The sequence below is a fragment of the Aotus nancymaae genome, unplaced genomic scaffold (assembly GCF_030222135.1).
Source record: "Aotus nancymaae isolate 86718 unplaced genomic scaffold, 86718_ANA_hifiasm-v0.15.2.pri h1tg000041l, whole genome shotgun sequence".
Classification (NCBI taxonomy): domain Eukaryota; kingdom Metazoa; phylum Chordata; class Mammalia; order Primates; family Aotidae; genus Aotus; species Aotus nancymaae.
The window spans coordinates 41,372,619-41,444,707 of record NW_026988455.1 but is presented as its reverse complement, the minus strand read 5'-3'; the positions used below and the strand labels follow the sequence as shown (position 1 = coordinate 41,444,707).

Below are 72,089 nucleotides of genomic sequence, written 5' to 3'. Positions count from 1 at the left end.
GAAATTCATTTTTAAATATCATTGGCTTTATTTTAGAAATTGAAGGGCTTTATTTTAAAATATATAAATTAGAAAATTAAAACTTAAATTATACCAAAATAATAGAAATGCAGGCATTTAACACAGAAGGCAGAAGATGGACAATCGTACTTCCTTTCCAACAGTGAAACCATACTCCAATCACCAAATTAAAGTGTTTGTGAATCAATCTTCAAATTGGAGGGGAAACAAACATGGCTTTTTTGGTGAATGACTATAAACTTTTTAAAGTTTTATTTCCAAAATTCTGCACACATCATTTAAAAATTAGATAGATACAAGTAATCAGTTGTCTTCCACCTGAGAACCAACCAATGCCACATCTCAGTAATTTGACAAGACCACCTTGAGATAGGGTACCCAACCAGCACCTCATTTGGAATTCTCCTGGTAAGCTGCCTGGTAGGAAGCTGAAATAAAAACCTACCTTTGGGGGATCCTGTCCTCAAACCTACCTTTTATGGAGCTAACATCCCAGAGGCTAAGAAAATGAAAATCAGGTCAACAGAAGAACAAATATGTCAAGGAGGTTAAGATTTATTGGAGAAAGAGATCAATGTTCATAGTCAGCTGCAATTTAGAATTATTATGATGATAGTCATGAGTGTTTGATGTTTAACCTTTATACATTTTTAATTCAAGAGCCTCTTCTACACTCAGTTTCTCTTTCCCCCTCCTAAGCCCCCTAAATGCTGTCAAAATAAGATTCAAAGTTGACTAAATCAGTATTAAACAGTTCTCGAAGTTGTGGATTAAAACAATCCCAGATGGAAATTAATTGTTTAGATACATTATTTTAGCCAGGAAAAAAATACTTAGCTGAAAGCAACTAATTGAGTCTGGAGAGCAAATAAGGGGAAAAAAATCTCAAAATAACCAAAATAGATTTTATCACAAATACAAATATTATGAACAACAAAACAACAAAAATATATTAGTGAGCACATTTGCTTTAGTTCTATTTCTACAGTATTTTCTAATTTTCTGCTCCTAAGTAGAGGAGAGATGGATCAAGAAGTCACTTAAAACATGTTCAAGATAAAGAAAATGACTTTAACGTATATACCATTTACGAACCAGCCTAACCAATTCTGACCAAAATTAAATTGAAATTGTGACTTTGAATATACGTTTAAGATTTTTATGTTCAGAAAATTTTAATATTCAAATACTTTTTCTGTTGTAACCCACAATGAAAATAAATTTCACATCCTTTTACAAGTTAAAATACTAAGAAAATTAACAATCATTTAGGCACTAATAGAAAATAATAAATATACATTATGTTTGCCCCAATTATTTGAAGTATAAGCTATTTAAAATATTGCAATGTACACCGAAAATAAAATGCCAGTAATTTTACCTACATAATGCCTTGATATTTTTAAGAGACAACTTCAAACTCGGGAGCTAAGATTACAGTTCATTTTACTCAAAGTACTAAAATTATTGAATGCTTCAGAAAATATTTCTCACTAATTGATAATTCATAGGCAATAGTCATATTACCTTATTTCTCTATTAAAGAAATGTTTTTCTACTTTCACTTGAGTTCAATCACCCAAAACACAACCTCTGGGCTCACTACACTGTCACATTCTCCACATAAATCTGCAATAAACACACAATGAGCTTTACAAAGAACTTTTCACAGCTCAGACGAGTTTAATACACCTAATCCTCTTCTGTAACTTCCTTCTAAAGTTTGCTAACAAATCTCCACCAAGGATCAAAACAGGAAGAAGAACACTTTGGTGTCTTGAATTTAAAAGGTTCCTTTGATCTCCTACACAACTTAGCAGCTGCATTTCTGTACACTTAAAAGAAACATGAAACTCACCAGATTTGTTTGTTTGTTTTTCATTTGGGCAACCTTCAAACAGATGAACTATAATGACTCCAGCTGTCTCCTCACTTCATTCTGCCAAAACCAGGAGGTTCGACAGGTGCGGGGAAAGCTGCAGCCAGCCACGTCGCTGTGCAGGATTGAGGGGGAGGGATCTCACTCCGAGGGCAGTGGGAGAGCCCAGGCAGGGGAGCCTGCCACAGGTTGCAGTGGTTGGCTTTGGCAGCCCCGTCTTCTAGCTTTGCTTCCAGTCGGTGGTGAGTTTGCAAATGACCGCTAACGTCTGTGCTCCAAGGACTGACTCCTAGAGTAAGCGCCAGTGCCTCTGTGTCAACTGTGGAGCTAAATCAATGCAAGGAGGAGAAATTAAATTAATAAAGAATCCTCCATCCGGTCACACCAACTGCCACCGAAAGCAAAGGAAATCACTTCTTAGTTTCCTCAGGATTTCATTGATTTTCCTAACTGGATAATAATTACCTCAACCCTTACCTTATACTGTCTGTGTAGTGCATTGATTATTAATACTTGCAGAAAATGTTTCCTGACCCAGGTCCTATTTATAGCCTGTCTCCTTTGTTGACAGCGCCTTGCGGGATCAGGAGGGAATATACCATTTACCCTGCACAGCATGGAGCTTTGCCTCACCAAGGCTCATTACTTGCACTAAATATGAAATATGATGGCTCATAATAATCACAATACACAATAAAACAGCTGGTGGCTTCATCATTGTTCACTTTACTTGTTTATGCATAAGCAAGTGCACACCCTTAAGGTGAATCAGCTGAACCCCCAGCACCCTGATGGTGATGAGAAGGTGCTGCCTTCTGACGTAAAAATCTCACCTTGGGAGTGTGCTCAGCTCTCTCCAGAGATGCCAAGAGTTTGCTCCATTTTCCTCCATTATGTAATGCTCCAGAAATAGGGGCAGGAATCCCATCTAACTCATCTTTCACATTCCAAAGAAAGTAAAATTCCCATCTTCTCTCTCTCTTTTTTTTTTTTTACCTTAATCATATCTTGCTTCTCAGTTATACAGTAAAATTTCTAACAGGTCATGATGATCATAATACAATTTTTCTTTTTTTTTTTTTAAATAGAGTTTCACTTTATCTTGCCCAGGCTGGAGTGCAATGGCGTAAGCTCAGCTCACTGCAGCCTCTGCCTCTAGGATTCAAGCGAAGCGATTCTCCTGCCTCAGCCTCCCAAGCAGCTGTGATTACAGGCATCCACCACCATGCCAGGCTAATTTTTGTATTTTTAGTACAGACAGGGTTTCACCATGTTGGCCATGTTGGTTTCAAACTCCTGATCTCAGGTAATCCACCCTCCTCAGCCTCCCAAAGTGCTGAGATTGCAGGAATGAGCCACCACGCCTGGCCAGATCATCACACAATTTTTCTTAAACACCTTTCTGCCCTGATCCTTAGACTCCTCCTGACTTCTTAAACCAAAATCCAAGAATTCTGATTTTAATGAACTATTTTTTAACTTGGAGGGTTGGGAGAACAATGACAAACAAATCAAGAGTAGACTAAAGCGTATGGCAACAATGTGCAGTCTATTTGGTACGGCTAACGATGCTACAGCAATTTATTTCAACATTAGTCAAATGATTTTAGTAGCAAGACCATAAAGAGATCTTAAAAAGCCTCACATTTCACAAAGCAGGTCACCGAAGCTCCTAAACACTGAGGGACTTGCTTGATGCTCCATAGCAAGTCATTGGGACAAAGGGAGGGAACTTACGTCTCCTATGTTCCAGAGCTATGTTCTTCCTATGACCTCATGCTTTGTGCTTACTAAGTATTATACTTTTTTTATAATAAGCTTAGTGGCTTAAAAGAACACACATTTCTTGTCTCACAGTTTCCGTGGGTCAAGAGTCCAGGCATGGCCTGCCTGGACCCTCTGCTCAGTCTCAGAAGGCTGCAATCCTTTTTGGAGCTCAGGGTCTTCCCCCAAACCCTTGTGGCTGTTGGCAGAATTTAGGTTCTTGAGATTGTAGGACTGATGTCATTTTTCTTGTTGGCTGTCAGCCAGGTAACAGTCTCAGTTCCTAGAGGCCACCCACATATCCTTGCTGTGTGAACCTCTCACTACATGGCAGCTTATTTCCTATAGAACAATGGAGAATCTCTCTCTCTCTCCAGTCTGCTAAAAAAAAGTTTTATATATCCTAACTGAGTCATGGGTGTGACTATCCCATCACTTTTACCATATTCCAATGACTAGAACCAAGTTTGAACTTTTGCCTGCATTCAAGGGGACGGGATTATACAAGGCCATCACTCACTGGAGGTCATCTTAGAATTGCCTACCACAAACATAATTTAAGAAAACAAAAGCACAGACATATATGTGCGATAGTCCTACCACTTCTTAAAAGCCAAAGTTAAAATACTAGCTGTATCAATTATTTCTGTTCAGTGGTTGCACCTTATATTTTGATTCTTTTCTGTTTGTTTTTGGTTGTTTCTTTTTTTTTTTTTCATTGTAGTAGCCTTCTCATTCGTGTAGGGCCTTTTTATTCACTCTGGGTTGTTGTTGTTTGTTTTTAACACTCAGGCCAAGAAAACCTTGGCCATGGTCTAGTTTAAGGATCAGGCTATTTTGCTTGAAACAAAAGGGCCAAGTCTTTTTTTGATGCCATGCTGAGGAACCCAAATGCTTTCATAAATGGTAGGATTTAGCCACACAGAGAGGAGAGGACATCAGAGATGGAAAAAATGGCAAATAGAGGAAAATCTCACTGTGTGGCCTGAGCAGCTTTATGCCCATCCATGCTCATCCATGGGTGAGTGTTGGGTTTTCGGAAGAAGATAGGAAAACACCTGCTTAGCAGCACTTGTGATACAATAGAAAGAAAAAAAACCCTGCAATTTGAGATCTGGGTTTAGCTTTATGAACTTTGGCAAGTCAATGAAGTCTTCTGATTCCCTCTTTTATATATGTAAATATGGGACTAATAACTTCTCAGACCGCTGGTGAGAAGTAGAGGAGAAAGTTAATGGCAGCTATCGCTCAGCCTAAAGAGAGTAAATTTCACTTTGGGACAAAGTCAGAGTCTGGCTTAAGTAATATTGGCCATAGGTGCCAGAGTTGGTGTATTATTTGACTGAGTGAACACCTTTGTAGAGTCTGGAAGTTATACATACATAAGGTAGTATCACTTAAATTCATGTGTTGTATTATAAATTACAAAGTTAATACAAACTTAGTGTAACAATGGATAACAAAAATAGAGATCTCATCCTGTCCTTGCTATGCATTCCCACTGCCTGCAGTATGCGACATTAAGTCTAGCATACATGTATGGGTGTCCTTATATACACACATATATGTAGAAATGTATATATATACACATAGGTAATTCTTTGTCTCAGTGAAGTTAAAATTATACTGTACAAACCACTCTATAAACTGAAACTTGGCAAAATATCACAGGCCATTCCCATAGGTCTGTACATACAGAGCTAGATTTATCTTTTCCCCCTAATTTGTATGAGTGTGTGTGTGTATTTTTATTTTATACATCTGCTTTTTAGTACAGATATTTTTTACTTGTTTTCTGTCCATCATCTTTCCTTTGCCCTCATCCTCATCACCACCCACCCACCCCCCCGCAGGTGACCTATGTTAAAACCTAGAATGCATCTCTCTAGTCACATACACACACATACACACAAACATTTCCATGAGAGATTGGCTATTATTTTATAAAAACTGGATCCTATTATATACATTTCTTCAAATCTTTGAACAGTCAACAGTATTTCATGGAAATTCCTCCAAGCGGAGATGAATAGATCTCTAATTCATTCCTTTTAAGAGATGTATAATTCTTCATGCTATGAATGTGTCATAATTTATTTAACTATCACAATGTGGCAATAACCATCCTTGTATACATTTCCATTTGTAGTTAACTTTTTACTTCTATGGAATACAGTTCTAAAATGAAGTTGCTAGGCCAACAAATATGTGTGTTTAATTTTAATTTTAATAGATATTGCCACCTCTCTAAACGTTGTAACAAATCCTATCATGGGGATATGAATGTACCCTTTTAGGTGTTTGTCCCATAAGACAGTCCTTTACATTGCGTGTCTGTTTAATTTTGTCAGTCTAATGCCAGTAAATGGACATAGCATGCCAGCTTTTCATGGGCTTATTGAACATATACTTGTTTTATTGTTCTAGTGACTTGTCCTTTTCAAATTTTAATTGCCCTATGTACAGTTATGTTTATAAATCCTTTGCCATTTGTATTACAAAAACTTTTTCCAAACCCATCACCTGTTTTTTACTTTGTTCATATTACAATTATAATTGTTTTTAACTTTTAATAAATACATCTCTATTTTTCCTGTATATGTTCTGAGTTTCTAGTCCTGATTATCAAGTTCTCTTCTACCCCTGTATATTGTCTAGGTTTTCCTGCTATTTTTTATGTTTGTTTGTGTACTTATTTGCATTCGTATCTGTAGTCATAATACAGAAACATACATAGTTTTGAGTTCTAAGCTCATTCTAGCTTCATATTTATAAACTCATTCCAATTACTAGAGTGAATTCCTAAAACCATTCAAAATTCAGTGTTGGACTGATTCCTTTTTCCTCCTAACTACTGGCCTCATAGAAACATTACGGCTCTGATTAAATCTGATACTTAGTGTTCATTTTAAATGCTATCAAAATATTCATTCCAAAACTCTTTCATTAAACTTAGGCAAAATAAGTAAAAAGTAATTCAAAATATTTTATTTTTCTATTTTATTATGGCATAATCATAACTGCTCCCATTTATTCAATGCATAGCAAGATTAATTTATTGAGATGCTAAGGTGTGTTTTGATTTTGCTGCAGCAGCCATTTGCTTAAACACAAGAGGCATTCCATAGAAAGTAGAAAGTTGCCAACATCAATCTTCCTTACTGGTTTTTGTTTCCAAAGTGTGAACTCCGACAGAAGATTATGTTAGGTTGGCTGAGAGGAGAGGGGAGGGGTTGTTTTTGGGTGGGGAAACTGAGACATGAAAGATACCAGTAGGTTTAGGGAAGGTTGGAACTGCTCCCTCCTCCCTGCCTCCCACATAGGAAAGCTGGGCTAGAAATTCTGAGGTTCCCAGCCCTGGTCAACGCAGTCCCAAAGCCCTGCCTAGCCTAGAGGCAGCACAAGGTCATGTGGAATGACCATAGAGAGAGTGACACACATGAACTGTCAAATATTTTAGCAACTAAAGACCTCCACATTCTTTACTCAACTCTAGACAAAGGAAAGGAAATCCATGACTGAGGTTGGAGCTTAAACAATTTAACAGAAGGCAGGCTCCAAAGAGATTAATACTGCTTAGAAAACAATAGCGTGGCGTATTTATATGCTTCTATTTCTCGAAGTAAAAGTCATGCCAATTATAAATAATATGTACCAGGCATTATGCTAAGTTCTTTATGTAGATGAAGTTTCATTTAACACTAATTATAGCCTTATGAGTATGGTACTGTTATTATGTCCTTTTATCTGCATGTTACAGATGAAGAAAGTTAAATTAACTCATCCAACATCACATTGCTGGTGAGCGACTGAACCATGATCACTTTTAACCATTATCCTATACTGCTTCAAGACAACATACACCAAAGCCCTTTGTCCACCATGAAGTTTTATATAACACAAATGCCATATAAGTTATTGCTACAAATGGACTGGAATAATATTTGGGGCTACTACATCTTCCTTGCCTGCCCTCACCCACCTGTCTCCTTTGAACTTGCTATCCTTTCCACCAGTAAAGCTGAGCCATGAACAGGAGGCTCAGTTCCCTGGATAAGGAGAAGATACCTCCTTTAACAAGGAAGTCATTACTTGTCTTTGAGTTTCAAATAAAATGTTTTTATACCCAGAGGAAAAATAATCCTCCAAAAGCCAAAACACTTTTGACTATTCAGAGCTAGGCACTAAGGTAAAATAAGTTATATTTTGAATTTATATATATATATATATATATATATGTATGTATGTATGTATGTATATATTTTAAAGAGTTATATTCTGAATTGCAAAAAAAAAAAAAAGAAAAGAAAGAAAAGCTTAGAAGACTGAACTCAGAGAGTTTATAAAATTAAGTCATAAAGTACAGAAGAAAGAGAAAGGTTTGGAAGATCCAAGACCAGGGTTCATGCTACATAGGTTACTAAGACAGTTTCCAATACCCCATTTTTCTGGGTCTTGGCTGTGGGGAGCATAAAATAACAGAACTCCCAAGGAGGCTTAGTGGAATAACAGAGAAAGTCAGCTGGGCCTGGCTTTCCAGGGAATATCTTGGAAAGAGTGTAAGCTGCCTCAAGGGAGCCTGGCCTTCAGCCTGGCAATTTAAAAACATGGTGTTTATATGATAAAAATAGCACCTGTGCATGGAACTCATGGGAGCCTGAGAGACATACACGTTCTGAGATGGTGCAGAGAAGGCAGCTGAGGTTTCCTGTGCTTTCTCGAGGCCAAGAGATCTTGTGAACCAGAGAAGACACAAATTTAAGACAAGTGAGATGCAAAATAGAAGGTCCTCAGGGGTGCCAGCTGATGGCCAGTAACCAGGCAGGTACCAGTACAGGATGCCCAGTGGCCAAGCACAACCAACAGCACCGTAGCAGGAGCCAAGGATCAGAAGATGACCGCAGATCAGGCATTCCCCTTCGAATGGCAAAGGCACTTGAGCCATTTAGTTGGACTGCTCTCTCCCTGCAAAAGAACAGCTTTTCTTTCCCCAGAGAGATTGAGCTAACATGGAAGAGACTAAGTCATAAACTGGAAATTGCTGAGTGACCATTAAAAGCCAAGTAAGGGCACAAGAGCTCACTATACATAAAGTTTCACTTCTGCATATTTTGGTCATAACATCAATATGTGGATCTTATTAAACAGGATTTCCTACTGAAGTACTAGGTCCTGTTTTAGTGTCTGAGGAGTACAACTGAAGATACTTTGTCACCGATGGAAGCATCTGCCTCAGACCTATTGGAGTAAAAGCTGTGGCCCCTCTTTTTAAATCTGATTTCAAATAATGATTTAAATAGTTATCAAGCACCTGTGTGTTGGGCTCTGTAATAGGTACTGAAGATAAAATGGCAACATGACAGAAATGATGTCTTTGCTCATGGAACTTACATACGAGTAAGGAAGAGAAACATGGAGATGCTTTGCAGTCCAGCGTGGCAATCACAATAATGAGAAGGCACCAGCAGCTATAGAAGAACACAGAAGGACCAATGAAGCAGTCTCGGAGACAAAGGAAACCTTCCTGGAGTATGTGAGCTCTTAGCTCAGCCCTTTGGCAGAGGTGGACAGGTGGAGAGAGGAGAAAGACTGCTCTGGCAGTAAGAACAGCAGGTGCAAAGGCTGGGGTTGCACATGAGCTTGCCATATGTAAGCAGCTGAGAGCTATTCAGTTTGGCTACTGCATTGGTACATAGATACTCCTCCAGATTTCTCCTTTCAAATAGCAGCCTTCGCAAATGAATCACTAAAATCTGAACGCACTGCTCTCCAGGATCCACAAATGTTATTTAGAGTTTCTCAGGAAAGATTTCTCCTATTTTCTTTGCATCCTCCCCACTGTACAATTCTCATAGCCCAACCTTGAGATCAGTGATTCTTAGGTAAAAACGCAACGATCGTGGGCTGGAGGTTAGCGGCCTTCCTAAGTGTTCTCTATCTCTAAGGCCACGATGGGTAATATCAATAAAGCTTAACGTTAGAGGTTCTCAAACTTTCTCAGTTTACTTAGTGTCTTGGAATTTTTTTTCACAGCTCCTCTAGACATAGATATACCCAAGATTTACTAAAGTGTTTAGGTCACAGCAACTGCAAGACATCAAAAAGGAATGTAGCATACCCAATGTTAAATCTGTAAACTACCTCAAGCTAGTATTTCATGTGATATCCAACAGATATTAAGTATTACTGTGTTAACCTCTCCTGTGGCATCTCTGTAAGCTCACTGCGGCACTCTGGGACCCCTCGCTGCGGATCTTACGCGATACGTATTACTATACGCCAGTCCTGGGGGACTGCTTGCCCTCAGATTCACTACTTGCTTTTCTCCCACTCCGCTCAGTCTTGTAGGAGGGCTGACTCTTACAAGCTCCCTTGTCAAATGACTTCCAGAAAGGGAAACTGGACTGTCTACTTGGGTGTAGGGCAAAGTGGGGAGGAAACCAGGTTTTTCTCCCATTTCCTCTTTGCTCATGTAGCATTTCTGGCAGCAAGTAAGCCTTTCCATGGCTCTAGCCCCTGCCAGACAGCCTACCACGGCCCAGCTTCTGTCAGTCACCCCATTCACCAGGCTCTTTAACTTCGTCTCCTCCTGTTGTCTTCCAGACTAATGGCATATGGGAGTGAGCCTCGACGGTGGCCTCTAATGATGTTCATGGTTCTGGCCTAAATTGTGTCTCTCCCGCCCCTCAAAAAAATATATATACAGTGAAGTCCTAACCCTCAGTTCCGTGAATGTGATCTTATTCGAAAATAGGGTCTTTGCAGATATAGTCAAGATGAGGTCACCAGAGTGGGCCCGAATCCAATAGGACAGCCATCCTCATAAAAAAGGGAAATTTGGACACAAAGACAAATGCACTCACAGGGAGAGCACCATGTGAAGATGAAGGCAGAGAACAGGGCAACGTACCTGTGAGCCAAGGAAGGCCAAAGATCACCAGCAAATCACCAGAAGCTCAGAGAGAGGCAAGAAACAGATCCTCCCTCACACCCCACAGAAGGAGCCAACCCTGCCAATGCCCTGATCTTACTTCCAGCCTCCAAAATGGAGACAATAACTTTCTGTTACACCACCCAGTGTGCGGTACTTTGTAACAGCAGGACTCGCACCTTCTGGTATCTACACTCTTGTGGAATCCTGTCTGTGTGGGCTGGACTTAGGGACTCACTCGTAACAAATAAAAAATGAAGTGAGGGGATATTGCTTCAGATATTAGGTGGGACTCTATCTTGCGCATCTTCCTCACTCTCTTAAACTAGTTGTTCTGAGAGCCCATTGCCATGACATCAGTCTACCCTGTGGAAAGGCTCATGTCACAAGGGACCAAACCCTACCAACATCACCTGAATGAGCTTGGAAGCAGATCCCTCGCCCAATCAAGCACCGGTAGGTGAGGCTGCAGTCTCAGTCAATAGCTTGATTACAACTTCATAAGAGACTTCCACCACAGAAACCCACCTAGTCTACACTCACATTCTTGACGCTCAGAACCTTTCTGAGATAATATTTTGTTGTGTTAAGCCAGTAAGTTTCGGGTCGCTTGTTACGCAGCAGTAGGTCACTAATGTAAGGTGACAATGGCTTCCTGCTGTTATCAATCTTTAGATTGAAAAGGATTTTGTTTCTCAGTTTTTCCATCACCCGTGTAGCCAATCTGGCATTAAATTTCCTCTGTTTTAAACTAACAGTAGTTTCTATTTGGAGCTTGGCTGATATTTATGTGCAATTATTATCTAAAGTGTAGAAATAATACAGCCACTAATTCATATCCATACCCGTTTTATACATAAAAAGGCAAGCCTCATCTCAGGATTTTAACAAACCTTCCAAGTAATCAGAATATAGCAAACCTACCTTTCTTTTCTTACAGTCAAGAAAAAAAAAGTCATTAACTTGGTGTCTTATTAAGTAAACTTGGTATCATGAACTTAGTGTCTCATAGAAGCAATGTTGATTTCCACTTTGGTCAGAAAAATCTTCAAATAACTACCAGAGACAATCAATATATCTAAGATCATTATAGCATCTCAGGCTCTTAGATACAAAATGAAGCAAACATTAATTATTTATTTACTGTCACAGTTATGTATGGTCATTAACAATAGCTGACATTCCACTAGGTCTTTTCTGAATTCCAAACAGCTCTGTGGAAAAATTATATCACATCTCAGTGCCGACTCAAATTCCTCTTTTTTTAGACTAGTAGTTTTTTTTTGTTTTGTTTTGTTTTTTTGAGACGGAGTCTCACATTGTCATCCAGGCTGGAGTAGCGCAACGGCACAATCTCAATCTCGGCTCACTGCAACCTCCAACTCCTGGGTTCAAGTGATTCCCCTGCCTCAGTCTCCTGAGTAGCTGGGACTACAGGCATGTGCCACCACACCAGGCTAATTTTTGTATTTTTAATAGGGATGGGGTTTCACCACGTTGGCCAGGATGGTCTCAATCTCCTGACCTAGTGATCCACCCACCTCGGCCTCCCACAGTACTGGGATTACAGGCGTGAGCTACGGTGCCCAGCCTCATGAGATCATTTTCACCTCTTTTGTGATCATTGAAGAGATTAAAATGATTTGATTTTGAATCATTCTCAAAAGGTAAATATTAACATTCTCAGTTCATTTGGCCATGTGTCATCCCAGACCAGCTTCCAGAGAGGCCAGGGGACATCCTGCCCACTCTTCACAAGTACTCTGAAACAAAAAGATGGTGAATTTTAACATATAAGTAGCATCACAGAGATTTGAGGTGTCACTCAAATACAAGTGGTTTCCAAGTACAGAACTCCAAGATGGTTTCTTTAAGGAGAAGTCATATGCTGGAAATAAATAAATGTAACTCAAGGGTTATGTATAACATCTTTGTTTATCACAAAACTTTTTACTAGAGGCAAAAGTTACGATTGCTTTTACATGGCTCATGCCATCATTATGTATTCTACATGTAATAAAGAAAATCAAGGCTGGGCACAGTGGCTCATGCCTGTAATTCCAGCACTTTGGGAGGCCAAGGTAGGCGGATCACATGAGGTCAGGAGTTTGAGACCAGCCTAACCAACATGGTGAAACTCTATATTTATTAAAAATATTTAAAAATTAGCCTAGTGTGGTGGTGTGTGCTTGCAATCCAGCTACTGAGAAGGCTGAGGCAGGAGAATCGCTTGAACCTGGGAGGCAGAGGTTGCAGTGAGCTGAGATTGTGCCACTGCACTCTAGCCTGGGCGACAGAGTGAGACTTCAACTCAAATGAATGAATAAATAAATAAATAAATAAATAAATAAAATCGAGACCGTATTGAATTTGGAGCACAATTCTTGTTAATATATCAGAGTTCAAAGTTGTAAATTCTAATAATGCTAATTTTAAAATATTTAATGGTCTCCTGAGCTTCTCCAATACTTTGAAGGCAAAAGGAAGATGACCTGTGTTTAAGTGAATGTAAAGCAATTGTGCTTATGAAGGAAAGCAAGAGTTAAGGGTATGTAAAAGCAATTACCACTCTGCCCCTGCCAAGTTGTTAGGCCAGCAAGGTAGAAGAGGTTAGAATTGCTGTATGTGGACTCTTTTTATCAGTCTCAGGAGTAACACTCCAAGTTCAACAGGAAGCAAGAGTAAGGAAATGAAAAAGTCTCACCTCTAAAATTTATATTACCCCGAGTTGGAAATAATACTGTGGATTTCCAGATCCCATGGCCACATACCATAAGAACAAGATCTTGGGAGTCAGACCAACTGGGTTTCTAATCTGCATTGTATCAGGTTTTTAGGTCTGTTTTTCAGCAATTTCTCTGAGCCACAGGTTTTTATCCATAAAATGGTGATACTGTACTTTCAATAAAATTTCCAAGACTAAATTAAATGATGCATACACAATGTTTAAGTCTGGCATCTAAAAGCCATTGTTTGTCTGACAAATAAGTTTATTTTCCACAGAAATCCAAAACAAAAAGTGAAACAGCATGTTTGTATATTACTCAATATTTTGATATTATCACACTTCTCATCTCCATTAATATTGATAATTAACAGTGAATTTTAAAGTATAAGAGCTTCAGTAATTTTGCCATTTTACCTCTTTGGATTTAAAATGAGTCCAATTGTTTACTTCCCATTTGAAATAAAGAACTTGGTGTGCATCCCACTGATCAATATCTTTATGGATGTAATAACCAAGTCACACCAGCTACATAAATAGTCTCACAGTTAGCATGATACAGGTCATTCATATGCAATAAGAAAAAATCAAATTAAATCCATAGTTTAATGAGAGGAAAATAAAACCTTGGAACACCAATTCATTGTGCCAAAAAGAAAAAAAAAAATTAAGCTGAAAGCTGAGTCATGCAAGAAACTGCCTTTCCCTTGGTTCCTAAGCAGATAGCTACAGACAAAAAGTTAAGTATCTCCACAGATAGCCACTCTATGTTCATCTTGTCTTATGTGAAGTGTCAATTTACTGAGCACAAGACACACACATAATTGACTATTCCCCTACCCCTTCTCTCTTGCAATGTGTGGATTCAATAATGTGACCATACCCTCCCTCTCTTCTGCCTAACCTGCTTTTCTCCTTTAAATACTGAAGCTCTCAAAATCATCTTTGGAGAGAAACAGTCCACAGACTTCTAAGTTGATTGAGACCTGTCTCAGGTACTTTTTAGTTTATATGTTACTGTCATTTAAAAATAGATTATATTGTATTTCATCAAAGTACTACTTCTGATGTGACACTTCTGTAAAGAAGAAAATATGGGCCTGGGAAAGCAGGTCATTTTTCCTCCAGTCATAAACTGGATTTGTAGATAAAACGCCTGCATGTTTCATGCTTTAAGACATATAATCAGCTATAGGGGGTGGGGGAATAAAGTGATCAAAAATCCTCTCCCCACTCCACCCCCCCACGACCCCAAATAAAACAAGTCTAAAACTGGATTAAAAAAAATATTGAAAACAATTACTTTGGGGCTCTGGCAATCAGTCAAAGACAGACAACTAACTGGGAAGCATTTATTTATTGAAATCTGCTTAACTTTGGGTAAGAATAGCAGCATTCCATGATCTTTTTGTCTAGGACTGCTCCCATAACACCTCCCAACCACCGCCCCCATCCCCACTCACTTTATCCATGAAATTGTTTTACAATAGCTGAGTTGGCCGTGTAAACCAGCAGCTTTCTTCCAAAGGAAGAAGACTTGATCTGGGGCAGAAGGTGAAAAGCCACAGCCAATAAAATGTTACCAGTAGACGAACCAAACTCAGCAGAAAACAAATGGGGCAAATCCTGAAGTTAAGTAAATGGTAAACTAACCAGATAGTTCACAGGAATACCCCCGGAAATGAGAGAGATATAGATGATAAGCAAGCTACACATCCCCATATGACTGGTAACCTACACACACGAGGGAAATTTAAAGTGGCCTGGTGGAAAGTAAAAGATAAAGCAAAAGAATTACCTGAACTTTGGATATGCTCCCAAGCCCACAAACAGATCTACCAGCAGTAGATGGGGGATTATGGGTGTGATGTGTTTGAATGCAACTTCAGCTCAAATCATTGGTTGACAACTAAGGTATACAGACACGGCAGCAACCATTATAAAGCCAGACAAGAAATAAAAATAAGAGTTTATAAACTGAGCGGAAACATTTGTGACCATATACTGCATGAGAATTTCTGTAGATCAAGTTCAAGAAAGTTACAAAATATAAAATAAAGCCCTCAAAGGGAAAAATGAAAATTCAGATGTACTACAATATACTCTCTAAAATGTCAAGTTTTCAACAAGAAATTACAAGACATGGAAACTAAAAGGGACATTTGACTCATACCCAAGGAGGGGTCAGGAGAGGACAGGAAAAAAGAAATACTAACATTGAGTCCACATGTTGGAGTTAGCTGACTAGAATTTAGCTTTCTCATGTAGAAAAACTATTTGAAAAAAACCTAAATTTGATTTTAAAACAACATTAATCTAGCAATTCAAGAAACTCAACAAACACCAATTACTATAAACACAGAGATCCACACCTAGACATCTCACAGTCAAAGACAAATGTCAAAATCTCAAAAACAGTAAGAGAAAAATGATTCATCACATACAAGGGACAGCAATTCAATTAATGGCTGACTTCATGTCAGAAAAAATAAAATCCACAGAGCAATAGAATGGCATATCCAAATACTGAATAATAAATTCTGTCAACCAAGAAATCTATATTTAACAAAACTCTCCTTCAAAAATAAACAGGAAATAAAGACATTCCAAAATACATTAAAAAGGAAAAAACATTACTAGTAGACATGCCTTATAAGAAATACTAAAGAAAATCCTTCATGCTGAAAGAAAGTTATGCCAGAGTTAACTCAGATACACAGAAAGAAATAAAGAGCACCAGAGTTGGTAAATATGCATGTAGGAATAAAAGGCCGTATAATTATACATTTTTTTCTTTTCCTTTCTTGACTTATTTTAAAAATGTAAGATTATATAAAGCAGTAATTATAACACTGGATAATAAGGGGTTTATATATATCATATAATACATATAACAATAATAATACAAAGGAGTAGGGAGAAAAAGGAGTTATGATGGAATAAAGTTACTCTTTTGTACCTTAATTGAGCCAGTATTAATCTGAGTAGATTGTGATAAATTAAAAGTTCCTTCTGCCTAGCAGCCATGCCAGTGTGACCCCAGACCCAGCTCTTTGAACCAGGGGTGGACAACTGTGTTAGAGGTGACCCCCATATTGTCTGTCACTTAAAGTTTAGCACAGAAAAAAGAAGATCTGGCCCATTTAGACCCTCTTTCAGGTATTTGAGTTGGGAAATAGAAATGTGATCAACTGCAGAAGTTGAAGAGAAGAATAAATGAGAGTGAATAGAAACTGGACAATTGCAGCTCCAAAAACACACGTTCAAATCCTAGCCAATTGGCATCATTCAGGCCCAAACTATGGACAAGGTAATGTTATGGTGTGTGAGGGTGACAAAATCCTGAGTAAGCAGAGCAAGCCAATTGGAGAAAAGTGAGAAGGAGAAAAATGGAGTGGGAATGCTGTGAGAAGCAAGTGTGAGATAGCAGGTGGTGTGGGTTGAATGGTGTACATCAAAAACACACGTTCAAATACTAGCCCCCAGTACCTCTGAATGTGACCTTATTTGGAAACAGGGTCTTCGAAGATGTAATCAAGTTAAGATGAGATCATACTGGATTACAATGGACCCTAATCCAATGACAGGTGTCCTTAAAGGAAGAGGCAAATGTGGACCCAGAGAAACAGAGAAGAAGGCCATGCAAAGGCAGAGACAGAATTGGAGCTACACTGCCACAAGCGAAGGGACACCATGGATGGCTAGCAACCACCAGAAGCTAGAAGAAGCAAGGAAAGATACCTCCTGGAGCCTTCAGGGGAGCATGGCCCTGCAGACACTTTGACTTCAGACTTTTAAGTATCCAGAACTGTGAGAAAATAAATTTCTATGTTTTTAAGCCACGAAGTTTGTGATACTTGGTTATAGCAACCCTAGGAACCTAATATACCAGGTAATGCTTGAATGACAGAGAGAACAACTTCTATTCTTGAATCCAGCTCCCACGCAACCTGGCTGAGGCCACTTACCCTTAGAATCTCAAGAGAGCTCCCTGAATCCTAAAAATAGTCTTATCACATGAATATAAGTGAGACTCTGCTTCTTGCATCAAAAAAACCAAAAGAGAACATGGGATAGCAACACAGGAAGAAATAAGCTTCTATTTCCAAGTCCAGCAGCACCAGTGATCGTGCTTTCCACCATTTATAATTTATTTAAAATATAAAGTAGTTAAGGGGATAGAAATGGCCCTAGAAAAGGTATAGAATGAAAGAAATTCACTTATATAGCAAGAAAGCTGGCAAAGTCTCAAATATAGCCCAACTATATATTTTCACTGCTGAGGGAAAATCTATAAGAAACAGGACGTTAAGACATCAACTAAGAAATGCTCTCTCTTTGTTTTTCATGCTTCTCTAGCAAATTGGTTACCGATAATAAATTGAGATTGGGTTTACGGTCAGCTAATGGATGACTCAATAATCCACTCCTGAGCAACGATAATATAAATTTGTGAATTCATATCTATTAGGAACTGTTAATTATGTGTATAAATTTGTCTGGGCCACAGTGCCTAGATATTTGATCAAACATTATTCTGGGCATTTCTGTGAGGGTAATTTTGGATGAGATTTACATTTAAATCCATGGACTTTGAGTAAAGTAGATTGTCCTCCATAATGTGAGTAAATCTCATCCAATTAGTTGAAGGCCTCAGGAGAATAAAAGGCTGACCTCCCCCAAGCAAGAGTGAGTTCTGCAAGTGTAACAGCAATTCAGACTCAAAATGTAACACTGGCTATTCTCTAGGTCTTTAGCCTGCTGGCCTGCCCTGCAAATTTTAGACTTGCTATCCTCCAAAATTATGTAAGCCAATTCCTTAAAATTTCTTTCTCTCTCTCATATAGATATAGTGATAGATACATACATACATACATAATTATATATGTAATATGTGTGCACATACACACATTGTACAAATGTATATATGAACACACACACACACACATCCTATTGATTTTGTTTCCCTGGAAAAACTGTGATTAATATAGGCACCTTCTATGCGTAAGTCACTTTTACTTAAAAATTCACTAATTCATATTTTAACAAATATTAGCTAAGTATTTACTGGACACTGTTCTAGGAGTTGAAAATACAAGAAAGAAAAAATTAAGTTCAGAGAAGAAAAAAGAAAAGAAAAGCTAGAAAAGAAAAAAGTCCCTGGCCTCAAGAAACATGACCTCACCAAAATCTCATAATTGCTCTGTTACTATCCTTATTTCACATAACAACACTTAGCTTTGGAGAGCATAACTTGGCAGTCACGAAGGGCTCAAGCCAGGCTTTCAAACCAAGCACTGTAACTCCAAACCTTGGACTCTTTTAATTACTCTCCATTGCGTCCCTTAGATAAATAAATAAATCTACAGACTGATTGCCAGATTTATTTCCAACTTTCTCTTAACTATTTCTGTGATTTAAGTTTTAGAAAATTTGGTAACAATACTCCCTCTGCTTGGCCTCATTTGTGGTGAATATGCTAGGGTAGAGAAGAAAGGTGAAATATCTACTCTTGCTGGGTTCATCAGCCCCTAGAAAACTGTGAGTGATGAGGAGGACTCTCTTAGTCAATTTATATTGCTATAACAAAATACTATAGACTGGGTGACTTAGACAACAAAGCTTTTTACTTTTCTCATAGTTCTAGGGGCTGTGAGGCCCATCATCAAAATGCTGGCAGATTCAGTTATTGATGAGGGAGCTCTTCTTGACTTGCAGACAGCTGCCTTCTCCCTGTATCTTCACACGAGAGAGAGAGAGCATACTCTAGTGTCTCTTCCTCTTCTTATGAGAAAACTAAACCAACCACAAGGGCCCCACCCTCAAAACTTCATCTTAACCAAATACCTTCCAAAGACCCCATCTCCAAATGCCATCATGCTGGGGATTACAGCTTCAACATGAATGTTCATATGTTGAAAATAACAAGTCCATAATAAGTACCCTCTACTGCTGTTTATTCAAAAAGAGAAAGTCAAGCCTCATCAAGAACTATTACAAACTCACAAGTAATTTACACCTTCCAGTATTGTTAATTCTTCCTATGCCACATTTAGTTATTGTCCCTTTATTGCCCTTGGCTCAATGCAGACATAACTATAAAAACCACAACCAGAGAATTTAACTAGTTGTGAAGTGGGTTTATTTATTTATTTCTCATTTTGTGTGATTTACCACAGAGATAAATATTTCTTTTCAGTAAAAAATCAACTCAACCAGGCCGGGCGCGGTGGCTCACGCCTGTAATCCCAGCACTTTGGGAGGCCGAGGCGGGTGGATCACGAGGTCAAGAGATCGAGACCATCCTGGTCAACAAGGTGAAACCCTGTCTCTACTAAAAATGCAAAAATTAGCTGGGCGTGATGGCGCGTGCCTGTAGTCCCAGCTACTCGGGAGGCTGAGGCGGGAGAATTGCCTGAACCCAGGAGGCGGAGGTTGCGGTGAGCCGAGATCGCGCCATTGCACTCCAGCCTGGGTAACAAGAGCGAAACTCTGTCTCAAAAAAAAAAAAAAAATCAACTCAACTGATGGGTTTTTAAAAACTCTACTTAATGGCAAGCTGTTCAAGCAAATACAAGAAACATTTCACCCTGGGTTTTATCCTGGTGGTATTCCAAGAAACTTTATCCCACAAATCTTATAAATGAAATTGCTAAGAGCATCTTAAGCCTCGAAGGAAGTGCTCAGAACCTTCTGAAACCCCTTTCTTCCATGAAACCTTTCCTGCACACAAATATGCTCCTGTCTTGTACAGAGATAATTAAAACATGCCACAGGGCATAGTACACACTGACATGTAGCATAAAATGGCTACTAGCGTATAAGACATGCCTTTTCCCACCGATTTTGTCTTCCAAACTTTTGTTAATTCATTCACTTCCTGTTTTTTGAAACATCTATTCCATTGTCTATCTCCTGATCATCTCCCACATAAATGAGCTCTGCCCTTGGACTATATACTCTAAAATGTCAATCAGAGCACACACAAAAGACATTGGCTATCCACATTCTATGCATTTTTCAAAGTCTAGCTCAAATCCTACATCTGCACAGACTCTTCCTCTGACAACCACTTATTCTCTTTGAACACCTATCTACAACTTCTGTCACTTTGTGACTCACTCCAGCTATTAAACATATTTCTTTGTGTGGCGGCTCACACCTATAATCCCAGCACTTTGGGAGGTCGAGATGAGCAGATCACTTGAGCTCACAGGTTTAGGACCAGTCTGGGCAGCATGGTGAATCTCCGTCTCTACAAAAATTAGCCAGGCTTGGTGGTGCATGCCTGTGGTCCCAGCTACTTGGGAAGCTAAGGTGGGAGAATGATTCGAGCCTGGGAGGCAGAGGTTGCAGTGAGCCCAGATCATGTCACCTCACTCCAGCCTGGGCAATAGAGTCAGGCCACATGTGTGTGTGTGTGTGTGTGTGTGTACATATATATACATACACACATACATATATATGTGTGTGTGTGTGTGTGTGTGTGTGTGTGTGTGTGTGTGTGTGTGTGTGTTTGGAGGGAGTCACAGAATGGAAGACCAAGCTGAGTATGGCCGTTGCATTTAGTGAATTTGCCATTTGCGAGAGCTTAGGGGAAAGGATGTACGTTAAGAGAAGGAGAAGGGCGGACCGGCGTCGGCAGCGCGCTTCGCAAGACACCGAGGACGAGGAATCTGGTGCTTCGGGCTCAGACCGTGGCGGTCCCCGTTACGCGAGGCTGCGGCAGCGGCTCTCCGTCTTCCCAGCGCGGAGGCCGAATCGGGGCCCGTCATCTGCGGCGGGTGGAAAGCGGGGGCCCCAAGAGCGCTGGGGAGTCGGAGTGCGAGAGTGAAGACGGCGTTGAAGGGGATGCTGTTCTCTCGGGCGCGGTGGCTCACGCCTATAATCCCAGCACTTTGGGAGGCCGAGGCGGGTGGATCACGAGGTCAAGAGATCGAGACCATCCTGGTTAACATGGTGAAACCCCGTCTCTAATAAAAATACAAAAAATTAGCTGGGCATGGTGGCGCCTGCCTGTAATCCCAGCTACTCAGGAGGCTGAGGCAGGAGAATTGCCTGAACCCAGGAGGCGGAGGTTGCGGTGAGCCGAGATCGCGCCATTGCACTCCAGCCTGGGTAACAAGAGCGAAACTTCGTCTCAAAAAAAAAAAAAAAAAAAAGTGCAGAAGACTCGGAAGGTGAAGAAGGCGAATACAGCGAAGAGGAAGACTCCAAAGTGGAGCTGAAATCAGAAGCTAATGACGCTGTTAATTCTTCAACAAAAGAAGAGAAGGGAGAAGAGCCTGACACCAAAGGCACGTGACTGCAGAGAGGCAACGCGGGGACGGACAGGGGAGCACGGAGCCTGTGGAGAACACGCGGGTAAAAAGGGCCCTAAGCAGGGGGATGATGATGAAGATCGGAAGAACCCGGCATACACACCTCAGAAAGGGCTATTCTTTGAGCATGATCTTCGAGGGCAAACTCAAGAGGAGGAAGTCAGACGCGAGGGGCGTCAGCGAAAGCTATGGCAGGATGAGGGTCGCTGGGAGCATGACAAGTTCCGGGAGGATGAGCAGGCCCCAAAGACTCGACAGGAGCTCATTGCTCTTTATGGTTATGACGTTCGCTCAGCTCACGATCCTGATGACATCAAACCCCGAAGAATCCGGAAACCCCGATATGGGAGTCCTCCACAAAGAGATCCAAACTGGAATGGTGAGAGGCTGAACAAGTCCCATCGCCACCAGGGTCTTGGGGGTAGCCTACCACCAAGGACATTTATTAACAGGAATGCTGCAGGTACTGGCCGCGTGTCTGCACCCAGGAATTATTCTCGATCTGGGGACTTCAAGGAAGGTCGTCCTGGTTTTAGGCCTGTGGAAGCTGGTGGGCAGCATGGTGGCCGGTCTGGTGAGACTGTTAAGCATGATACTAGTTACCGGTCACAGCGTCTAGAGCAGACTCCTGTGAGGGATCCATCTCCAGAAGCAGATGCTCCAGTGCCTGGCAGTCCTGAGAAGGAAGAGGCAGCCTCAGAGACATCAGCTGCTGCTCCTGAACCGCACCACCAGCCCCGGACAGGCCCATTGAGAAGAAATCCTATTCCCGGGCAAGAACCCGAACCAAGGTTGGAGATGCAGTCAAGCCTGCAGATGAGGTGCCCCCTCCTCCTGAGGGGTTCATTCCAGCACCTCCAGTCCCAGAAACCACCGCAACTCCACCTGCTAAGACTGGGAACTGGGAGGCTCCAGTGGATTCCGCTACAAGTGGACTTGAGCAAGATGTGGCACAACTAAAAATAGCAGAACAGAATTGGAGCCCTGGGCAGCCACGGGAATTCCGAGGTATGGCCAACCATATACACATGGGAGCAGGACCTCCACCTCAGTTTAACCGGATGGAAGAAATGGGTGTCCAGGTGGTCGAGCCAAACGCTATTCATCCCAGCGGCAAAGACCTGTGCCAGAACCCCCTGCCCCTGCAGTGCATATCAGTATCGTGGAAGGACATTACTATGATCCACTGCAGTTCCAGGGACCAATCTATACCCATGGTGACAGCCCTGCCCCACTGCCTCCACAGGGCATGCTTGTGCAGCCAGAAATGCACCTTCCCCACCCAGGTTTACATCCCCACCAGACACCAATGCCTCTGCCCAATCCAGGCCTCTATCCCCCACCAGTGTCCATGTCTCCTGGACAGCCACCACCTCAGCAGTTGCTTGCTCCTGCTTGCTTTTCTGCTCCAGGCGTTATGAACTTTGGTAATCCCAGTTACCCTTATGCTCCAGGGGCACTGCCTCCCCCACCGCCGCCTCATCTATATCCTAATACGCAGGCCCCATCACAGGTATATGGAGGAGTGACCTACTATAACCCCGCCCAGCAGCAGGTGCAACCAAAGCCCTCCCCACCCCGGAGGACTCCCCAGCCAGTCACCATCAAGCCCCCTCCACCTGAGGTTGTAAGCAGGGGTTCCAGTTAATCTGAGTTTCTGAATGTTTTAAATCTTAACATCATATAAAAGACAGCAGAGGTAAGAACTCAGGAGAGAAGAGAAATACAGCTGGCTATCTACAACCAGAAGGGCTTCAAAGATATAGGGTGTGGCTCCTACCAGCAAACAGCTGAAACAGGAGGACTCCTGCCTTCCTCTGAGGACAGGCTCTGGAGAGAGGGAGAAACAAGTGGCCCTCATCCCATCTTCACTCTTCACTTGAGTTGGCTGTGTTCGGGGGAGCAGAGAGCCAGACAGCCCAAGCTGCTGAGTCTAGATCCAGAAGCCCATGTCCTCTGCTGTTCTTCACTTTCTTCTGGGAAATTAAAGTGTCTTCTGTTCCCAAGAAAGCTTCCTGTTTGTTTTGTTTTCTAGGATGTTCATTTTTAAAGCCTGCTTTCCTATTCTTAATATTATTTTAGTTTTTTCTCTTTGTTTCTTGCTCTCTCTCTCTCTCTTCCTGCCTTTAAATGAAACAAGTCCATTCTGGTTTGCTCGCCCCTCTGGGTTCTCTTTGGACTCTTCCCTGCATCCCAGGTAATGGCGAATGTATCAGCCCGCCTTCCCCACCAAGTCTAAAAAGACCTGGCACTTCACTTTTAGTTGACCTTTGTTATTGTCTTGTATATTTGGATTCCCTTAACTCCTCTAACCCTGTGGAAGCATGGCTGTCTGCACAGAGGGTCCCATTGCGCAGAAAAGCTCAGAGTAGGTGGGTAGGAGCCCTTCTCTTTGACTTAGGTTTTTAGGAGTCTGAGCTTCCATCAATACCTCTGCTGTGGTGGGCTTCTGTTCTCTGCTGAGCGCGAATTCCCTCCTGTGGGGAGAGATGGCAAACCAGTTGCTTTTGTGAGAAAGGGATGGTGGAGCAAGAATCTTTGCACCTTAGGGTGTGTATTCACGTAGTACTCAGGGCTCAGTCTTTGAGGTAAGTGGAATTAGAGGGCCTTGCTTCTCTTCTTTCCATTCTTCTTGCTACACCCCCTGTCCAGTTCCTGTGGACCGATGCATCTCTTTAAAGGCAAATATCCAGCAAGCAACCCACCCTGTCCTTTGCAATCGCTCTTCTCCATGTCTTTACTGCTACAAGTGTTTTAGATGTTACTACTTTATTTTCCCTGAATTCTACTCTTGTCCTTCCAAACAGAAGATACTACATCTGGGCTTAAGGCCTAAGGAAGCCAGTCACCTTCTGGGCAAGGGCTCCTATCTTTCCTTCCTATCCATGGCACTAAACCACCTCTCTGCTGCCTCTATGGAAGAGATTCCTGTTATTGCAGTACTTCCATCTGCTGGGGTAACTTGGCCACTGTCCCTGTCCTTCTACAGAACCTGAGAGCGAAGATGGTAGCTGTCTCTCTCCCCGATAATGTCACTGTCTGTTTTTATTCCTTCCCTCTAGCAGCTGGCCTAACCACTCTTGAGTCACAGGTGTGGGATGGGGATGGGGGAGAGGCACTTAATCTGTAACCCCCAAGGAGGAAATAGATTGTTCCAGGGGTAGCTGGTGGTTGTGCCTTTTGTAGGCTGTTCCCTTTGCCTTAAACCTGAAGATGTCTTCTCAAGCCTGTGGGCAGCATGCCCAGATTCCCAGACCTTAAGACACTGTGAGAGCTGTCTCTGTTGGTCCACTGTGTTTAGTTGCAAGGATTTTTCCATGTGTGGTGGTGTTTTTTGTTACTGTTTTAAAGGTTGCACGTCTGTGATCACCATTGTGACTTGGAGATGATAAAATTTAGACTATAAACTTGAAAAAAAAAAAAAAAGAGAGAAGGAGAATTGAGGAGGTACATTTGGTTCAAGGCTGTTGGGTTCTTCCTGAGGGAAGGATGATTTCTGTTTGTGTCTAACTCTCAAATTATTCACAGTACAGTTTTCAAGGTTCAGTTCCTGAGTCCTGGGGTGAGGAATTGGCCACCATAAACATTACATTAAAATGAAAGACTGTCTCATCTATTTGATAAGAAACTTTGGAGATGGAACTGCTTTTCAGCAGAGGGTAAAAATGAAGCAAAAGACATTTTCAGCATACCAGTAACATGACATTCAGGATTCTCCCTTAGAAACAGCAGAGGATAAGGCTGGCCGTGGTAGCTCATGCCTATAACCCCAGACACTCAGGAGACCAAGACAGGAGAAGCACTTAAGACCAGGAGTTTAATACCAGTGTATGCAACATAATAAGACCTCATCTCTACAAAAAATAGGAAAATTATAATAGCTGGGTGTGGTGGTGTGCACCTGTCATCCCAGCTACTCAGGAGACTGAGGTGGGAGGATCTTTTGAGTCCCGGAGGTTGAGACTTCAGTGAGCTACGATTGTACCACACTGCACTCCAGCCTGGACAATAGAGCAAGACCCTGTCTCTAAATAATAATAATAATAGTAATATATTTAATTTAATTTAAAAGAAATAACAGAGGATACACAACGAGACACTCCAAGGCTCAGGGGATCGTCCACACCCAGAAGCCAGGCTAGCAGGAGTATTCAGTGTTATGACCTCAGACAAGCTCAATGAGCTGTCGCAAAAATCTCATGGTGTTAAGATAGAACTATAAAAGAAACCATGTGTGAGAAATTCTTCAGCAGCTTAGGGGGTTAGGAAGAACTTCAGAGAAGCTGAAGCTTTTTAAATGACACAGCCCTGGAGGGAAAAAAATAAAGAAGCCACCATATAGGATATTTTTGTCTACCAGTTCTGTTACCCTCTTGGACAGGTTGTGTGGCATACTTACTCCTTTTTATTTTTATTTAAATATATTTGGGAGCATTTTTTAATTACATATTCTCTGAGGGTATACACTCTATTGCACAGTCTTCCCTCAGTATCCAGGGATTGGTTCCAGGATCCCCATGGATGCAAAATCTGCAGATATTCAAGTCTCTGGTGTAAAATATCATAGTATAAAATAAAATAGTATTTGCATGTAACTTGCTCACATGTAACTTACCCCCATATACTTTCAATCATCTCCAGATTACTTAAAATACTTAACACAATGTAAGTCCTATATAAATAGTTGTTATACTGTATCAGTTTTTTATTTATATTATTTTTATTGTTGTTCCTTTTATTGTTTTTTTTCCTGAACGTTTTAGATCTGTGGTTGGTTGGTCGGCAGATGCACAATCTGTGGACACAAAGATCCAACCATACAGGCTTTTAGAATCTCCCGTTCGACACAGTGCTGGCTATCGAAAAATACATGCACAACCACTCATTATTGATTAAATTCAATTAAGAAATGCTTTTTCATTATGAGAGTGAGAACATTGAGTTATTCTGCTTGTCTAGTTTAAATATAAGCTTTTACTGGTCTTACTTTTGCATATACAGGATATATAAGCTTTGGAAGAAAATAAGCAAGTGGCAGAAAATTAATAGAGAGACAAAGCTAAGGAAAACTAGTTGGGCATCTTATGCAAAGCCTGTATTTTGGCTGATGTTCAACCCCATTTACTTTTTTTTTTTCTCTTATTCATCTGGGACTGAAATGTGTGTTCTCTCATTTCAAGAGTAAGAAACCAAGAGCAAACAGAGGGATTGTTTGAATCACAGCAAATATCTTTTCCAAAGAAGATTATATATGTCACTTACAAGTTAGATTTGAAGTGAATAATGATAGGAAGGGATTAGGAATTACGTTACAAAAGGAAGAGAAAAGATGAATTAAATAATGTAGAGAAGAGTAGTTAAATATTGAATCTATAAACTCTGACCAGTCTTATTCCCATTTTATATTCTTGACTCTATAAATTGAAGATATTCCCACTTGACTAGGGAAGGTGTGTGAAAGATTAGACCATGATATTTTAAAACAAAGTTGAGATGCAACAGAGGGTATGATTTGCCTCGTGAAAATGTATCGGATCCTAGTTAGTTTGGAAGCTATGAGAGAAAGAAACAGTTCGGACGCTTTAAAGCAGAGCTGGTAAACTATAGCCCATGGCTCAAATCCAGTCCACTGCCTGATTTTGTTTAGCCCAAAAACCTAAGAATCATTCTTAAGATTTTTACACAGTTTAAAAAAACAAAAGAGGACTAATATGTACGACATATGAAATTTTAAGAAATTGAAATTCCAGATTCTGTAAATAAAATGTAATAGGAACATAAGCATACTTGTTTGTTTCTATGAGTGCTTTTGAACTATAATGGCAGACCTGAGCAGTTGTGCTAGAGACCGCAGGATGTGCAAAGCCCCAACTATTCGCTCTCTGGTTCTTTACAGAAAGTTGAATGACTTTCATTTTAGAGAATTCAGTTGGATAGCAAGTTTGCTTGATTTTAATCTTCACAAGTTAACGAGGGCTTTATCCGTCAGTACTTTGTCAAATAAGAGTGGTTGCAGGAGGGTCTTACTCCAGTAAACCAATCTGCCTTGAGGAAAAGTCGGTCCTCCTAAAGACCAGAGTGGTTATTTACAGTGATTTATCTTCATCCTACTCAGTATAAAGAGCATGATTTATCTCACCTACAACCGTGTTGTCAAATGAAATTCTCCCTGTTCTATAACATAATTATGTCATTACTTTTCAAATACAACTGTAACATCTTTCTGGGATGCAACAGACCTTCAGAACTAGAAGTTTGATGTGGATGTAGTTCATAACATAAATTAGTAAAATGGCTGATGATATTGATATTCTTTAACTCTTTGCCCATGTTTCAACTTTTGCATTTTCCTTCCAAGTTCCAAATAAATCCAAACATTTTACCACATTTAATATACTCACCTCAAACTTTTTAAATCTGGCAGTATATAATTAAGAAAATCTTTCTACTACTCTTGCCTCTCAATATAATGTGGTTTTTATATAATATTCCTTCTTGCTTGAATCTTGCTTCTTATAGACTCCTTTTATTACCTATCAACTTTGATATTTCCCATGAGCATTTTTCTCCTCCTCTAAAGCTCAAATAACAGTAAACATTAAAATAATTGTTGCTCTTGACACCACTTACTAATTCAGAGCAAATACCCAGTTGTACTCGTTAAAATTCAAACTCCTTCGGAGTTTTTGTTTGGAAACCTGAATTCAGAATTCTTTATTAAATTTAAGACATTTAAATTTTTCTCTTGGGATGAGTGCTATAATTTTGGGCCAAATATCCAGTCTCCCCATGCTTGAATCCTAAATATTCAAATTATTAAGTTATAGAAACACAAGCTCTATATGGCTTTTATCAGTTATTTATTTAGCTCCAACTGAGAGAGATTTATCTTAATTTACCATGAGCTCTGCTCCTTAATATAAGGAATAAAACTAACTTTAATAGAGTTTGGTACAGTACCTAGCATAAAATAAATACACCAGATAGATAGATAGATAGATAGATACAAGTTACTTTTTCAAATGATCAAAAGTAATTGCAATGAATAATTATGTAGTGCTGTTTTAACTTTCCAAAGCGTTTTTCCATTTTTATACTTTACTGTCTCAGACATACCTTGATAGGCAAAGGCTATACCTTGCCTGACCTTTGACCCTTTGTCAAGCCCCAAAGAGTTATTTCATTAGGCACAGTTTTGTGAATATTAGGAGTTACAATTTCAGATATCCATCTAAGGAGGTAGCTCAGATTTGTCTACTATCTAAGCAAGAAAAGGAATTGGACCTTCTAGAAAATGTCTGGGCTCACAGAGCTACCAAATGCCCCAAAGTAACAACTACTGTCCCAGAAAAGCTAAATAAACCTATTAATGTACTAATGCAATCAATGGCAAGTTAGCAAGTCATCTGAGATGAGTAGTGCAAAACACAAGTCACCCAAAGAACTACAAGGTACCCATGGAACCTCAGGATACCGATCATGAGCCAGCATCAGAAAAAGAGATGGGATTACCTAGCCATAATTCCACACTTCCCTTTCTTTAAAAAAAAATAAATAAATAAGTGAGATGGAGTCTCACCTTGTTGCCCAGCCTGGTCTTAAACTCCCGGGCCGAGATGATCTCCCACCTCAGCCTTCCAAAGTGCTGGAATTACAGGTATGAGCCACAACGCATTCCCCTTTCTTAGAGAAGAATCTATAAACCCACAGCCCTGGGATGCTTAGCCCTGTATATAAAGACATCTTGCCTCACTGGCCATAGTCAATTGGTCTAGAGCTGAATCTCTGACTCAAAATAGATTGTTCACATTCAATCAGGTCTGAGGAGACAGGTTACTGAGTATAGTCACCTTTTGTTTTTGTTTTGGAGTTTTGTTTTTTGACTTCCAGGAATCTAAACTTTGTGGAGTTTGAGGAATTTCCTACCTCATGAGACCTAGTGGGAAGCATATTCCCCTTTACAGGGTGGAACCCTGAATTGCCCAGTAATTGCTTTCCCAGCCTCCCTTGCAGCCGAGGAACTGGCACATGAAGTAGGCTTGATCAATCAGAAATATCTGCCCTGAACTTTGGCTTGGAACCTCCTGATGCACAGTGTTGGAATGCTAGAGAATTGTGTTTCGAGAGTGCTGAAGAGGGCAGCAGTAGAAGCAGCAACGGCAGAGCCCAGTGCCCTCAGTGTCAAGGGTGCAAGCTGTGAGTGTCTGACACTCAACAGGAGGGGAGTTTTCCCAGGACATGACCTTGGCTGTCCTTATGGTTGAGTCATCTCCCTTGTTTCCTGCCTATTTTCCAAGCCCTCTCAACCATTCTAGGAGCTTTCCAACATCAACCAGTAAGTTCCTTTTTTGCTTAAATTACCCATGATAGTTTCTGTTGCCTGAAACTAAAAGAGTAACTAAGACACAGTGTCTAAGTCAGTTGGCTGCCAGCACCAGATCGTAAGATAGGAAATGTGGGAGCCGAAGCTGTCATTTGAAAATGGCCACAACAGGCTATGCAAATAGCAGAAGACAATTTACAGATGCTCCAGGAAAAGCAGATACCAAAGAAAATGAGACGCTGGAAAGAAAAAGTAAGAGAGCGTTCACACGCTGCCTTAGTGTTCCCAAGTCTCAGTCCCACAAGAACAGACCATACTTTATTTCTTACCTGTGGATTGCCTTAAAATTACCTATTGTATCCTTAAAATGAATCTCTCACTTTATAAAATTTAACACGTTTAAAAAAGACTTGTATTCCTTGCAACCAGGTATGTCCTGATTAAGTCAGCCAGAGAAGCAGAAAACCATAATTATCTGAGAACACACAAAACAGCACGATTAAGACACAGAGGAATTTAGGGTACCAACTATGAGGACCCTCTCTACCCCCCTTCTCATTTGGTGATGACTCTGCTGTCAGTTCATAGGTGCTAGAAACATGTGTGTCTACTATTGCATTGAAATCTATTAATTGGAATGTTATTTCTACTACTAAGTGCATATGAAAATCATTAGGTCATATCTATATACCACCCAATATAACTACTTCTGTGATCTGGTTTTCACTCCAAATACCACTTCTGACATCAAATGTGTGGGAGTTTTTTCCCATGCCAACCAATTGTCCAACTCTCAGAACACCAACTGGGTATTCTATGATTCAATTCAATTATGATACTGACTACCTGGAGTTAGCACAGACTTCCCACAGGTCAAGGGCTGCTACGAGACTGCCCCAACTTCAGATGACAATAACAAGCCTGAACCACATGTACTTCTGACCAATGAGCTATAAGTCACAGGTTCCCATGATCTCCTCTTCAGGTTTGATAATTTGCTAGAACAGTTCACAAAAGTCAGGGAAACATTTTACTTACAAATATCAAGTTTCTTAATAAAAGATACAGCTTAGGAACAGCCAATTGAAAGAAATGTATCTAGCAAATTATGGGGAAAGAGTGGGCCAAGCTTCCCACCCGGTCTGGCCCAGCACCTTGGTGCTTGGTGTGTTCACCAACCCAGAAGCTCTTCAAACCCCATTGGTGAGGGTTTTCTGGAAGCTCTATTATATTGACATGATTGATCAAATCATTTATCATTGATCATTAACTCATTCTCTAGCTCTTCCCCCCTTCCTAGAGGTCAGGTTGGAGCAACAGCACTGAAGATTCCAATCCCTAATTACATGGTTGAATCCTCTGGCTAATGGCCCCCATCCTGAAACCTAAGGGCCCACCGAGAGTCATCTTCTTAGCACACACTCAGGTATGGTTGAAAGAGACTTGCTATGAATAACCTGCTTCTATCACTCAGAAAATTCCAAGGGTTTTAGGAGTTCTGTGCCAGGAACTGGGAACAAATACCAAATATACATTTTTTTGTTATATCCCAATATCACAATAAATAGAGAAAGATTTAGCTAATACATTAAATCTGAGTTGAAGTCTAAGAAGGCTCCTTGAATGCAAAAACAATTATACCATGCAAGAACCATCTGTCAAGATAGGCTCTGGATTACAGAGAAGATGGTGATAAGGCCTGCTGACAGATGGAGCCTCAGATCCACTCTGGGAGGAGAGGTGGACAGCTGGCTCCTATGGCCCAGGCTTCTCGCCATTTTTTCACACTCATGACTACATCATGTCTACTCCCAAATGTTGACAAAAAGCTCTGAGCAAGCCACCCCAAAGTGGGCTGACAACAGCCAGGAACCCAGCGGGGCCCACACCGTAGTCCACTGATGGCCCGTGAACCCAGAAAGTACTCAGGTCTGTCCCGTCTCAGGAAGCATGTCCAAAACCAAAGACAAGTCATCTGCTCTTTTCTTCTGTCTTCTGAGCCTTTCTGTCATCTTTTGGGGTTTTTTTGTTTGTTTTTTTCATTTTCCAGATTAACCAAGATGAAAAACAATGAAAACCCTTTAGAGAAGCCACTTTGCCTCTGCTTTTGTTCTTAAAGTGTTCCTGAGTCACCTCTAGGCAAGGCTGTTTCTTATCAAAGAAAACTAAGGAATGATAGTTTTGAAGATGAAGAAAACCACAAATCTCTGTAATCCAGTTTTTAAAAATGTGTAAAATACTTCCAATGTGAAAATTCTAAGAATCCAAGATTTTTTGCTGATACTAGAAAATCCCATAATGTTTCATAATATAAAAATAGCTCTTGTGGGGAGGATCCAAGATGGCAGAATAGGAACATCTCCAGAGTGCAGTTCCCAACAAGAACAACACAGACAGTGAGTGCTCACTGCATTTCCAAACAAGTTTTCACTGCCCACAGACCAGGAGGTTCCCAGGCGGAAAAGTGCCACGAGTTTTCAGCATGGCTGGTGCCATAGGTTGGCACACAGAAACTCACACAAATCTAGGCGGCCATTTCAACTGGCACCTGGAATGCCTGGGAGACAGAGCCACCCATTCAGCTGAAAGGGAGGGGGCTGAGACAGGGAGCCAGGCGATCTGGCTCAGTGGGTACCACCCCCACAAAACAAGCAATCTGAAACACTCTGGATTGAGAGTTTTGCAGCAAGCCCAGCTGGACCTGGGGCTGGTCCAGCTCAGTGAGGGGAAGGGCATCCACTGCTACTGAGGCAGTCTGCCAATACCAAGGCAGTTCACACAGCAGCTGGGCAGAGCCTGCTGCAGCTCAGCAACACCTCTGCTGGCAGACTGTGACTAGACTACTCCATGGAGGGCAGGGCATCTATGAAAAGAGGCAGCACCACATCATGAATTTATAAATAAAGCCGACCTTCCTAGGTCAGAGTACTCGGGAAAAGAGACAGTTATGAGTTCCACTGCAGCAGACTTAAATGTACCTGTGCAGCAGCTCTGCACGGAACAACAGAGCTCCCAGCACAGCACTTGAGCTCCTATAAGGGACAGACTGCCTCCTCAAGCAGCTCCCCAACCCCTGTATACCCAAAGAGACACCTCATAAAGGAGAGCTCAGGCTGACATCTGGCAGGTACCCATCTGAGACGAAGATAACAGAAGAAGAAACCAGCAGCAACCCTTACTGTTCTGCAGCCCTTGAGGGTGATCCTCAGGCAAGCAGGATCTGGAGTGGACCTCCAGCAGTTCTACAGCAGAGGGGCCTGACTGTTAGAGGGAAAACTAAGAAACAGAAATAGCTTCAACATCAACAAAAAGGACATTCACTCAGAGACCCCATCCGAAAGTCACCAACTACAAAGACCACACGTAGATAAAGCCACTAAGATGGGAAGAAACCAGTGCAAAAAGAATGAAAACACCAAAAACCAGAACGCCTCTCCTCCTCCAAGGGATCACAACTCCTCACCAGCAAGGGATTAAAGATGGATGGAGAATGAACCTGATGAATTGACAGAAACAGGCTTCAGAAGGTGGGTAATAACAAACTTCTAAGAGCTAAGAGAACATGTGCTAACCCAATGCAAAGAAACTAAGAAACTAGAAAAAAGGTTAGATGAGATGCTAACTAGAATAAACAACTTAGAGAAGAATATAAATGACTTGATGGAGCTGAAATAGCATGAGAACTTCACGAAGCATACACAAGTTTCAATAGCTGAATCAACCAAGCAGAAGAAAGGATATCAGAGATTGAAGATCAACTCAATGAAATAAAATTAGATGGCAAGAATAGAGAAAAAAGAGTGAAAAGACATGAACAAAGCCTTCAAGAAATATGGGATTATGTGAGAAGACCTAATCTACGTTTGATAGGTGTACCTGAATGTGATGGAGAGAATGAATCCAGATGGAAAACATTCTTCAATATATTATCCAGGAGAACTTCCCCAACCTAGCAAGGCAGGCCAACAATCAAGTCCAGGAAACACAGAGAACACCACAAAGATACTCCTCAAGAAGAGCAACCCCAAGGCACATAATCGTCAGATTCACCAGGGTTGAAATTAAGGAAAAAATGCTAAGGGCAGCCAGAGAGAAAGATCAGGTTCACAAAGGAAAGCCCATCAGACTCACAGTGGATCTCTCTGCAGAAACCCTACAAGCCAGAAGAGAGTGAGGGCCAATATTCAACATCCTTAAAGAAAAGACCTTTCAAACAAGGATTTCATATCCAGCCAAACTAAGCTTCATAAGTGAAGGAGAAATAAAATCCTTTATGAACAAGCAATTGCTGATAGATTTTGTCACCACTAGGCCTGCTTTACAAGAGCTCCTGAAAGAAGCGCTAAACAAGGAAAGGAACAACCACCACCAGCTACTCCAAAAACATACCAAATGGTAAAGACCATCGACATAATGAAGAAAATGCATCAACTAACAGGCAAAACATCCAGCTAGCATCAAAATGGCATGATCAAATTCACACATAACAATGTTAACCTTAAATGTAAATGGGCTTAAGGCCCTAATCAAAAGACACAGACTGGCAAATTGGATAATCAGTGTGCTGTATTCAGGAAACCCATCTCACATGCAAGAACACACATAGGCTATAAATAAAGGGATGGAGGAAGATTTATTAAGCACATGGAGAGGAAAAAAAAGCAGGAGTTGCAATCCTAGTCTCTGATAAAATGGACTTTAAAATAACAAAGATCAAAAGAGACAAAGAAGGGCATTACATAATGGTAAAAGGATCAATGCAACAAGAAGAGCTGATGATCCTAAATATATACACACCCAATACAGGAGCACCCAGGTACACAAAGCAAGATCTTAATGACCTACAAACAGACATAGACTCCCACACAATAACAGTGGAAGACGTTAACACTCCACTCTCAATATTAGATCAATGAGACAGAAAGTTAACAAGGATATCCAGGACTTGAACTCATACCTGGACGAAGCAGAGCTAATAGACATCTTCAGAAATCTCCACCCCAAATCCACAGAATATACATTCTTCTCAGCACCACACTGCACCTACTCCAAAATTGACCACATAATTGGAAGTAAATCACTCCTCAGTAAATGCAAAAGAACATAAATCATAACAAACAATCTCTCAGACTACAGGGCAATCATATTAGAACTAACTCAGAACCACACAACTTCATGGAAACTAAACAACAGGCTCCTGAATGTTGACTGCATAAGTAGGGAAATAAAGGCAGAAATAAAGACATTCTTTGAAACCAATGAGAACAAATACAGAACGTACCAGAATCTCTGGGACACATTTAAAACAGTGTCTAGAGGGAAATTTATAGCAATAAATGCCCACATGAGAAGCAAGGAAATATCTAAAATCAACACCCTATCATCAAAATTGAAAGAGCTAGAGAAGCAAGATCAAAAATACTCAAAACCTAGCAGAAGACAAGAAATAACTAAGATCAGAGCAGAACTGAAGGAGATAGAGACACAAAAAAACCCTTCAAAAAATCAATAAATCCAGGAGCTGATTTTTTGAAAAGATCAACACAACAGACCACTAGCCAGATTAATAAAAAAGAAAAGGGAGAAGAATCAAACAGATGAAATAAAAAATAAAAAAGGGGATATCACCACAGATGCCACAGAAATACAAACCACCATCAGAGATTATTACAAACAACTCTATGCACATAAACCAGTAAACCTGGAAGAAATGGATAAATTCCTGGACACTTGCACCCTCCCAAGCCTAAACCATGAAGAAGTTGAAAGCTTGAACAGACCAATAACAAGGGCTGAAGTTGAGGCAGCAATTAATAGCCTACCAATGAAAAAAAGCCCAGGTCCAGATGGGTTCATAGCTAAATTCTACCAGACGTACAAAGAGGAGCTGGTACCACTCCTTCTGAAACTATTCCAAACAATACAAAAAGAGGGAATCCTTCCCAAATCATTTTATGAGACCAACATCATCCTGATACCAAAACCCGGTAGAGACTCAACAAAAAAAGAAAACTTCAGGCCAATATCCGTGATGAATATCAAAGTAAAAATCTTCAATAAAATACTGGCAAGCCGATTGCAACAGCACATCAAAAAGCTTATCCACCATGATCAAGTAGGATTCATCCCAGGGATGCAAGGCTGGTTCGACATATGCAAGTCTATAAACGTAATCCATCACATAAACAGAACCAAAGACAAAAACCACATGATTATCTCAATACATGCAGAGAAGGCCTTGAACAAAATTCAACAGCCCTTTATGCTAAAAACCCTCAATAAACTAGGTATTGATGGAACATATCTCAAAATAATAAAAGCTATTTACAACAAACCCACAGCCAATATCATACTGAATAGGCAAAAACTGGAAGCATTCCCTTTGAAATCTGGCACTAGGCAAGGATGCCCTCTCCTATTCAATATAGTATTGGAAGTTCTAGCCAGAGCAATTAGGCAAGAAAAAGAAATAAAGGGTATTCAATTAGGAAAGGAGGAAGTCAAATTGTTTCTATTTGCAGATGACATGATTGTATATTTAGAAGACCCTATCATCTCAGCCCAAAATCTCCTAAAACTGATAAGCAACTTCAGCAAAGTCTCAGGATACAAAATCAATGTGCAGAAATCACAAGCATTTCTATATACCAAATAACAGACTAGCAGAGAGCCAAATCATGAGCAAACTCCTATTCACAATTGCCACAAAGAGAATAAAATACCTAGGAATACAACTAACAAAGGATATAAAGGACCTCTTCAAGGAGAACTATGAACCACTGCTCAAGGAAATAAGAGAGGACACAAACAGATGGAGAAACATTCCATGCTCATGGTTAGGAAGAACCAATATTGTGAAAATGGCCATACTGCCCAAGGTAATTTATAGATTCAATGCTATCCCCATCAAGCTACCAATGACCTTCTTCACAGAACTGGAAAAAAACACCTTACACTTCATATGGAACCAAAAAAGAGCCCACATAGCCAAGACAATCCTAAGCAAAAAGAACAAAGCCAGAGGCATCACGCTACCTGATTTCAAACTATACTACAAGGCTACAGTAATCAAAACAGCATGGTACTGGTACCAAAACAGAAACATAGACCAATGTAACAGAACAGAGGCCTTGGAGACAACGCCACACATCTACAGCCATCTGATCTTTGACCAACAGGACAAAAACAAGCAATGGGGAAAGGATTCCCTATTTAATAAATGGTGTTGGGAAAACTAGCTAGCAGTATGCAGAAAGCAGAAACTGGACCCCTTCCTAACACCTTACACTAAAATTAACTCCAGATGGATTAAAGACTTAAGCGTAAGACCTAACACCACAAAAACTCTGGAAGAAAACCTAGGCAAAACCATTCAGGACCTAGGGATAGGCAAGGACTTCATGACTAAAACACCAAAAGCATTGGCAACAAAAGCCAAAATAGACAATTGGGACCTAATTAAACTCCAGAGCTTCTGTACAGCAAAAGAAACAATCATTAGAGTGAACCGGCAACCAACAGAATGGGGAAAAATTTTTGCAATCTACCCATCTGACAAATGGCTAATATCCAGAGTCTACAAAGAACTAAAACAGATTTACAAGAAAAAACAAACACCTCCAAAAGTGGGCAAAGGATATGAACAAACACTTTTCAAAAGAAGATATATAGGAGGCCAACAAACATATGAAAAAATGCTCATCATCACTGGTCATTAGAGAAATGCAAATCAAAACCATATTGAGATACCACCTCACACCAGTTAGAATGGCGATCATTAAAAAATCTGGAGACAACAGATGCTGTAGAGGGTGTGGAGAAATAGGAACACTTTTACACTGTTGCTGGGAGTGTAAACTAGTTCAACCATTGTGGAAGACACCGTGGCACTTCCTCAAGGACCTAGAAATAGAAATTCCATTTGACCCAGCAATCCCATTAATGGGTATATATCCAAAGGATTATAAATCATTCTACTATAAAGACACATGCACACGTATGTTCATAGCAGCACTGTTTACAATAGCAAAGACCTGGAACCAACCCATCGACAATAGACTGGACAAGGAAAATGTGGCACATATACACCATGGAATACTATGCAGCCATAAAATACGATAAGTACGTGTCCTTTGTAGGGACATGGATGAATCTGGAAACCATCATTCTCAGCAAACTGACACAAGAACAGAAAATCAAACACTGCATGTTCTCACTCATAGTCGGATGTTGAACAATGAGAACAGATGGACTCAGGGAGGGGAGCATCACACACTGGGGTCTGTTGGGGGGCACCAAGGGAGGGACAGCAGGGGAGTAGGGAGGTCTTGGAGGGATAACATGGGGAGAAATGCCAGATGTAGGTGACAGGAGGATGGAGGCAGCAAACCACATTACCATGTGTGTACCTATGCAACAATCCTGCATGATCTGCACATGTACCCCAGAACCTAAAGTACAAAAAAAAATGCAAACAATACAAAGATCATAGTTAAATGAATCCATTTATCTGATGTACTTAGAACGGTGCTCCATGGTAAGTATTTTCTAAATATTCGTTATTTTATTATTATAATTACTGGGGGTAACGGTGGTGGTGCTGCTGATGATAATTGTAGTGTAGTATTTATATATTGTTACCTTTATTCTTACCATTTGTTTTCAGTCATGGGATGGGGTCTTTGACTTTATTGTACTATGTAACTTTCTTATTATCGAGACTTTGTGTTTGGGAATTATCAATATCCTGTGCTGTGATTACATTTACCAGCATTTTATACATAAGGAGGCCCGGTCTCACTACCACCCAGAGACCCCAGATTCAACGTAGCTGCTGCCAACAGACCAGTCATTACTGTTGCATTTGGTTCTGACCCCTTCTCAAAGCCTACTTTTGCATCAGCTCCTCATAAAAACCCCAAAGCCATGCATTTCTTTTTAATTAAAATGAAAGAAAATTTAGTTTGGAGAATTTCTCGGCAGCCCTAAGGCATCATAAAACCCAACTGGAAGAATCACTGCCTAATAGCTAAATAGTCTTGAAGACAGCCAAAAAGCTTTCTTATGTCATTCTAGAGTGTCTCAAGGCATAGTTAAAATACATGACAGCTGGTACATTTCATGCACTATCATGCCCATAAAACCAACCTGTATCACAGCCCGCTACAGCAAAAGGTCACTTCCCAGGTGGCCCAGGGCCCAGCCATTGAAATGAGGCTTCGCGTTGGTCTTACCCATTGGCAATACTAGCATTCAACTGTCACCCTCTCCTTACGTTAGCATGCTGTGATTATTCCCAGCAGTGGAGCTGGGCCTCCATGGTAACGCTCTTCAGGGAGCTGGGGAAGCTCTTTAATTATTAAAATGAATAATTCTTACCAACACACTTAATTAGAAAATATTACATGGTAAAGGGGCACTAATGGAACAGCTCCGAGAGCTGAGGAGCGTGATAGAGTATGCTTTTTGATGTGAATTTTAGCAGTAGTCTCATCCCATCACACCATGCATTATTTAGTTGCTTTTAAAAAAAAAAAATCTATCATTTCATTTCTAAGTGAGATGGAATTATTGAACCTGCAAAAGCAAAGCGCTGAATTACTCCCATGCGTTTGAACTATAACCAGCCCACAAAACACAAATACAGTGAACCGTCATATTATCTCTGACTGCTAGGAAGTCAACCGAAAAAGACCCCGAATATTAACATCAACCAGTTAACACAGAGAGTCAGGTTAGCTTTACAGAGGGGTAGGTGTGGTATTTCTTCTATTGGAAAACAAAAATTTGTATATTGAAAGCATTTGTCTAACTTCACACATGAAAATTCTTGAACGTATTTGCCATAAGTGCGTATTTCTCTGCATTATGTTATATATTCTCAGAGAAGCAAGACTTATTCCAGAGGCAGATAAAACAACTCATTTCATGAACATGTTACCCACAAATATAAATAATATAAGTGGTGTGGCGTGATTCTCTTAATGTTCTTTAAAAAGAAAGTTTCCATCACTAAAGAAGAAAAAAAAATCCAACAGCAGTGTTCCCATTCATGATGATAAAATGAACTGAGATTACAAAATAAATTTCTATAACAGAGAAAATGATAGAAACACGGGGATAATACTACTGGAAAACTAAAGAATGAAAGGCAAACACTTTTAATACATTGGCCAGAGCTTTTTGTGCATTCAGTTTAATTAACATAGGATTTCACTGAGTGATCATTAGCACCTCACGTGCTGCCCCCAGGAAAGATGACACCAAACATCTTCTAAAAACTTTGCCAACAGTCACTGGCGCTTCACCCACAGGCTCTTTGAGCGCTACAAGGATCCCATGAGGAAACTGAAAGCTCTCACCCTGTAGTTTTTCCCTGACCTTGGCTGGTCCCCTGTCCACCAGCACAAATCCTTGGCATTGGCCAGGTCTGTGTTTCCCGGGACTCTTGATCCTTGCCTTCACCCCTTGCTCTCCCCCGCAGTTTTCCCCCATTGAATGTCTGTTTAGCAATTAAGCGAATGACCAACGTGTCCCTCAGATAATGCAAATGTCAAATTACACTCCTGTCTCCAAATTCCCCAGCTGGCTTTCTAGATCCTCCAGCTTTCTGAATCATCCTCGCGTTTCACTGTATCTGTCAGGCTGCCGGGTCTCCGAATGCTGGAGGAAAATCAGAGAGCCGCTTGACTGGAAAGGGGTAATTACTATCAGTGACATTTCCATTAGGAAGTTTCCTACTGAGCTGCTCTCATCTTAATACCAAATATTCGTATAAATGTCCCTCCCCAACTCAGGTTTCTATACTAATTTTTTAAATTAAAATTCAAGTGATTTATAATGAATGACTGCTCACTGTCAGGCTGCAAAATCAATGACTCAGGGGCACCCACCTAGACCTCTACGTGCCTGATCTGTACGGTTTGTTTCATGTCACACCTCACTGTTTGAAAGATATCATATAATAAGCCGGCACAGTTTTTAGTTGTTTAACGGTGCATGCAACACAGAATACATGTAAACAAATAAAGCGGTGGTTTTCAAACCTGCTTTAGCAGCAGCTCTACTTTCAAATGAAATTTTTTAATAAACAGATATAAATACATGATTTATGATCATGTATTTATTAAACATATGCATTCATATATGTAACAATTATATTAATGTTTGTTTTAATGGAAAGAAAAAAATGCAGAAATCAGGGATTTACATGAAAATTATAGAATAACCTTTGCATCCAAGTTATTTGCATATCTTTTGTTTGTTTGCACAGATAACCTGTTGCTGACAGCTCATCTGTCCTCTCAAGCTATTCTTCAATTAGGCAGAAATGGCAGGGGTTTTATTCTAAGGCCTACAGAAAATCAAGATAACCCATCACAATAAATTGTCATATAAGTGGTCCTGAATGTGTTCACATTTGGTACATAACACACTTATTTCACATATCATGTTTTCATAGTTGAAATATATTTGTATGAGAAATCTAAAACACACATTTAGGAATCGCTAAAATACAACCATGAAACACTAAGGCTCGGTAGAACACAATTTGAAAATTCAACTGATGCAGATTCCATTGATGGTTAGGGATATGTAAGCAGCTGAAGAGATAAGGAAAAAGTTGACCTGGAGAAAAGGCTGTGGCCTTTACCTTTCGTAACTTCTTAATTCCCCAAGCACTTGGTTGTATCCACACGCTACGCTCCAGCACTGACTACAGTATTCTTCCCTGCACTGCAGGAAGGTGAGTGTGTGCTGTCCCTTCTAGGAGATCATATGCAACTCAAGACATTGTTGTATATCATTGTATAGACTGAATTGTGTCTTCCCTAGCCTCACAAATTCATATATTGAAGCCCTAACCCCATGTGACTCTACTTAGAGGCAGGGCCTTTAAAAAGGTAATAAAGATTAAGTCTAATCCAATAGGACAGATATCCTATAAGAAGTGACACCAGGGAGCTCTCTCTCAACACGTGTGTCACAGAGAGATGGGCAATGAGAGGACAGAGCAAGTAGGTATGATCTGTGAGCTGAGGGAAAGGTCTCATCAGAAACCAAGCCTGCTGGCACCTTGACCTTGGACTTCCAGATTTCCAACCTCCAGAACTTTGAGAAAATATATTGCTGTCATTTAAGTCACCCAGCCTGTAGTAGCATGTTATGGCAGCCCAGGCAGACTAATATGGTCATGAGACGAATATTTCAGAAAACATTTAAAATGAACACCACAAAGCCCTTTTCATTTTTTTAATCATTGTGAGGTCACCTGAATTGGATGCACTACAAAATGTTCAGTAGCATTACTTTGTAATAACTGTCATTATTCTTCTGTTTGAATAAAAGCAAAAGTTTTGGCATTTAGGCTTGAAACGTGGGTGTTCATGGGTTTGATGTGATCACAGCTCTAACAGCCCGATAGATCATTGTACAGGGCTTTACATCCGCTGTTAGACTGGTAACATGTTAAATTGAGGAAAAACATCTTTGATTTTTTTGAGGCTAATCCATTTGGTTTTTGCAGTTTCTTTTTCTCGATTTATATTTTTCTTGATTTATGTTTTTCCCATATTTTACACCAAGGATAACAAAAACACTGCACAGGTATTGTCACTCCACTACCAGTGCCTGTGACAACCAGGAACAATTGATCCCGACCCCTTCTCCCCTGTAGGTTTAAATCGAGACTCAGAACCCTTTTTAACACAGTTCTCCAGGTGGCCACTATCCATCATCCATCATGTGAAAGGAAAATTATTTACCAACATTGTTTTATGTCTCTCTGTTCAAATGTGACTTTGTATCTCAACATTTGATAAAATTTCAACATTTAATTATTGGTATGGCATTTACTCACTGGGTGAGATGGTTTTAGTCTCATCAGAACTGCTGACTTAACTCTATGGGCATCATTCGTTCCCTGGGGTTGTGCGTTCCACAGGTATGTGACAGATTTGCCCCTCTATTCACATTTCATTTTATTTACCAGTTTTAACTAGTTTTAAACAAAATTCTTAATTAGATCTTATCCAGTAATGTTAACTTCTTGCTTATAAAAACAACTGATTTGTTTTTAAATATCTTAAATGCCTTTAGTAATTTTTGAATAAAGAATTTTTTTTTTGAGACAGAGTCTCGCTCCGTCACCCAGGCTGGAGTGCTGGAGTGCAGTGGTGCGATCTCAGCTCACTAAAACCTCCACCTCCTGGGTTCAAGCGATTCTCCTGTCTCAGCCATCCGAGTAGCCGGGATTACAGGCACACGCCACCACACCCAGCTAATTTTTGTATTTTTTAGTAGAGACAGGGTTTCGCCATATTGGTCAGGCTGGGAATAAACTAATTTTTTGACTATTATTAAATATTATTTAAAAGAATTTAAGATAAAACCTTCAGTTTGGAAAGGCTACTCCAGCGTGGTTGCCTCTGAATTCAGCCTCTGAATTTTTCAACAAAATATCACAGTAAGCAGAAAAGATAAAACTATAATCCATTTCCAAAATCTAAGGCAGATAAAACACACTGCCAAGACTGAAACATATTTGCTTTATCGTTATAATTAATAAAAGAGATTAAAAATCATATTGATACCTAGAAACAGAGAAAATCTTGGAGCCCAAGAAACCAGAACCCAACACCGCAACTTGCCCGGCAGCTGACACTAAAAGAGATGTAAAAGGCACTCAAGTGAACGGAATGCAGCCAAGGCCATCTGCATTTTCTCTTTCTTCAAGTATAACTAAGTAGGAACAGACACTATGAGGTCTTGTCCTTTTAAATATACTTTTTCTTCATGCAGTCCTTTGAGGATGACTTTTTCCCCTGGATGCTACTGTGGATTATTTTTCAAAGTTCTGCTCTTCCTCTGAGTCTGCCAGATGCACTCATCTCTCCCTTATGCTGCAGGGCTTCTTCCTTAAGCTTAGGTAGGCTAATTGTCATTACTCACCCTCAATCCAGGGATGATTTGCCTCGGCTCAGCGGCACTTGCCAATGGACAAGCCGGGTAAATGACCGGCAGTCCTGCTCTCCATCCACTCATGCCCAGCCCCAGTCCAGATGCCGCGTTCATCCTAGCAACTGGAAGGGAGCAACATTTTGACATTAACTGTTCTGGGCTTTTTTTAATCTATTTTTATTGTGTTCTATGTATTTAATATATATATAACATGTATAACATGTTTTGATATACATAAACATAGTGGAATGATTACTGCAGTCAACTAAATTTATATCCATCTCCTCACATTTCTTTTTCTTAGCAAATAGGGGTGTGTGTGTGTGTGTGTGTGTGTGTGTGTGTACACGCACACATGTGCAGGTACTGAGAACACCTAAAATCTATTCTCACTGAAACCTCCACCTCCTGGTTTCAAGCGATTCTCCTGCCTCAGTCTCCTGAGTAGCTGGGACTACCAGTGCCTGCCACCACGCTCAGCTAATTTTTGTATTTTTCATAGAGACAGGGCTTCACATGTTGGCCAGGCTTCTCTGGAATGCCTGACCTCAGGTGATCCACCCTCCTTGACCTCCCAAGTACTGGAATTATAGGCGTGAGCTACCACACCTGGCCAGAGCCCAATGTCACATCCACCTAGAATATATTTCCCTTTTTTGAAGTCAGCTGTGCCATACAACATAACTTTGTCATGGAATGATGTCTCATCATATTCAGCTACTCACAAAGAGAGGAGATTACATAAGCACAAGGGTCGCTGGGGTCATCTTAGAATTCTGCCTACCATACCTCCTTTCTCCAAGTGTATCAAAAGTTGCCAAAGATGCCTGATGAGGGCAAGGTCCCAACACCTCATCAGACACATCAAGACAGTCTCACTTGAGGTTCTTCAGTATTAACCAATATCTTTGATATGTTCATGCATTCCTTCTCATGGAAAAATCATTTACAGACGTACTATTGCAAGCCTGGCACTGTGCTAAATGCTGGAGACACACAATAACAAGAGATATGACTCTTGCCCTTGTCTGGTGGTACAAAATTAATCAAATGAACATATTACGTAAAATTGCATCTTTGATTAGTGCAAAGGATATGAGGTATATGGCGCTATAAGATCCTATAAGGGGAAGATCTGACTGCATCAGAATAAAAGAACAGGAGCAGAGGTTGCTGGCTGCCCACCAAAACCCACTTTCAACTTCCAATAGAGAAGAAGGCACATGGCTGCCCACCTGCACTGCACTTCCCAGCTTCTTTTGCCTTTAGGAGTGGCTACTTAAAGAAGTCCTCTCCATTGAATAGAAGCCAATAGTGCCACTTCCAGGCCTGGGCCACTAAACTCATTGTCACTCTATGAGTGACAAAGGCATTGCCCAGAGCAACGGTGAGTCACATGTTAAGGATAGCAGAGCTTTGGTCAGCCTAAGTCCTTGAGTGACTCTGTGGAGCAGAATCCTCAGCCACTACCTGGCTACCACTACTCTCACCACCACAACTAGGCTGGACTGTGATATAAGAAGGAATGAAACTTCTCTTTCATTTAAGACATTATCTTTTAGGTCTATTTGTTTCAGCAGTTTAGGCCTTCTCAAGTAACACAGAACTACATGCTGGCGGGCAAAAAAAAAAAAAAAAAAAAATGCTTTCTTTTGTTTATGTAATGTATCTCTAAAAGGCTTTCACATCTACTGGAAGATGGAATTTTCTCAATGACCCTGTGAGACAGATAGTAGGCCATCTATTATAGGATCCATGCACCAGATGAGGCTCAGGGGAATTCAGTGACTCAGGGAGGGCCCCACAGCTCAATAGTCATTATGGAATCTCCATCACTGACTCACCATTTGGATTTACACAGATCATCTCTCTCTTAATCATCGATAAGATATGGTCATGCCTGTCTTCCCACCTAAGAGAAAAAAATTCTATGGGGCTGGTCTGTGAATTCCTTAGTAAAAAATGACACAAATGGGACATTCAGTTCCATAAGTTACACATGTAGGAAAGATGTAGCTGTATTATTTGGCAATGACTTCTTAATTGTTAACTCTTTGATAGCTCCATTGAAAACACACTGATAGGCAAAATCAAACATAAGCTGCCATGCTACTATTGGTTTTAGATCTCTTAAATTGTAACACTGGAGGTAATGTCATTCTTGATCTCATTCTTGATGGAGTTCTTTTGACTGCATTTGCTTACCTGTGTATGCTATCAGAAAATGTACCATTTCAAAATTTTTCATTCATTCATGTGTTCACCAAAAGTTATAAGCAACTTACTATATTTAAAAGTCATTGTGGTAGGCCTTGAGTGTCCAGTAGTAAGCAATGTGGGCATGGTCCCTGCGCTCAAGAAGATTACAGTGTGATCAGAAAAGAGGACAATAAACAAGAAAATATGCAATCTTATTTAATCACAAATAGTGATTGATGGAATGAATGAAGAAATGAAGATGAGAACTAGGACACTTTTTATTTCTCTCTAGTTATATCTTCTAAAATGCATTCTGCAGGATTAGCATTACTCACAAATGTATTATTTCTAAATTGCTATGATAGCCCATTTTCTCCCCTCGAACTGCTTAAGTCGTTTTTCTTCACGTGTAGGAAATGCAGAGCTACATTTAATACTTAGCAATAGAAAATGGCTGAACTCAGGTTCCTAACTCAGCCGTCTTTCTACTTCTTCCAAATTGTTTCTGCCTTATTTTCTTTTCCAAGTGAGAAAAATACGTATTTTAATCTCAGTCTTTCGTTTCAATCCCCTACTCATGCAGTTTTCCCGTTTTTAAGCCCAGGAGACATTGCTCTGATATTCCTTCCTTTATTTTGTTTTTCAGGTGAAAAAAGAAGGGAGGGAAGGAAGGAGGGTGGGGAACAAACTCTGCGGTAAATGAGGGCCTTGCTTTTTTGCACACAACGTTCTAATGATCTGTTCTTGGGCCTTGACTGGATGACCAGATGTGATGTGCATGAGGAGATCCAGGCACTTCTACGGCTGAGGAAGACAGAAATCCCAACTTGACAATCACAGACGACGCCTGAAGCGGACACAACAACAAGGGCAGAAATCTGATTGCGAGGAACCTGGACTCTGACTCGAACGTGTGCTAAAGACAGGGATCGAGACCCTTACTTATATTACTGCGCACCCAGGGTTACAAATCATTGACACTCTGAGTTGTGATGTTTCTGGCACCCTATTCAGATGTCCTATATGATGTATATGGTTTTTATTTGTTCTGTGGCCTTGGACAAGCCACTGAAAGCTCTTCGTGGTTAAATTTCTATCCTATCTCACAATGACAACTTAACCCCTCAATAAAGTATTATATTTTTAAATTTTGTTTTAAATCTGAGAGATACTTCTGTTCAAGGTTTAAAATACTCCAGAACCATCATTTAATTTGAGAAAACTATGTCCTTGCCCTGAAAGCCAGAATAGAAACAGTGGCCCTGTTATCATAGTCCTGTTTCCACAAAGCCTGTCCTATGTCTCCAGGCAGGTTGGCAGAAGAGTTGGAAGATCTGAGGGCCAGGGTGATGAGGGAAAAGATTTTAGGAAACAGAAAAAGAAGAAAATTTATTGAGTGCTTATTGTATACTCTGGGGGCTCTCATAGCATTCTCTCATGAAATGCTCACAACCCTACGGTTCTAGCCTTCTCAGAGATTCCCGCAGCCCACACCACACCAGGCCCGGAGAGGTCAAGGTCTTATGTCATGCTCTCCCTTAAACCTCTCTGTAACTCTAAACCCATGCGGCAGAGGTGAGCCCTTTGTGTTCGTAGCCTGGTGTCATTTTACATGTACTAATTTCCACATTTAACTAATAAACAACTTACCAGAAATTGGATTGGGATTTTTTAGCAGATGATAGGCTCAGGGCCATAGGACAATGAGATTAAAACTTTAGGACTACATATTTTAATCTCAGTCTTTTGTTTCAATCCCTTGCTCATGCAAATTTCCCCATTTTTAAGCCAAGGAGATATCACTCTGATGTCCCTGGCTCCCTACACAATGAGACAAGCCACCTCAGAGCTGAAACCTTGCGGGAACTCAGGCCCCAAACATTCTAGAATCTATGGCTTCACGGAAGCAGAGTGGCACAATGACACGTGTCTTTACAAATTTAACAGGCTGTAATCAGCTACAGCTGCCAGCCAATGGCCTGTCTGTCTCGGCATGCACCAGCCTCTGTCCATAACGTAGCTTTTCAGCCAGTTTAGATGTGGGAACCACACAGCTTATAAGTGAAAAATGCTTCTCCAGCAGAACTGAACAGCATATTCAGATGCTGAGTGAGGATTCATAATATTTAGCTCTTTTGTTGATTAATATAACAGTAATTTCTTCATTCAGTCACAGAAACTTCAGTGTATCTATGCTGAAGCATCTTAATTTTATAAGCACAGTTATTGGGGGAAAATGTTACCTTTTTGTCCTGAGAAGCCTCTCCAGGTGTGTAGCTAGGGAAAGGTAAGGGCAGGGCAGAGTTACATGCACACCTCCACCACCACCGTCACCACCACCACCTCCTCCTTCATCTCTCATCCAGGTCTGTCTTAGGCCCTTCTTATTTCCTTTTCTTTCTTTTTTTTTTCAAGACAGGGTCTCACTCTGTCACCCAGGTTGGAGTGCAGTGGTGCAATCTTGACCCACTGCAACCTCTATTTCCCCGGCTCAAGTGATCCTTCCATCTCAGCCTCCCAAGTAGCTGGGACTACAGGCCTGCACCACCACACCGGGCTAATTTTCATATTTCTTCTTGAAGAAATGGGGTTCTGCTATGTTGCCTTGGCTGGTCTTCAACTACTGGACTCAAGCAATCCACCTGCCTCAGCCTCCCAAAGTGCTGGGATTACAGGAGTGAGCCACTGCACCCAGCCTGTCTGAGGCCCATTAACCCATTTATGCCTGAGGTTGCAATTTCTTGAATTTTTGAATCAGACCTTGGTGATGATCTTGAGCAGTAGGATATAAATAACTCCCACATATGGGAGGTTGAGGTGAGTGGATCATGAGGTCAGGAGTTCAAGACCAGCCTGGCCAACTTGGTGATACCTCATCTCCTCTAAAAATACAAACACTAGCTGGGTGTGGTGGTGGTGCACACCTGTAGTCCCAGCTACTCAGTAGGGTGAGGCAGGAGAATTGCTGGAACCCAGGAGGCAGAGGTTACAGTGAGCTGAGATCATGCCATTGCACTCCAGCCTGGGCAACAGAGAGAAACTCTGACTCAAAATAAATAAACAAATAATTCCCGGGCCAGGTGTGACGTCTCATGCGTGTAATCCCAGCACTTTGGGAGACTGAGGCAGGTGGATCACGAGGTCGAGAGATCAAGACCATCCTGGCCAACACGGTGAAACTCGTCTCTACTAAAAATACAAAAATTAGTTGGGCATGTTGGCGTGCACCTGTAGTCCCAGCTACTCAGGAGGCTGAGGCAGGACAATCTCTTGAACCTGGGAGGCAGAGGTTGCAGTGAGCCAAGTTCGTGCCACTCCAGTCTGGTGACAGAGAGAGACTCTGTCTCAAAAATAAATATATATATATATATATTTCCTACATACTTAGCATTCCAGTAATGGAATACTAGGCATAAATGGGTTTTAACCTTGGAGGTTTTAAGTGCTCCCATAACAATGACCCATCAGAGCATTTATCATTCTGTTGTGACTTTTTTCTCACTTGCCTGTATCCTCCCTAATACAGAATGTTGGTGAGGACAGAAACCACATTAATATTGTTGACCACTGCATTCCCAATACCTCATGCAGAACCTGACACATAACAGGCACTTAATGAGTATTTGCTGAATGAACAAATACATTTCTTCTGCTCTTAGGCTCTCCAGCTTTCTTCTCTCCTTTGCCCCCACCTCCCTGGGCCTTGGGGTGTGCTTCCTGGCCTCAGACTTTACTTTCCACTAGATGGCTTCTCACATGAATCGACAGGTTGATCTGTGGTTCCTCACTACACGAATTTTTCAAAATCTCTATTTGCTTCATACATGTGTTGATTGCCAAAGAAATGCAATTAATGTACATACAATTGAGGAGTGGGTTTATTCATCACAACCTGAGGTGGAAGAAAGATTCATCCTTCCTTGAGGCCATAGACAGACAGCAATATCTCAGGATCACCTAACGTCTTAAACAATCATTCCAAAGAGTTTTTCCTCTGGCTGATTCATGCTGCTAAGCTCTTTCTTCATCTGACTTTTTCCTAAATTATTTTTTATTATTATAAAAGCACTGTTGTTCCTTGTTAAAATGATTTTTTAAGTACTAAAAGTGAAAACAAGAGGAGTACTAAATCTCCTATGATGTCCATGTCTACACAGTCACTATGAGTGGGTTTCCATCACACTTTCTACTCTAACTCTTCTTTCACAGTGGAGTCCTATGATCCAATGCCTGCTCCTTGAATGGGGGTTTCTTCTGAGGATTCTGTCATCTTTTTTCATCTTTTCTCATTTTCTATACTCTCCCTGGGATATCATATTTACTTCCATGGCTTTAGGTAACCTATGTGTTATTTTAGTGGCAGTGGAGGTCTGAACTGCCACTCTCCCCTCTCCACCTTCAAGGCCGTGACCAACGAAGTATGCCTACAAGGATCACTAGCCAAATAAAACACACTGTTTGTTAATGGCATTAACAGAGCAGAGCTCTGGTAGAAGCTGGATTGAAAAAAACAGCTTAGGCTCGGGATCATGGTGACACTTCCTACTTCTCAGCCCTGAGACTCAGCTCTTCCTGGAGTAGGTGAGCAACCAAGGCCAGCACTGCATGGCCAGCACTGGGTTCACTTACACAACTACCCAAGTGGATGAGAAACAGAAGTCTGCCTTGCCAGCCCAGACACAGAAATGGAGACACCACCCCAGAAAGAACATGCTTCCCTCCAAAGCTTTGCTCTGAGCTGATCTTGCTTTGCAGTTTACAGCTGGCCCAGCCAATCTGATCCATGCGGCAAGACAGAGCAGAGAAAGGGAATGACCACACTTCACATGAGGAAAGTCCCTGATACTATCCTGCCAGCAGCATAGGTCCAGAAAGTGGGAGAAAGAAGAGGGCATGTCATTAATGACACTCACCATTAATACAGTGGCCCTACCCACAGTGAAATGCTGCCAATTAATTTCAAGTTTAGAGTTACTGATCAACCTTTTCCCTGTCCTTTAGTAAGTAGTGAATGAGGGGTTGGTGAGAAGAGACAAAGCGGCCTCCTCAGCACTTCCCCAATTAAATCCAGTTATCTATGGGCTAAAGCTGCAGTGAGAGTACTACTCCCCTAAAATGTGCCAAGCACATAGAAAGAACTCCATAGGCATTTGTTGAGTAAACAAATACTTAAAAACACACATAAATTCTGACTCTTGAATCTTTCTCCAGTTCAGCTCCCTATCACAAACTGCAGATGTATATATTTCCACTTTTCCCATGCATTCTTTCTGTAAACCAAAAATAAAATTCTAAGCCCCCTGACTGACTGATAGACCCCGCCCCCCACCACTTCTCAGCCAAGAGCATTCCAAAATAAACCTGAAAATCGAGTTCAGGTCATGATAGGAAGGGGGTGGTCAGACATGCTTCATCATTCTACCCTCTCCTCTTTGGAATTAGACACAACTGGCCAGCATTAACATTAAAACAGAGATCTTAGAAGTGACAAAACAGACTTTTTGCAGCAATAAGATACCAAATTCCAGCCTGACTCTATTATAGCAACAAATGACAAATGGCAAGTTCTGAAAGAAAGAAATTGATATTACCTCAAAATGTATTTCTTTGACGTACTTTAAAATGGCTCTATAAAGCTATCTCTTATGGGGATAATCTTTATTCTGCAAAGAATCCCCTTTCCTTTCCAGGTCTTTCTTCAAATCCATGAGAGAATTAACCAAGAGTGTGGCACCTTTTTAGATCTGATAACAGCTCTGAAACCTGCTAATTGGGGCTTTCATCTGCATGATAAAACCTCAGTCTCTACCACCCCTTATCTTAACCCAGACATTCCATTCTGTTGATTCCAGGTCTTTAGATAGTAACTCTTTCAACCAATTGCCAATCAGAAAATCTCTGAATCTGCCTGTGACTTGGAAGCCCTCCCCCAGGTTGTCCTGCCTTTCCAAACTGAATCAATATACATTTGCATGTATTACTTGATGTCTTATGTCTCCCTAAAATATAAAACCAAGCTGTGGTCCAACCAGTTGAGCATATGTTCTCAGGATCTTCTGGGGCTGTGTCACAGGCCACTGGTTACTCATATTTGGTTCAGAATAAATATCTTAAAATATTTTACAGAGTTCTACTAATTTCATCAACATTCCTATTTCCCATCTCAAATGGAACCATTATCCATACAGTTATTCATGTAATATTCATCCAGCTCTGCATAACTCTCTACCTATTAAGTGCAGACCACATCAAACAAAATTGGTTTATTGCCCAGTATTCAGAGTCTCTCTTTCTCTCTCTACACCCTCCTTCTCTCTCTCTCATTTCTAAAGAAATGCAGGAGGAAAAAATTCTCTTAATCAAAGGAATGTATCTAGCCTTTTGATACCTAAGAAATAAACCACAAAGACAACAAAGGTTGGACTCTTTTTTCTTTTTTTTTTTTTTTTTTTTGAGACAGAGTCCTGCTGTGTCACCCAGGCTGGGATATAGTGACTCGATCTAGGATCACTGCAACCTCCGCCTCCAGGGTTCAAGCAATTCTCCTGCCTCAGCCTCCCGAGTAGCTGGGACTACAGGCACGTGCCACCACGCCCAGCTAATTTTTTATTTTTAGTAGAAACAAGGTTTAACCATGTTGGCCAGACTGGTCTTAAACTCCTGACCTCAGGTGATCCATTCGCCTCAGCCTCCCAAAGTGCTAGGATTACAGGGGTAAGCCACAGTGCCTGACCTAAAATTTTCTTTTTTTAACCACAATCTCAGCCAAAAAAAACACCCACAACACAGCCCTCTTTGAATATTATTTGTCGCATATGCTACATTTCTTAAGCAAATTAAAATAAAATTATTTCTGGAAACTTTTTCAGTATTACACTGGTTACAAATACAGCGCATTGTCTTTTTATCGTACGTATTATTTCCCCTTGGCTTTAAAATATTGGGAGTTATTTTCAACTACTGAAAGATTGATCAAGAAAAAGCACTGAACTCGATTGAGCTCTTCCTGCAGAGTGCCTATCAGACTGAGATTGGGCAGACCCCGGACCTCATCACAGCTCCCCAGGATGACGTTGATCTTGGCAGATTCACTGAAAAGAGGTACAAATCTATGTCAGGTACAAAACAGCTTCCTACTCCTTCTACCTTCCTGTAGCTGCAGCCAGGAACTGATGGCGAGAAGGAGCACGCCGATGCCAAGAAGATCCTGCTGGAGATGGGAGAGTTCTTTCAGATTCGGGATGATTACCTTGACCTCTTTAGGGACCCCAGTGTGACTGGCAAATTTGGCACTGATATCCAGGACCACAAATGCAGCTGGCAGGTGGTTCGATATCTGCAACGGGCCACTCTGGAACAGTACCAGGTCCTAAAGGGGAATTACGGACAGAAGGAGGCCGAGAAGATGGCCCGGGTGAAGGCACTATATGAGGAGCTGGATATGGGGGCTGTGGTTTTGCAGTAGAGGAAGGCAGTGACAGCCATATTATGGGTCTCACTGAACAGTGCACAGCGCCCCTGCCCCCAGCTACCTTTCTGGGGCTTGCACACAAAATCTACAAGTGGAAAAAGTGACCTAAAGACTGCAAGGGCAGGAAGAGGAGGCTCTCAATAAATAAATTATTGTGTTAAAAAAAAAAAGAGAGAGAGAGAGATCTGATCTAACCCACTGCCCTCCCCATCCTGCCTTTCCCTTAAGAATTCCTGGGCTTAGGCTAAGCTAACTTTGGTAGACATTTAATTTATAGTTCAAATGATAATAGGTCTTTCCCAAAAACCCAACCACCTCTGCAAACATAATGAAAAGCCATCAGGCTAGGGGAAGGAGAGGAACCTGAATTCTGCTAAGGCATAGACTGGTCACATGATACACAAAATTAATGCTGTAGATTGACCTTTTGAAATATCTTTTCAGTTGTTTTGCATGTGTGACACCTGTGGCTCCACCTGGACCCCCTGACTGATGCCTCCACCACTTCTGTGCCCCGCCCAGAAGCACCTCAGCTCTAGAGGACAGCTTCAACACCCCTATGGTTTCATCTTCGACCCAACAAATCCGCAGTAAGCCTAGCCACCATCACCTCCCCCAAACTGCCTTTGAAAAAAAACCCTAACCTATGAGCCTTCCATGTGATTGATTTGAATAATAACTCCGTTCTTCTCCCACATGGGGTGGCCGGCCTCACGTCAATTAAAATCTTTCTCTACTGCAAAAACCCAAATATTCTATTCATCTACATTATGGAAATTAATATATTTTGCTCTATAAACTAGTTCTTGGCATTCTCAGCCATATTCTCTACTTATTTTTATTATCTAGCGCACATGAAACTAGCTATCAAAGTAATTTTTTCAAGATTGGGTATTTTATTCTGGGGAAAGTATTTGTAATAGATTCTAACTTATGGATTTATTCAAATTAAATATCTGTAGGCACGGTCATCTCCGGATATTAAATATTTGAGAAGTTTATATTCCATGAAGTCAGAGGTCTAACCTCTAAGCATGGGTCTACCACTTCTCGGCCTGGTGATCATGAGTAAATCATGTTTTTCAACCTGCAATTTTTAATTTGCAAAATGGAGATGATGGTAATGCCTACCTCATAATACTGTGGTGAAACTTACACATGTAATAAGCCAAACACAGCTCCTGGTATACGTAGACATTCAATAAATGCTATTTTCAAAGAAACTAGGGGTGAATAATTTTACACCTTTAAATAAGAAAAGTTTTTCCATGCAATGGTGCTAAAGCCAGATACCATGAATGAAAATATTACCGTATTTATCTACATAAAACAAAGTTTTTAAATTACAAACACATCCCAATGAAGGATAAAAGATAACACCTGGAGAAAAAGATTTACCACACATGCACCAGGAGAAGGGTGATTATCCATAGTGCCTCAAGTTCTTATGAATCAGCACAAAAGAGAAAGAAAATGGGGTAAAGAATATGAAGAAACAATTCAAAAAGAAATAGGGCTAGTAAATATATGGACAGATGTTCAGCCTCACTAGTAATCAAAGAAAAGCAAAAAAAAAAAAAAAACACAACAGATTGGTTATGATTCAAAAGATGGCCAAACTCCAGGATTTGCAAGTGTGCAAGCAGTAGGCTGCTCTCACAACCTCAGGTGTGTATATTTATTGATATAGTCTTTCTGGAGGCCTATTCAGTGATACATTCCAAAATTTAAAAGATGTAGTCTCTTTTGTTATATTTATTTTTGAATAGTCTACACATTGTAATTTATTTCTTAAACAGTCTATATAAACATATCATATAATATTTTATGTATTCTACTATCAGACAAAATAAAGCTAGTTTCATTTTGGAAAATTAATTTAGTTTCCTTCCCTTCTTCTTAGGGTTTTTATAAGAATAAAATTATATTCTCTTCCAAATGAAATCTCAGGCAGCCTTACAGGGAGTGGTCATTGCAGTAATGATTGCCAATATCCATATGGCAACCTGTGGATTGCAAAGTATGCCACTTACCTTGATTCTACAACTACTGAACATAAACAGAGCTGGAATTATTATTGATCCCTTATGAATGATTATAAGCCTCAAGCCTCTTTCAATTCCCAAGTCAAATCAGACACTGCCCGACGGACTGTCAAAAAGGAGAAAACGGGCAATATTCAGGGACCTGGATCATCTTCTCCACCAGCTATCCCCCAGGGGGCGCTCAGCTGACAGTAAATTAGGTCTGCAAAGCATCTTCAGGCTCTCTTGCCTGTGGTTTCTTTACCAACTGTTGAATGACAAAAATCTATCCTCATTTCAAGTTTGTAAAACAAGTCTTTTTTGCTGAAGCTCCTTATCAGATCTGTCCATGGGGCATGAGAATTTCCCCTTCACCTCTCATAAGGCCTGAAATTTACTTTGTCATCTATGCTCCCATCAGAAATTATGCTGGGAAAAAAACTATGACTAGGCAAATGACCCTGTAGTGATTCCAGATGTCAAGTTCATGGAACCTTCACCCTTGCCCCACCTCCACCCTACTACACCCGTCAGGCAACCTTCCTGAATTAGATATTCAATATGAGTATCCTCTTTTCTACTCACAACATTTTTTCAAGAAGGGATGTGAGAACACATACACACACACACACACACACACACACACACACACACAGAGCTTCTGAAGCGCAATTATACCATAGCATAAATGATGCCAACAACAACAGCATTTCATAACCATGGAACCAAAAATGCAAGGTAAAATATGAAGCTATTGCAGATGAGATTTCAGGGTATTCCAATTCTGACAAATCATTTTGAAGCAGGTTATCTCTGACATCATATGAATCATGATGGTGCCACACATCATATGTCCAGAGAACCGAGGCCCCGCTTGAGCGACAGGCAGGTGTCTAAATTCTGTTAATCATTTGCATTCTGAAAGTTAGGGAATTTTTCTGAAATTTATTCTACTCTTCTCTATGGGACTTTAAATCTCACTGGTAATTGACTGTTAATAGCTGATATGAGCATCAAGTTTACTTAGGGTTTTCTAAAAAGCCTTAAGGAACTTGAATGGTTTCTAACAGCTTAGAGAAGAATATGCCAAAGTACAGAAGTAGCAACTTGCTGACCTGAAAGAAATCATAGCAATTACTACAAAAGAGCTCTATTAACAAAATTCTTCATTTTTTTAAGTTAGCAAAGAAAGGTCAAGTAAACTATGGTGGAATAGCATGGAGTTAATAAAAATAGCAATGCGGACCTATATTTGAGGACATAGAAAGCTGTCCATGATATTTTAAGTAGGTTACAAAAGTATTACGGCCCCATTTTTGTAATGTAATAAAAATAAAACAGGGGCCAGGCACGGTGGCTCATGCCTATAATCCCAGCACTTTGGGAGGCTGAGGCAGGTGGATCACCCGAGGCCAGAAGTTCAAGGCCAGCCAGACCAACATGGTGAAACCCTGTCTCAACTAAAAATACAAAAATTAGCCAGGTATGGTGGCAGGTGCCTGTAATCTACTTGGGAGGCTGAGGCAGGAGAATCACTTGAACCCAGTAGGCAGAGGTTGCAGTGAGCAGAGATTGCACCATTGCACTCCAGCCTGGGTGATGATCAGAATTCCATCTCAAAAATAATAAGAAAAGTAAGAATAATAAAATAGGGTTTTATTTTGGAGAAGGAGGAATTAAACTGATACCTTTTCATTCTCAATAATCCATAGTTCCAAGTCATCCCGTAGCTCCAGTACCAAGATCCATGTTGGGGAGACTCTGACAGAATGTAGGAGGACACTGCTTCCAATAACAGGAAACTGCCTGAGGCTGCTCCTTCCAGAATAGTGGTTAAAGAATAAGGGTAACAAGGTAGAGGACACAGAGTCCCAGGCCTCCTCTCTCGGGCTGATGGCTCAGAGAGGAGGAGGTGAGAGCCCACCACCTGAGAGCAGATAGTTTGAAGAGAATCCAGAACACAGTAGGACTTTTTCTCTGCTTCCTTTAAAAAACACTGAATTGCCGCAAAGTTTTTCTCTGTACTTTTAAAAGAAAAACTTCAGTCAAATTAAGTTTAAAGTTTAACTGAGCAATGAATGATTCATGAATCAGGCAGCCCCCAGAATTACAGCAGATTCAGAGAGACTCTGTGGATACCTCATGGTCAGAACAAATTTATAGACAAAAAAAAACGAAGTGATGTACAGAAACCGGAAGTGAGGTACAGAAACCGGAAGTGAGATACAGAAACAGCAGGATTGGTTACAGGTTGCAGTTTGCTTTATTTGAACACAGTTTGAACATTCAGCAGTATGAGTGGTTGAAGTATGACTACTGGGATTGGCCAATACTCAGTTACTGTTACAAGCACATAGGTTTTCAACCTCATCTACCTATTAAGTTAGGTTACAGTTAGTCCACAAAGACTCAAATATAGATGTACAGAGTCCTTCTCAGGTCATATTTAGTTCACTTTAACAAATCTTAATAGGCATCATGTCAGAAGTGAGCACACTGTTGGAAAATAAAAAACACAGATGGTCTCCAATGTATCCACACACCATACGGGCAAAAATGAACACACACAATTTTATATGTAAGATAGGGGGTAAATACCACTTGCCCAGTAGAAATGAGAAAAGTAGAGCTAGATAAATAATGTGGCATATTACTTAGAGGAGATGTTCTTCCGACTTGATCTGGCAGCAAAGTTTTCTCCCCCATAGTAGACAGAGGCTCCATCTCAGTTGAATGCCCTAGCCACTTTTTGCCAAGAGAAATTGACTCAGTTCTCTAGACAATACACCATCTATAGGTTTCAATTACTCACAACGAGTGGTCCGATTAGCAGAAAAAAAAAAGTATTCAGTGACCAACTCAAAGAAGAATCTTCCCCAAGGAAATTTTGATTAGGATTCACTAATAGCACAGCCAAAGAGAAGATCTAGAAAAAGCAGGCTATGATTAGCAAATAAGGAAGAAAAAAAAAAGGATGAAAACTCATGGTTTGGATTTGAAAACTGATTATGTGCCATTTAACACAATAATATGTTGCCAAAAGCAGTCAGGCTGTGGAAACCATGACCTGTAATCATCGAAAATAGAACACCTTGTCTTCAGCCCCAACAAATTTAAATTTAGGACAGATGATATTTCTAGCCTCATCTCAGCCAAGTCATAGAGATTGTTTTCCTCATTGTTCCTGGAGTATGATTTTCTAAGAACTAAAACCGTTACAAATGTAATTGACTCTTCTAACCAATTGGAGCTGCCAGTTGGTTCTGAGCTGAAGGCCACGTCCAGGGAATTCCGTAAACTTTGTGCCATGCTAAGTATATAATTCTGGTCTCTAAATTTTCACAATATGCCTGAGAAAGAGGCGAAACAAAGAGAAAATTGTTATTCTGGTTAAAACAATTGCACAATGGAGTCTAAAACTTGGAAGAAAAACTTAGATTGAAAACCTTAAATTCTGCCTTTTTGGATAGACATGAACCATCGTACTACAGGGAGTACAACAGCCTCCAGGCATCTGCCTGCTAAACTAATGGAACAAAGTTATCCAACCATGAGACTGGGAGTCAAGACTCCTGACTTGAATTCTGATGTATATGATGTAGTTAACACATTCTTGCTTCAGTTTTTTTAGACATCACCATCCAATACCATTTTAATTGTTTGGAAATCCTCCAATTAAAGTGATTCTATTTTCCCTTTTTGGAAATGCTAAAAGGGCTTAGTCACCTGTGTTATTGGAGAGGAGCAAAAGCTGGCAAGCTAAAACGGAAAATACTTTAAATATCATTGTGTGACTGCTTAAGCCAGGTTAGTCTTCTGTTTTGTCCAATATTAAAAGCAGTTTCTTTTTTCTGATCACATGGTCTTACACAGAGTGGTAACTTCAAATAAGAAATATTGTTGGGCATGATAGCTCCCATCCATAATCTCAGCACTTTGGGAGGCCGAGACAGGCGGATTGCTTGAGTCCAGGAGTTTGAGACCAGCCTGGCAATCATGGTGAAACCGCGTCTCTACTAAAAATACAAAAATTAGCCAGGCCGCTACTCGGGAGGCTGAGACATGGGAATCACTTGAACCCAGGAGGCAGAGGTTGCAGTGAGCCAAGATTGTACCATTGCACTCCAGCCTGGGCAACAGAGTGAGACTCTGTTCCACAAAAAGAGAAAAATAATAAGTATTAATTGAAAACTGTGTAACAATGTAGTACTGTGTCCACATTGCAAAATAAAACAGGCAGATGAGACTTCTCACCTGCCTACAAGAAACTACAGATCATATATTTGAGTTAAATGCATTTTGCATCTATTATATAACAACATAGGCATAATCCCTGCCTTAATGGAGCAGACAAAATGGTGGACATGATCAATAACTAAACAAGCAATTACAATGCATTGTATATGTGGTGTGTTACAGCAAGGCCAGGATGGTGTGAGAGCACAAATGGGTACCCAACATGAACCTGGAAAGTCAGGCAAAGCTTTCTGGCCAGTCACAGCGGTTCACACCTATAATCCCAGCAGTGTGGGAGGTTGAGATGGGTGGATCACTTGAGATCAAGAGTTCAAGACCAGCCTGTCCAACATGGTGAAACCCCATCTCTACTAAAAATACAAAAACTAGCTGAGCAAGGTGGTGGGTGCCTGTAATCCCAGCTACGCAGGAGGCTGAGGCAGGAGAATAATTTGAACCCAGGAGGTGGAGGTTGCAGTGAGCCGAGATTGTGCCATTGCACTCCAGCCTGGGGACAGAGTGAGACTCTGTCTCAAAAAACAAACAAACAAAAAAAAGAATGTTTCCAGTCTTAAAGAAGATTATACTGGTAAAAGTAGACGCTTCGTTGTGGCTTATCATTATTCATTCACCAATTCCATAAATATTCATTGAATTTACACTGTTTCAGATATACAGTAAAAGAAATTCCTTTTTTAGTTTTATTGTATTAATACTAAAAGTAACACTATCAAAAATAACATTAATAAGCAAAGCATCTTTGGAGGCCAAGGTGCGCGGATCACCTGAGGTCAGGAGTTCAAAACCAGCCTGACCAACATGATGAAACCCCGTCTTAAAAAAAAAAAAAAAAAAAAAAAAAAAAAAAAAATAAGCAAAGCATCATATGTTTATTAATTTTGTCTTTCATTCAACGAACAGTGGACTGGAATGCCTAAGAAAATCGCTGACATTCATCAAAATATTACTCAAGTTGCAGACATGAAAGAAGTTAAGGCTGGGTGCGGTGGCTCATGCCTGTAATCCCAGCACTTTGGGAGGCTGAGGCAGGTAGATCACAAGGTCAGAAGATTGAGACCATCCTGGCTAACATGGTGAAACCCCATCTCAACTAAAAAAAAAAGAGAAGCCAGGCGCGGTGGCTCACGCCTGTAATCACAGCACTTTGGGAGGCCGAGGCAGGTGGATCACGAAGTCAAGAGATCGAGACCATCCTGGTCAACATGGTGAAATCCCGTCTCTACTAAAAATACAAAAATTAGCTGGACACGGTGGTGCGTGCCTGTAATCCCAGCTACTCAGGAGGCTGAGGCAGGAGAATTGCCTGAACCCAGGAGGCGGAGGTTGCAGTGAGCCGAGGTCACGCCATTGCACTCCAGCCTGGGTAACAAGAGCGAAATTCCGTCTCAAAAAAAAAAAAAGAAAAAAGAAAAAAAAATAGACCAGTCATGGTGGTGGGCACCTGTAATCCCAGCTACTGGGGAGGCTAAGGCAGGAGAATCACTTGAACCCAGGAGGCAGAGGTTGCCGTGAGCCAAGATCACACCACTGCACTCCAGCCTGGCGGCAGAGTGAAACTCTGTCTCAAAAAAAAATCTTAAAAAAAAAAAGATAAAAGAAGTCAAAATCAGGCAAAGCCTATGTCCATAACTCATGTTAATTCCTCTGGTTAGGTAATTACTAATTTGTATTTTAATCTTTTGTGCTTTTTTTTTTTTTTTTTTTTTTGAGACGGAGTTTCACTCTTGGTACCCAGGCTGGAGTGCAATGGCGCGATCTCGGCTCACCGCAACCTCCGCCTCCTGGGTTCAGGCAATTCTCCTGCCTCAGCCTCCTGAGTAGCTGGGATTACAGGCACACGCCACCATGCCCAGCTAATTTTTTTGTATTTTTTTTGTAGAGACAGGGTTTCACCATGTTAACCAGGATGGTCTCGATCTCTTGACCTCGTGATCCACCCGCCTCAGCCTCCCAAAGTGCTGGGATTACAGGCGTGAGCCACCGCGCCCGGCCTCTTTTGTGTTATTAAAAACATTCTAGTTTGAAAACACATAGAAAGTTGTCAGGAATCTGTGATTCAATTCCATTTATTTCATTCACATATAAATACCAATTGTACAAAATAATGTTAATAATGTCTTGTGGGGTCTAAAATATATGTAACATTAAAATACATGGAAACAGTAACATAAACAGAGATGAAGGCAATAATGTGTTAATAAATGTTTAAAAACATGTTCTCAAAAAATTGTACTTTGATTATTTTATATTTCTGTGATATAAATACTCACACTATGGCCAATTTCAAACTACCAGTGTTCTAACAACTGGCTTGCAAAATTCCCAAATATTTATCAGTCAATCTTCAGGAATTGATATAAGCCATTAGCACACTACTGGGTGAAGCTAAAGAGAGATAATTCCTTCTAAGTTTGTTGCATTGTCCTGGATATGTTTAAAATAATAGTGTATGTTAGGCTCTAATAATATAATAATATATATTATCATTTCTAAGTAACTATTAAAAGAAAAGTGGACATATGTATGACTAAGGAGTAAACAGAAGGAAAACGAAATAATATGAAATATTTAATTGACTGGGTGTAGTGGCTCATGCTTGTAATCCCAGCCTTTGGGAGGCAGAGGCCGGAGAATCACTTGAGTCCAGAAGTTCAAGACCAGACTGGGCAACATAATGAGACCCTGTCTCTCCAAAACAAAAAATTAGCTGAGCATGGTGACATGTGCCTGTAGTCCCAGCTACTCGAAAGATTGAGGTGGGAGGATTGCTTGAGCTCAGAAGGTTGAGGTTTGAGCCATAATTGGGCCACTGCATCCCAGCCTGGGTAACAAAGCAAGACTCTGTCTCAAAAAAAAGAAAAGAAATATTTAATTAAACAAAGAGAATAAAAGAAAGATGAGGGAAATGGTGGGACAAATAAAAACTAATAATAAGATTGTAGACTTAAACCAAAACATATCAGTAATTATATTAAGTATAAATGGACTATATACCCTAATTAAATGTCAAAGTCATCAGGCCTAAAGAAGAAAAATACATGACCATATCAATGTTCAGAAAAAAAACAGTCGACAAAATCAAGCAAACACCATTCATGATGAAAACTCTCAGCAAACTAGGAATAGAGGGGAACTTCCTCAACTTGATGAATAACATCTGCAAAAATCCAATAGCTAACATTATGCTAAAGTTAGCTTTCCTGCTAAGATTAGCAACAAGACAAGGATGTCCTTTCTCACTATTCCTTTTCAACATTCATTGTACTGGGAGTCCTAGCTGATACAATAAGATAAGAAAAGGAAATAAAAGCTATATTGACTAGGAAGGAAAGAATGAAACTACTTATGTTCACAGAAGACATAATCATCTATGTAGAAAATCTGAAAGAATCTACAAAAAAAATTCCTAGAACTAGCAAGTAATTACAGCAAGGTTGCAGGATACAAGATTAATATGCAAAAGCCAATTGCTTTTCTATGTACCAGCAATTAACAAGTAGAATTTAAAATTAAAAAACACATTATTACTTACATTAGCACTCACAAAAATAGAATACTTAAGTGTAAATCTAACAAACTGTGTAAAATCTATATGAGGAAAACCACAAGTCTGATGAAAGAAATCAAAATAGAACTAAATAAAGAAGAGCTATTTCATGTTCATGGATGGAAAGACTGAATATTGTCAAGAAGTCAGTTCTTCCCAACTGGATCTGTAGATTCACATCAATCCCAAAAAAAATCCCAGCAAGTTCTTTTTGTGGATATCAACAAACTGATTCTAAAGTTTATATGAGAGGCAAAAGACCCAAAATAACCAACTCAATAATGAATGAATGTCAGCCAGATTACTGACACTACCTAACTTCTGGACCTACTATGAAGCTATGGTTATCAAGACAGTGTGATATTGGCAAAAGCCTAGATCAACAGAACCCAACAGAAACCTCAGAAATAGACCAATATACATATAATCAACTGATCTTTGACAAAGGAGAAAAAGCAATATGATGAAGCAACCAATGGGGCTGAACAACTGGACATCCTTTTGGACATCAAACCTTACACTCTTCACAAGATTTAACTCAAAATGGGTCATAAAGTAAAACACAAAATTATAAAACTTTTCAAAAATGATATTGAAGAAAATCTAGTGGTCCCTGGATGTGGCCATAACTTTTTAGATACAACACCAAAGAAAGGTACAACCCAAGAAGGAAAAATTTGACAAGCTAAAAGCTTCTTCTCATTGAATGACAAATGTCAAGAAAATTAGAAGACAAACTACAAATTGGGAAAAAAGTATTTGCAAAAGATGCATTTGATAAAGGACTGTTATCCAAAATATACAAAGAATCGCTATGATTCAACAATAAGAAAATGAACAATCCAGTTTTTAAAATGAGCAAAAGATCTGAACGGACACCTCACCAAACAAGATATACAGACGGCAAGTAAGCATATGATGTTCATTATGACATTCATCATGTGTCATTAGGCAATTGTAAACTAAAACAATAATGAGATACCACCATATGCTATTAAAATGACCAAAATCCAGAACACTGACAACACCAAAGCTGTCAAGGATGTGCAGCAACAGGAACTCTCATTCATTGCTAGTGGGAATGCAAAATGGTACTTTAGAAGACAGTTTGGCAGTTTCTCACAAAACCAAACATACTGCTGCCATGTGATCGTGAGATCATACTCCTCAGTATTTACCCAAATAATTGAAAACTTATGTACACACAAAAACCTCAACATGAATGTTTACAGCAGCTTTATTCGTAATTACCAAAACTGGGAAGCAACGAAGATGTCCTTCAGTAGGTGAACGGCTACTGAACAAACTACAGTACATCCATAAAATGGAATATTATTCAATGCTAAAGAGAAATGAGCTATCAAGCAATGAAAGACATGGAGGAAACTTAAATGCATACATTGAGTGAACGAAGCCAACCTAAAAGGCTATATACTGTATATAACTATATGGCATCTCAGAAAAAGAAAAACTATGGAACAATAAAAAGATCAGTGGTTGCTAGGGGTTGGGGGGATGGAGGGATAAATAGGTAGAGCACAGAGGGATTTTAGAGTAGTAAAACTATTCTGTATACTACGATGGTGGATATATGCTGCTATACATTTGTCAAAACCCAAAGAATGCTCGAGCATGGACAATGTAGCAAGGCCTCATCTCTACAATTTTTTTTTAAATAGCTGGTCGTGGTGGTGCGAGCCTGTAGTTCCAGCTACTCAGAAAGGTGAGGTGGGAGGATTGCTTAAGTCTAGGAGGTCAAGGTTACAGTGAGCTATGACCATGCCACTGCGCTCTACACCATGAGTGAATCTTAATGTAAACTATGGACTTTGGGTCATAAGGATGTGCCAATACTAATTCATAGACTGTAACAAATGCCCCACTCTGCTCAGGATGTTGATAGCAGGGGAGACTTTACACATGTAGTGACAGGACGTATATGGAAACATTGTACTTCCAGCTCAATTTTGCTGTGAACCTAAAACTACCCTAAAAAATTAAGTTTATTAATTTAAAAAAAGGTACTAAACAGGAAGGTCAAACGCAGCAACTCCACAGTCCACAGTGTCATCAGTTATCCCAAGTTACCTCTTTTTCTCTGTTCTGCCAGCCTCAGTGTGTCTCCCTCACCCTCGTGGTCTCTTTACTGCCTCAAGATGGGAATTCGACTTCCATCCTTATCTCAACCCTCCAGTCAAGAAGAACAGCAAGTGACAAGGGAAAGACAGACACTGTATTTTAGGAAAGAAAACCTTTTCCAGAAATCACCAGCAGGCTCTGTCAGAACTGCATCACATAACCAATTCTGGTTGCAAAAAAAGCTACTTTTTTAGCTGGACACATTAAGGTTTTCTTAGTTAGAAATATGAGAAAAAATAGATCATGTAGATAATCAACAGTATCTGCCAAATAAAGATTAAATAAATGCGAATTACTTTTATTTACAAACAAAACTGAGAGATCAGATATGTACGTATATGTGTGTATATGTATATATCAGATATGTACGTATATGTGTGTATATGTATATATTTAGTCGTGAAGCTCCCCAGTTCAATGTTCCCATGTACCTTTTGTTTGGGATGCCTGTAAAATCACTAGCAATAATAATAACTACAAGGTATGTCCAGGCCCTAAAATATGTGTATATATTATTAAATTTAATCCTTATAATATTATTATTATACCCATTATATTGATGTGAAAACTTAAGTTTCAAAGAAATAATAACTTGCCCAAACTTATATAGGTAGTAAGTGGAATAGTTAGCATTTGGATTAAAGTCTGACTCACGTAAAAAACACTTTTTCATAAAATTCTTCCAAGACCACCTTTTTCCTTCCAAGAAGAATACAGTTACTATTCGTTAACAAAGTAAGCCTGACCATCCTTGCTCACTTAGCAGTTTTTTGCCCAAATATTTCTCTCTCAGGCAGAATACATTTCTCATTAAAATATGGTCCATAGTCTGAACAAAGTTCTTGAGTGGTTTTTAAAAAATATTTCTTTTGTATCATCCAAAAAAAGGTCTTTTAGGCATAGAAAGAGCTAGTTTCCTTTTAGCGCTCACCCTTAACCAGTGGTCACGTTGTTCCTATTAGAGACACTGAAGCTCTCAAGAGATGCATTTTATTAGTATTTTTGTAGAAATAGTATAGGTATTTTTTCAACACTCAGACCTTAGAAGAATGTGAGGAATGGCAGGTGGGAGGATAGAGTCCCTGCAGTTTGTTATTTGAGAAGACAAATTGCTTTTCTATAGAGGATGAAAGATCAGAAAACAGCACTCACTGTTCAACATATTGCACTGTTAGGATGGTTTAAAGGAACTGGTGTGCCACCGGAAGAGCAAAGTCCAGGAAGACCCCAGAGGGAGACAGTGGGCCACAGCCTGTCAACCTGTGCTATGACTATTTCCTTGCTGTGAAAGCAACCACAAAGCCCTGAGTTGCTCAGATAGATCATAGAAAACTGAGAAATGCACACACACTGGACTCTCAATGGTTAAGTAATGCTTGAAAAAGGAAAAAGAGCTAGAGTTCCAACCATTTTTCCTTCCCCACAGCCAGTTTTCCCTAGAGCATCCTTATAAAGGATGGTCTATACTTACAGTCAGGAAATGAGGCAACCAGGCCCAATAACATGGTTCTAATGGGAAGCCCATTCAAATAGAAGGATAATACTTTTTTACAGCATGTCTCCCATAGAACAGAATTAAAATGATGGTTGTTTTCCAACAGAGACTCAGTTAATAACTGCGGATTACCTTCCTAAAATAGAAGGTCTTTCTGAATATTCCAAGTAGCTAGCAAAATACCAGACTGAGAACCATCTGCAGTGATGTTTTATGGAGATTTCGCATCAGAGTCCATGGAAATTGTGGTAGATACTGCATGTTGATTCACTCAGCACACACTCAGTCCCTCTCTAGTGTGTGCCCTCATGTACTAAAAAGCTAATATTTGTGTCCTTCAGATTCTCTTGTAGACAAACCTGTGAGAGACCTGTATTGCATAATACAACGGGAGGTGGCAGCTACATGGGGAGATCAGATATTCTGACAAGAAAAGGCATTTGGATCTCCTGTGGGACAACTGTGGTTGACGTTCTACTCTCATGCCACTAATGTCATGTATGCCATGCAACAGGCAACAGCAACAGGAAAGTTTCCATTAAAACAATTCTGCGGTGGTTTAGAGTATCTCTACACTATGCTGTTCCTGATTGTATAGTATCCAAATTTAGTTCCTCGGTACTCTTAGAAATTTATCATACTACTCAATGCTCTAAAATTAATCACGCAGGGCGCGGTGGCTCACGCTAATCCCAGCACTTTGGGAGGCCGAGGCGGGTGGATCACGAGGTCAAGAGATCGAGACCATCCTGGTCAACAAAGTGAAACCCTGTCTCTACTAAACATACAAAAATTAGCTGGGTGTGGTGGCGCGTGCCTGTAATCCCAGCTACTCAGGAGGCTGAGGCAGGAGAATTGCCTGAACCCAGGAGGCGGAGGTTGCGGTGAGCCGAGATCGCGCCATTGCACTCCAGCCTGGGTAACAAGAGCGAAACTCTGTCTCAAAAAAATAAATAAATAAAAATAAAAATAAAATTAATCACTTTATGTTAAAACTACCTAAATAGATTCTGTCATCTGCAATTACTAATCCTGGCCCATATAGAAATTCGTACCAGAAATGTTTGCCAAAAATAATGGATCCTTTAAGGAAATTAGAATTTAATGCCAATTATTGTATTCATCCCATCAGGCTGCCATAATGAAATGCCATAGGCTGAGTGCTTAAACAACAGAATTTTACTTTCTCACAGTTCTGGAAGCTGGGAAGTCCAAAAGGAAGGCGCCAGCCAATTTGGTGACTTGTGATGGCTCTTTCTCTTTGTGGTTTGTAGATCACAGCTTTTTACTGAGTCTTCCCATGGGACAGAGAGGAAGGTCTCACATCTCATCTTTTCAAAAGATGCAAATCTCATCATAGAGGCCCCATGCTCATGACCTCATTTAAACCTAACTAATTATCACCCAAAACTTTACCTCCAAATACCAGCACATTGGGAATCAGGGCTTCAGCATATGAATTTAGGGGGAGACAACATTCAGTTCATAACAGTTACATATTCTGGCTGGATGTGAAGACAGTCAGAGATGGCTAACATTAGAAGTTGGGGCACTAATAGTATAATGTATTTCAATGGAATTCAGTGTCAAACTGTTCCTATGGTCACCCTGAATGAAGGAGCTACTAGAAGGCTTTGCTGGGCCAAGTTACTGTTGCAAAAAGCTATTTTGAAGAACACGGGGCCTACAATGATGATATGGAAAGTGAACTAGTGATTTCTAACTGTGGTGGAGCACTTTAATAAAAAAATGATAAGCTTGAGGTTTTAAATCCATGGCCAAAGGCACAGTCAGAGAGCCATAGCTTCCCTAATGTAGACATTATCACTGGTAGCTGCTGGCTGATGTAATCAAACAGAATTTGCAAGGTCTGATCCTATGGGTTGCTAAATTACAATAGGAGTTGAATTCCAGCCTCACCCAAGAGTGTTATATGAGAGTTAGGGCATTAATTTGGAAAGTGGGACCTCAAGAATAGAAATAAAGAAATTTGTGGAATTTGGACAACTTCGAGATAACCATTCTCTCTAATACCACTGACCCTTCCTTTTAGCAAAGATAGCATTTGCCACTCTCTTTCTCTTTTTTGTAAATTTTTTATAAATAGAGAGGGGGTCTTACTTTGTTTCCCAGGCTGATCTTGAACACTTGGGCTCAAGCAATCCTCCTGCCTCAGTCTCCCAAATTCCTGGGCTTACAGTCATGAGCTTACAGTCATGACTTACACCCAGCTCGCCTCCTTCCTTGATAAGACTTTTGCTGCACCTCTTGAAGACCTTGTAATGTTTCTTTAAAAAGACTTGTCCTATTCTGAAAATCATATGGAATCAATAAAGAGCCCAAATAGCTAAAGTAATCCTAAGCAAAAACAACAAGGCTGGAGGCATCACATACCTGACTTTAAACTATACTACAGAGCTACAGTAACCAAAACAGCATAGTATTGGTACAAAAACAGACACATAGACCAATGAAACAGAATAGCAAGGCTATAAATAAAGCTACACACCTACAACCATCTGATCTCCAAGAAAGTCAAAAAAACAAGTGATAGAGAAAGGACTCCTTATTCAATAAATGGTGCTGGGATAACTGGCTAGCCATATGCAAAAGACTGAAACTGAACCACTTCCTTATGCCATATACAAAAATCAACTCAAGGTGAATTAAAGACTTACATGTAAAACCTAAAACTATAAAAACACCTGAAGAGAACCTAGGAAATATCATGCTAGACATAGATCCTGAGAAGATTTTACAACAAGGATTCCGAAAGCAATTGCAACAAAAACAAAAGTTAACAAATGAGACCTAAATAAACTATAGAGCTTCTCTATAGCAAAAGAAACTATCAACAGAGTAAATAGAAAACCGACAGAATGGGAGGAAACATTTGCAAACTATGTATCTGAAAATGGTCTAATATCCAGCATCTATAAGGAACTTAAACAAATTGCAAAGCAAAAAACAAACAACCCCATTAAAAGGTGGGCAAGGACATGAATAGCCACTTTTCAAAAGAAGACATACATAGGGCCAACAAGCGTATGAAAAAAAGGTCAACATCACTGATCATTAGAGAAATGCAATCAAAACCACAATGAGATACTAGCTCATGCCAACCAGAATGGCTATTATTAAAAAGTCAAAAAGTAACAGATGCTGACAAGGTTTTGGTGAAAAGAGAATGCTTACACACTGCTGGTGAGAATGTAAATTAATTCAGCCACTATGGAAAGCAGTTGACACTTTTTTTCAAACAGTTGAGAACTACCATTCCATCCAGCAATCCCATTATTGGGTATATATCCAAAGGAATATAAATTGCTCTACCATAAAGACACAGGCATGTGTATGTTCATTCCAGCACTATTGACAATAGCAAAGACATGGATTCAACCTAAATGCCCATCAAAGGTAGACTAGATAAAGAAAATGTGGTACATACGCATCATGGAATACTACACGGCCACAAAAAAGAGTAAGATCACATCCTTTGCAACAACATGGATGAAACTGGAGGCCATTATCTTAAATGAACTAACACAGGAACAGAAAACCAAACACCACATGTTCTCACTTGTAAGTGAGAGCTAAACATTTAGTACACATGGACACAAAGAAGGGACACCAGGGCCTACTTGAGGGTGGGATCAGGGTGTGGATCAAAAACTACTTATTAGGTACTGTGCTTATCACCTTGGTGACAAAATATATGTACAGCAAACCCCACAACATGCAATTTACATATAGAAAAAAACTGCACCTGTACCCAAAACTAAAATAAAGTAAAAAAATAAAAAGGGTTGTCAAATTTCTTTATTCCTGTCATTTTCTTATTACCTCCAAATCTGTAACAAAAGTCAGATGCCAGGATTTGTTAGGAAGTCTGTTACAAACCCAGGGGAAAAAAAAGCCTTATGCACCAATAGAATTGTGAGATTGTATACATTTATACCACCGTAATCATCAGGGATATGTGCAGCAGTAGATTCTGAGGGTGATAAACAAAGTAATTTAAGTTCAGGCTGATATTTTTCTATGGGTGCATTTAACAGATTCTAGATCCACTGAGCTTGTTTGAATTATTGCCAATGGTTCTGATTCCTCAACTAATTGATAAAACGGTCTTACTGGGGCTAAAGCTTGAGATTCCAGAAATCCTTGGCAAAATGTAGATGAGGGGATCTAAAGATTGAGGATACAGGAATATTAAAATGGATGTATTAGGTGTGGCCCATTTAGCCCCTAGTGAAGAAAACACCACGATTTCTTTTTTTTTTCTTTCTTTCTTTTTGAGACAAAGTCTCACTCTGTTGCCTAGGCTGGAATGCAGTGGCATGATCTTAGCTCACTGTAGCCTTTGCCTCTGCTTGAACCTCCCGGGTTCAAGCAATTCTCCTGCCTAAGCCTCTTGAGTAGTTGGGATTAGGGATTACAGGTGCTCACCATCATGCCCGGCTAATTTTTTTTTGTATTTTTAGTAGAGATGGGGTTTCGCCATATTGGCCAAGCTGGTCTTGAACTCCTGACCTTGTGATCCGCCCACCTCAGCCTACCAAAGTGCTGGAATTACAGGTGGGAGCCACAGTGCCTGTCCGAAAATACCAGGATTTCTTAAAGTTCCCTAGTCTCCTGTAGGCCAGAAACGAACATGGGAAAAGTTGAAACGCATTGTGTAATTTCAAGGAAAATAATGAGATCCTGGAGCCACAGTGGCCAAGTGATATTGTGTAACTATAAGAAACAGTGAGAGTGGTTACTGTAATAGACAGCAAGTCTTAATAGTAATAAGAATGATTCGACCTGCAAGGATCTTTGATAGTGACTTACAAATCTTGCAATCCTTTAAATAATCATAGGATTGGTAGTGCACAATTTTTTATCAATTGACCAATTTTGATAAATTTTAATCTAACAGAGAAAATTCTAGTTTTGGCAATGGAGCTTTATTGTGGTCCATCAAACCGATTCCATACTTGAGATGGTTTAGGGCACCAGGGCTCCTTGAATCAGGAAGAAAACGGTACTCTT

The 72,089-nt window shown here is 40.2% G+C and overlaps 2 pseudogenes; both read left to right on the top strand.

Annotated features, from left to right (window-relative positions):
• The first annotated feature begins 20,872 nt into the window (after positions 1-20,872).
• LOC105718593 (protein CASC3-like) lies at positions 20,873-23,511 on the top strand (annotated as a pseudogene).
• Positions 23,512-29,743: 6,232 nt separating this feature from the next.
• LOC105718597 (farnesyl pyrophosphate synthase-like) lies at positions 29,744-53,697 on the top strand (annotated as a pseudogene).
• The last annotated feature ends 18,392 nt before the right edge of the window (positions 53,698-72,089 follow it).